The sequence below is a fragment of the Martes martes genome, assembly GCF_963455335.1.
Source record: "Martes martes genome assembly, chromosome: X".
Lineage (NCBI taxonomy): Eukaryota > Metazoa > Chordata > Mammalia > Carnivora > Mustelidae > Martes > Martes martes.
In genome coordinates, this window is record NC_137897.1 from 31,037,364 (window position 1) to 31,109,452 (window position 72,089).

Genomic DNA, 72,089 nt, shown 5'->3' on the forward strand with positions numbered 1-72,089 from the left:
TTTATGTCAGTATGATATTGTGTCGATTACTATAGCTTTGTTATAAAGTATGAAATCAGAAAGTGTGGTACCTCCAGCTTTGTTATTCTTTTTTAAGATTTCTTTGACTATTTGGATAATTTTGTGGTTCCATGAAAATTTTAGGATTGTTTATTCTACTTCTGTGAAAAATACCATTAGAATTTTGATAGGAACTGCATTGAATCTGAATCTACATTGCTTTGAGTAGTATGTACATTTTAAAAACATTAATTCTTCCAATCTGTGAGCATGGAATGTCCAATTATTTGTGTCCTCTTCAGTTTCTTTCATCAATGTCATATAGTTTTCAATGTACATATTTTCCACCTTCTTGGTTAAAGGTATTGCTAGTATTTTGTTGTAATTGTAAATAGAATTGTTTTTAATTTCTCTTTTTGTTACATCATTATTAGTATATAGAAATGCAACTGATTTTTGTATATTTTTTTGTATCCTGCAGCTTTACTGATTTTTTAATTAGTTCGAACAGTTTTGAAGTAGAGTCCTTAGAGATTTCTATATATAATATCATACCATCTGCAAAGAACAGCTTTATTTCTTCCTTCTAATTTAGATGTAATTTATTTCTTTTTCTTGACTGATTGCTCTGGCTAGGACTCCCAGTACTTTGTTGAGTAAAAGTGATGAGAATGGGCATCCTTGTTCAATTAAAATCTTAACCTCATCAAAAAACACCCTTACAGGTACACCCAGAATGTTTGACCAAATACCTGGGCACCAGGCAAGTTGACACATAAAATTAACCATTACAGTATTTTTCATAGTAGATACAGAGTTAACAAATTAAAAATTCTAGAATTATAGTCTATGAAAACTATTTGTTTTGATTTTCAGTTCCTGTCATCCTTTAAAAATGTTACAGAACTGGGTGCCTGGGGGGATCAGTCTGTTAACCGTCTGCCTTTGGCTCAGGTCATGATTCCAGGGTCCTGGGATCGAGCCCCACATCGGGGGGGGGGGGGTCACTGCTCAGCAGGGAGTCTGCTTCTCTCTCTCCATCTACCCTTCCCCCTGATCATGCTCTCTCTCTCTTAAATAAATAAATAAAATCTTTTTTAAAAATGTTACAGAACTAATAGTTACACAACTGATAGTAGGCAATAAGTTCTTTTTTTAAGTTTATTTATTTTTTGTAGTAGTCTCTACACCCAATGTGGGGCTTAAACTCACAACCCCAAGATCAGAAGTTGCATGCTCTTCTGACTGAGCCAGCCCGGCACCTCTAGATGGTAAGTTATTAGTGTCAGCGATTATCTCTCATTTGTTCACTTGTGTATTTTTATTGAGCACCTTTTTTTTTTTAGATTTTATTTTTATTTATTTGACAGAGATCACAAATAGGCAGAGAGGCAGGAAGAGAGAGAGAGAGAGGAAGGGAAGCAGTCTCCCTGCTGAGCAGAGAACCCCATGTGGGGCTCGATCCCAGGACCCTGGGATCATGACCTGAGCCGAAGGCAGAGGCTTTAACCCACTGAGCCACCCAGGCGCCCCTATTGAGCACCTTTTTTATGCCAGGTGTTTTTATAGGTACCAATACAAAAACTTGTTCTATAAACTCATATTTGCACTGTTTTACAGCTGTGTTCTGTGTAATCTCTTCTTTAAAAATTAGTACATGCAGTAGACTCTATGGTGGATTCATAGAGAAACTGACCGTAGGTAGCATCAGTTGGTGGTTTATCTCACTCTCCAAATACACACCCACCCACCCACACACACACACACACACACACGTATTTGTGTGTATGCATACATATGTGTGTATAAATGCATATGTGGGTCTTCATATGTATGTGTGTGTGTACAAGCATATGTATAAACAAACAATTTCATGAGAGGTAGGGAAAAGTGATGTATCAGTCCAAAATCAATATTATCTGTTCCTGGACTATTCACTTTACATTATCTTATTACAGATATACTGAGTTAATTTTTATTATTCTCACCTATATTTTACAGGTAAAGAAATTGTGAATTAGAGAGTATGTTAACGTGCTCAAGTACACATCTTGTAAATAGCAGAGAGTGTCTGAACTGGATTCTTCTCTAAGTGGTTTGGAGAGCTTGGTTAGACCATAAGTTCCCTTAGGACAAAGATTAACTTTTATAATGCTAAATTTCACATAGTAGGGACTAAACAGCATTAATTAAAAGATTGAATAAGCTTTAAAGGCTTTAGTCTCATTATATCCAAATTAAAACAGTGAGTGGGAATAGATGTTAAATATGTGTTTAAAATATGTTTCCTTTAGAAGGAAAAAATTGAAAGACACCCAATGATGACAAATTATTCTTATACTTTTACTTTAGTATGCATAAACATAAAACTAAGTATAAAAAATGCTTAAAGATATGCTTTTGTAACTGTAAAACTAACAATTTATAAATATATGCAAATAAAACTATGAAATGATAAAATTAAAATTAAGAAACTCCAATTATGCTTCAGATTATACTTTTTTCTCTTAAACAATATCATGTATCACTGAGAATAGATCTACAGTCTATTTTCCATTTACTGAGGTTCAAATTCCCCTTTGAGTACGATGCCTATATACCCTCATATTCGTGGACCATCTTAGTTCTTGACCATGCTTCTTTACTGAAATGACTGACAACATTGGTTCATATATTTTGTAATATAATTTGGCTTTCAGATAGTGGAAGCCATCATTTAAATATGTCTTTCTATGTTAATTTTTATTAACTTGTAAAGAGTAATGTGATACTTTATTTTGGTACAGTTTATTGATTTTATGAAGTACCATTAAAAGTCTCAATAACTTCAATAACTGCAGGTACTGAAGTTTCATTCTGTTAAACTACTTTTTATTTCCTAGTCATTGCTTTAAAAGGAAATTTTAGTCTTTGTGGCTGGTAAAATAAGTTGGTGTGACTATAAGGATAGACGTGGGACAGTTGTCTTTTTTACACTAGGACGTAACAATCCAGCAGCAGTCACACACAACATGATTCAGAGCACACATGTAAATGTGGTCACCGAGTTTGTATGACTGTTTTGAGCTTTAAAGAAATCAAGATGGTCTTGAAAATACTTCTAGTAATTTCTAATTTAGATATAAACACAGGAACATATCCATGGAATTCTCAAACACAGCTAGAAAACACTGAGTTAGAACAGCATGAACACACCATATATCTAATCAATAAGTATTTAGGACTTAATGTATGTCCAGCTTTGTGCAAAATGTTGAATAATTGCAGCAGACATTGACTTTTTTAAATTCAATTAGCATATAGTGTATTACTAGTTTCAGAGGTAGAGTTTGCATATAACACCAAGTGTTCATTACATCGAGTGCCCTGCTTAATGCACGACACCCAGTTATCCCATACCCCCACCCACCATCCCTCCAGCAACCCTCAATATGTTCCTTAGAGTTCAGCGTCTCATGGTTTGTCTCCCTCACTGATTTTGTCTTCTTTTATTCCCCACTCCTTTCCCTATGATCCTCTGTTTTGTTTCTTAAATTCCACATATGGGTGAAATTATATGATAATTTTGTTTCTCTGGTTGGCTTATTCACTCAACATAATACCAACTAGCTTCATCTACATCATTGCAAATGGCAAGATTTCATTCTTTTTGATGGCTGAGTAACACTCCATTGTGTGTGTGTGTATACTTCTTTTTTATTCATTCATCTATCGATGGACATCTGGGCTCTTTCCAAATTTTGTCTATTGTAGACATTGCTGCTATAAACATTGGGGTATAGGTGCCTCTTTGGATGACTGTGGTTATATTCTTGGGGTAGATACCCAGTAGTGCACTTGCTGGATCATAGGGTAGTTCTATTTTTAACTTTTTGAGGAACCTCCATACTGTTATCCAGAGTAGTTGTACAGCTTGCATTCCCACCAGCAGTGTAAGAGGGTTTCCCTTTCTCTACATCCTTGCCATCATCTGTTGTTTCCCAACTTATTGCTTTTAGCCATTCTGACCAGTGTGAGGTGGTATCTCATTGTGGTTTTGATTTGTATTTCCCTGATGCCAAGTGATGACACATTTTTTCATGTGTCTGTTGGCCATTTGTATGCCTTCATTGGAGAAATGTCTGTTCATGCCTTCTGTGCATTTCCTAACTGGATTGTTTATTTTTGGGGTATTGAGTTTGATAAGTTCTTTATAGATTTTTGGATCCTAGCTCTTCATCTCATAAGACATTGGCAAATATCTTCTTCCATTCAGTAGGTTATCTTTTGATTTTGTCAACTGTTTCCTTTGCTATGCAAAAGCTTTTTATCTTGATGAAGTCAGAATAGTTCATTTTTGCCTTTATTTCCCTTACTTTTGAAGACCTGCCTAGCAAGAAGTTGCTATGGCTGAGGTCACAGAAATTGTTCACAGAAAGCGTTCTCCTTGAGGATTTTGATGGATTCCTGCCTCACATTGAGGTCTTTCATCCATTTTGAGTTTATCTTTGTGTATGATGTAAGAAAGTGGTCTGGTTTCATTCTCCTGAATGTGGCTGTCCAACACCATTTGTTGAAGAGACTTTTTCTATTGTACATTATTTCCTGCTTTGCCGAAGATTAGTTGACCGTAGAGTTGAAAGTCTATTTCTGGAATCTCTATTCTGTTCCATTGATCTATGTGCAGCTGATATTGACTTTATTTAATCTCATGGCTCAAATATCTGTTTCTGTTCACTTTTTCACTGACAAAATGTACATATGACCCATATAAAATTAGTCACTAATGAATTAATAGCCAATAGTATATGTATTAATATATTCATTTTGAAACATTTATATGTATTCAGTAATACTGGAAATCTTTACTTCTGTTGTCATGGACATAGAAATTGCCACAGAATTGCTATAGAAATTGGTCATACTTTTCCCTACAGAATGATTATGTTTAGGGAAAATGTATTTGATGGAATTATGTTAGTTAACCTAAAGATCCATGATGTCTTGAGTGAAACTATAGATATTTTGTTTCACTAAATCAAGTGTAAGTTTTTCCAAACAACTTGGGAAAAAAACATAAACCTTAAGAAATTTTCCCTATCATTCCATACCTTACTATATCATTAACAGAGTATGTTTATAGAATAAACATATTTAATGTCATCATTATTCTTCATGATTTGATACAAGTAATGTGCTCTCACTTTCTAATTTTCTAAACTTGTTCTATATTCTCAATGGCTTATTTGCTTATTTCCGCTTTTATAAAAATATGATAATGACCTCAACCAGCCAATGTTAAAACTCAGTGAAAGACGCAATTTCCAAAATAATGGTTCTGTAAAGTGTTTCTTCTGTATTATTCTTATTTATCACCTTCACTCTGGGATTTTCATTCTTCAGTTCTTGCTCAGACATGAAAAATAAACAATATCATTTTTACTTATTTTCTTTAAATCTCTTGACACTTTCCAAATATACCTCTGAGTATTTAAGGTCAGTTAAACCCATTTAGAGAGTTTCGAATTTCTAGGAAATATATGATATTTAGTAGCTTTCTGCAGAAATGATCTTAAATCTCATTTATTATAAAGTGCATTAGTGGACTGGGATATATTCCTTAGCTAGAAAATATCAACATTTTGCTTTTGCTAATGCAGGTGGTACTCTTAAATTATGATTTCTTACATGACAAACAACCCATGAGGAAAGGCTCATTAATGATCAACTAAATGCTGTCAGCTGTCTGACTTCATTTTCTACCAGTAATGTTACCCCCTGATTTCGTTCTGCCAGAAAAGTGCTGATTATTCAAAACTATTGAAAGTGATATGAATTTATACAGCACATGTGTGCATCTGTTTGTGTGTGTGTTGGAAGAGGGGTTGAGTACAAAGACAAAACCTAACATTCCTTTACAGGACATGAACTAAAGATGTGCTGTAGAGTAACTGGTGGATTTGGGAAGGAAGCTGAGCCCGAAGGCAGCCCTCTTGAAAGGGATGAGTCTGTTAAAACTGGAAATTGAGGGGGAGAAATCTATCCTTAGGGGTAACACTTTGACTGCATGTGTGGTAAAGTCCCTGGCCTGGAGTAGAAGGGGAAAGTGGGGCTGAGAGCAGCATCTGGTGGCAGGGAATATTATTTTCTCTTACCTGCTGCTATTTATACATTCCTTAGCATTCCTTAGATCCTAATGAACTACCAAAGACTAAAAACATTAATGATAACTGGAAATATCAGTTCCATGTTTAAAATAATGTATTGACAATGCTTCCTTCCCTATTTTACCGTGTCTCTGTCAATTATCAATGCTTTTATTCCCTCCTAAATCATTACTTTGGTCCTTAATCAAAAGTATTCCTCAATTATGCTGAAGATAAATGCAGTTTTCCCAATGTGGCCCCGTCCCCTTAATTCTTTTTTCTTTTTCACATTAATAATCCCTAATTTTTAGAAAAAAAATACTTTATAAATTTATCAAGATACGCAATTCTCCAAATAATGAAAATCAATTCCTGTATCATTACAAATTGCAAAATACATTGATTACATCAGAGTATTTCAGTTAATCATTTTGTCTTCAGAGATTACAGCTACAAGATGAAAAAAACACTCAGTTTATTCAGTTGCTACAAAGGTAGGATGGGGAAATGGAAATAGGAATAAGAAGATTCTTTGTAGAACCAAAAAGCCACTTTCTTTCTCCCAGAGACAGTTTTATAAACCATGCTGGTGATTCTTATAGCCATCCTGTTAAATATATTTGGTTAGATTACATTCTAAATTAAACCAGTCCATTGGAGTAAGTCTCTGTATGGGACACTTGGTTTTATAAAACTGTTTCATAGCTGAGTGATGTAGAGCATATCTATCTTCTTGCAAAGGAGTGCTGTTGGGTCAGATAAGCAAGAGAAAACACATAATAATATAGTATTAGAAACAGTTTTATAAAACAATACTTCCATTTGTATTTTGTGATGGTTAAATAACATCTTAGAAAACGATTATGTATATGTGTATGTTGAATGCATACATTTGTGGGGTTTTTTTTTAAAGATTTTATTTATTTATTTGACAGATAGACATCTGTTGACAGAGAGGCAGGCAGAGAGAGAGAGAGAAGAGGAAGCAGGCTCCCTGCTGAGCAGAGAGCCTGATGCGGCGCTCGATCCCAGGACCCTGGGATCATGACCCGAGCCGAAGGCAGAGGCTTTAACCCACTGTGCCACCCAGGCGCCCCTGAATGTATACATTTGTATGTACATGTTAGGCTTTGATAGTTAATGTCAGTGTTAGCTAAAATCTAGACCTTGAGGGGGGCAAGATGGTGTCAGAGTAGGGGACCTTGTTTCATCTGGTCCCTCGAATTTAGCTGGACATCTATCAAACCATTAAAAACAAACACGAATTCAACCTGAGATATAAGAAGATTTATCTGGAGCTCTACAAGCAGAAAAATGACTATTTTTTGCAAGGTAGCAGGTATAAAACCTTGAATCTTCAGGGGAAATATTGGAAGAGAAATGGAGGGGGGAGTGAGCCTCCATAATCCAGCCACCAAAAAGTGATAAAACACCAGAGCAAAAAATCGGGACCTTTATAAATCCACTCCAGTGAGAGACATCCCTTTCTGAAAAGGGCACAGGGGATAAATAGGGCAGAATTCTAGGTGGATCATTGTGGTTTCAGGAATCCACAACATTCAGGAAGTTTGGGGGAGCCTGAACTGATAGAGTGCCCAAGCAGTGGAGTGGGGAGACTGGTTATGGTCAGCGAGCCCAGAAGGGACTCTCAGCTCCAGTCACGATAAGCCAGAAGCTGGGCTGGTAGGGAGACCACCCCCTGCCTGACCCCCCTCAAAAGGACTAGAAAGTGTGGGCTGTTTAACATCCCAGGGGAGATATAAAACAGCTCCCACCATTACAGGGCAACAGCTCTCAGGGTGGTGTCGCCCACAAAAGGACACTGGGGCAGCACCCAGCCATGACCTGGAAGCTGTGGAAGAGGGTGCATGTGCCAGCCCACGGCCACTTGCAATTGCAAAGTCACAAAGCACAGAGAAAATTGTGGGTCCCTGAAACTCCCCTGGGAGGCTCAAATTTTACATTTCTTTTTTTATTCTTTTCTTCTTCTTTTTTTTTTTACCCTGTTCCCATTTCAAATAGATTCTTATGTCCTGACTTATGTTTTTAACTCGCTTTTTAACTTTTTTTTCACATCTACATTTTATAGATTTATGCCCCATACTCGTCCGTTTTTCATTCTATTCAGTTTTATCTTGATACATATATAAGTCCTGATTTCTTTGCAATTTTGGGATATAGTGTCTTCTAACACACGGACCAAAAGTCAATCAGGAACAGGTAGATCACCCTACTTTGTCCGCCTGAGAGATTAAAATCTCTCTCTCCCTCTCCTTTTTTTTTTTTTTTAATTGTTTTGGACATCTGGGCTTTGTGTATCTGTGGTCGCTTTTGACCATTTCAGATTTTTTTTTAGGGTCCATTTAGCTTGGGTCATGGTTGATATTTTGGACTTTGTTCATTCTCTCAGCCATCCCTTGACAGAACGTCTAGGAGGAGGAACTCTCAACAAAGAAAAGAACCCGAGACAGTGTCCTCTACCACAGAACTAATGGATAGGGATATAAGTAAGATGTCAGAGATAGAATTCAGGCTAGCAATCATAAAGTCAACAGCTAGACTTGAAAAAAGCATTAGTGACAATGGTAGAAATGAGATCTAATCAGGCTGAACTTAAAAATGCTATGAATGAGATGCAGTCTAAACTGGGTACTCTAACAGCCAGGGTAAATGATGCAGAAGAGAGAATCAGTGATCTAGAAGATAAGCTAATAGAAGGGATGGAATTTGAGGAAAACAGAGAGAGACAGCTAGTAGCCCATGAAAATAGACTTAGGTTAATGATGCCATGAAACATTTCAATGTGAGAATTATTGTGATCTCCAATGGATGGAGAGAGAGAGAGAGGACTAAAAGGTATATTTAAGCAAATCAAAGCTGAGAAATTCCCTAATCTGGGGAAGGAAACAAGCAGTCATGTCCAAGAGGCAGAGAGGACCTCTCCTAAAATCATAATAGATCAACATCCCGACATATAATAGTGAAGTGAATATATATAGCGAAGTGAATATAATATAATAGTGAAGCCTGCAAATCTTACAGCCAAAAAAACTATCCTGAATAGCTAGGGAGAGGAGGTTCCTTACACATGGAGGGAGGGACAGCACCATGACATCAGATCTATCCACAGAGAACTGGCAGGACAGAAAGGGCTGTCAAGACATGTTCAGGGTACTAAATGAGCATAACAAGCAGCCAAGAATACTTTATCCAGCAAGATTATCATTCAGAATGGAAAGAGAGATAAAGAGCTTCCAAGACAGGCAGAAACTGCAAGAATATGTGACCACCAAGCCAGCCCTGCAAGAAGTACTAAGGAGAATTCTGTCAGAAATTAGCAGAGACAATCTACAGAAACAGGGACTTTAAATATAATACAATGGCACTAAATTCATATCTTTCAGTAGTTACTCCCAATTCAAACAGGCTGAATGCTCCCATCAAAAGACATAGGGTTTCAGATTGGGTAAAAAAAGCAGGACCCATCCATATACTGTCTACAAGAGACTCATTTTGAACCTAAAGACACCTCCAGATTGAAAATGAGGAGATGGAGAACCATTTACCAGGCCAACAGACCTCAAAAGAAAGCTGAGGTAGCAATCCTTATACAAGACAAATTCGATGTAAACCAAAGACTATAGTAAAAGACGTAGAGAGACACTGTATCATACGTAAAGGGTCTATCCAACAAGAAAATCTAATTATAAATATCTATGCCTCCAACATAGGAGCAGCCAAGTACATAAACCAACTAATAGGGGTGCCTGGGTGGCTCAGTGGGTTAAGCTTCTGCCTTCGGCTCAGGTCATGGTCCCAGGGTCATGGGATCAAGCCCTGCATTGGGCTCTCTGCTCAGCAGGGATCCTGCTCCCCGCCCCCCCACTGCCTGCCTCTCTACCTACTTGCGATCTCTCTCTGTGTGTCAAATAAATAAATAGTAAAACCTTTAAAAAATAAATAACCAAAATAAACATGTTGATAATAATAATTAATAGTAGGAAACTTCAATGCTCCACTCACAGCAATGGACAGATCATCTAAGCAAAAGATCGAAAAGCAAGAGCTTTGAATGACACATTGGACAAGATGGACTTTGTAGCTATATACAGCATATTCCATCCTAAAACAAGGCAAGTGCACATGGAACTTTCTTCAGAATAGATCACATACTGGGTCACAAATCAGATATCAACCAATCCCAAAAGATTTAGATTATTCACTGCATATTACAACGCTCTGAAACTGGAACTCAAACCACAAGAAAAAACTTGAAAGGAACTCAAACACTAGGAAGTTAAAGAGCGTCCTGCTAAAGAATGAAGGGGTCAAACAGGAAATTAAAGAAGAACTTAAACAATCCATGCAAACCAATGAAAATGAAAACATGTTGGTTCAAAACCTATGGGATACTGCAAAGGTGGTCCTTAAACGGAAATATACAGCCATTCAAACCTCTCTCAAAAATTTAGAAAAATGCAAAATGCACAAACTAACCTTACACCTAAAGGACCTGGAGAAAGAACAACAAATAAAGCCTAAACCAAGCAGGAGAAAAGAAATAATAAAGATTAGAACAGAAATCAATGAAATAGAAACTAGAAGAACAGTAGAACAGATCAACAAAACTATAAGCTGGTTCTTTGAAAGAATTAATAATATCGATAAACCTCTGGCCAAACTTATCCAAAAGAAGAGAAAGGACCCAAATTATTAATGTAGTGAATGAAAGGGGAGAAATCACAACTAATACCAAGGAAATAGAGACAATTATTAGAACTTATTACCAGCAGCTATATGCCAACAAACTAGGCAATCTGGGGGGAAAAGGATGCATTCCTAGAAACTTATACACTACCAAGACTGAAACAGGAAGAAGCAGATAATCTGAACAGACCAATAACCAGCAAAGAAATTGAAGCAGTAATCAAAAACCTCCCAAAAAAACAAGAGTCCAAAGCCAGATGGCTTCCCAAGGGAATTCTACCAAACATTTAAAGAAGAAATAATACCTATTCTACTGAAGCTATTGCAAAAAATAGGAATGGAAGGAAAACTTCCAAACTCATTCTATGAGGCCAGCATTACCTTGATCCCAAAACCAGACAAAGACCACCCCAAAAAGGAGAATTATAGACCAATATCCCTGATGAACATGGGTGCCAAAATACTCAACAAGATCCTAGCCAGTAGGATCCAACAGTACCTTAACAGGATTATTAACTGTGACCAGGTGGGATTTATTCCTGGGATGTAAAGGTGGTTCAACATTTGCAAATCAATCAACGTGATAGATCACATTAACAAAAGAAGAGACAAGAACCGTATGATCCTCTCAATTGTTGCCGAAAAAGCATTTGACAAAATATAGTATCCTTTCCTGATTAAAACTTTTCAAAGTTTAGGGATAAAGGGAATATAACTCAGTATCATAAAAGCCATCTATGGAAAAACCCGCAATGAACATCATTCTCAATGGGGAAAAACTGATAGCTTTTCCCTTAAGGTCAGAAACATGACAGGGCTGCCCATTCTCACCACTTTCATTCAACACAGTAGTAGAAGTCCTAGCCTGAGCAATCAGAAAACAAAAAGAAATAAAAGGCATTCAAATTGCCAAAGAAGAACTCAAACTCCCTTTCTTTGCAGGTGACATGATACTTTAAGTGGAAAACCCAAAGGACTCCACTCCCAAATTACTAGAACTCATATAGCAACTCACCAACAAGGCAGGATCCAAAATCAATGCACAGAAATCAGTTGCTTTTCTATACACTAACAATGTGACTGAAGAAAGAGAAATTAAGGAATTGATTCCATTTACAGTAGCACCAAAAACTATAAGATACCTAGGAATAAATCTAATCAAAGAGGTAAAGGATTTGTACTCTAGAAACTACAGAACACTTGTGAAAGAAATTGAGGAAGACACAAAGAAATGGAAAAACATTCCATGCTTATGGATTGGAAGAAGAAATACTGTTAAAATGTCTGTGCTACCCAGAGCAATCTACACTTTGAGTGCAAACCCTATCACAATACCATTGACATTTTTCACAGAGCTGGAACAAACAATTCTAAAATTTGTATGGAACCGGAAAAAACCCTGAATTGCCAGGGGATTGTTAAGAAAGAAAACCAAAGCTGCTGAAGTACCCTAGCCCTTGAACCACTAAAACTGAGAAAACCTTATTAAAAGTGTAGGAAGAGCAGTTTCGCTTTGACCACAGAGCCCCACCCACATGCCAGCACAATCCCACCAAGATGGTTCTTCAGTGTGGAAAAAAGGACCCAATATGAACATCCAGTTTTCCCAACTTTATGGAAAGCTTCGTGAGAAGTCCACTTTTGTCTTATAGGGAACACCAGGAAAATTGGGAAGGCTAGGCCACCTGGGATCTGCTAGAAATAAAGGGGAAGGGGCTCACAGCAACCAGCACATGGATCTTGGTGGACTCTGTGCCTGATTGCAGTGGTACCTGATCAGAACATAGCCAGCAGTTCTGCCTACCTGTGGAGTGAAGACAGTAGTCTTCCCTGGCCAGGAAGCATGTCAGCAGTTCTTCCTGGATTGGTTCCCTGGCCAGCATTCTCCCTCAGCCATAGAGCCCATCCTATGGCCCTACCCAGTCAGGGTGGCAGGCCAGGAGCCCCATCCAGCTGCAAAGCATAGCCTCTGAGCTTGCCCAACTAAGAAACCCTATCAGTGACTCTGTGAAGTCTTGGAACCTACCCTGTATAGCGTCCTGGCTGCAGAGCCTGGCATACAGCCCTGTTCAGTAGCTGAGCAGACCCTGCAGCCTTGGCCAGGCAGGGAACCCATTCAGCAAAAACTGTCCAACACTGGAGCACAGCCTGTGGCCTGCCCAATCACAAATCCTAGTGCACGGCCCTATCTAAAATAAGAGTCTAAGCCTCGGACCACCCAATAAGGTCACACAGCCAGTGACCCTACTTGATCAGAGGCACTTGCAGAGCTTAGCCAGTGATCCCACCTGGCCATGGAGACCAGCTGTCAGACCCACTTGATTGTGAAGCCCAGCCAATGGCCTTTCAGACCTCAGAGCATGGGCAGTGACCCTACCTCAATACAGACTTTGACAGTGAGGTGCAGCAATTAGGCAAGAAAAAGAAATAAAAATCATACAACTTGAAAAGAAAGAAGTAAAACTATTACTATTTGCAGATGACATGGTTCTCTCTCTCTCTCTCTCTATATATATATATATATTAAACCGTAAATACTCCACAAAAAATGAGAGAGAGGAGATCTCTCTCTCTCTCTATATATATATATATACACACACACATATATTAAACCATAAATACTCCACAAAAAATTGTTAGAATAAATGAATTCAGTAAAGTTGCAAGATACAATATGAAGTCTGCATTTCTATATACACTAATAACAAACGATCAGAAAAGATAGAAAGAGAAATCAAGACAACAGTCCCATTTATAATTGCATCAAAAAGAATAAAATACCTAGGTATAAATTTAACCAAGGAGGGAAAATACCTGTGTAATGGAAACTATAAGATATTGATGAAAGAAATTGAAGAAGACATAAATAAATGGAAATATATTCCATACCCAGGGAGTAGAAGAATTAATGCTATTAAAATACTCATACTACCCAAAGCAATCTGCATATTCAGTGCAAACCCTATCAGTATTCCAAGGACACTTTTCACAGAGCTAGAAAATTATTCTAAAATCCACATGGAACTCAAAATACCCTAAATAGCCAAAACCATCTTGAGAAAGAAGAACAAAGTTGGAGGTATCACAAGCCTGGATTTCAAACTATACTACAGAGCTATAGTAATCAAAACAATACAGTGCTGGCACAAAAAACACACATGCAAATCAATGGAACAGAATACAGAGCCCAGAACTAAACTCACACATTTATGATCAATTAATTTATAACAAAGAGGCAACAATATACAATGGGGAAAAACGGTTTCTTCAACAAATAGTGTTGGGAAAACTAGACAGCTACATCCAAAAAAATGAAACAACAACTTTCTTATATATAAAAATCAACTCAAAACTTGAAATTAAGACCTAAGCCCTGAGACCACAAAAGTTTTGAAAGAAAACATAGTTGGGAAGCTCCTTGACATCAGTCTTGGTAACATTTATTGGCGGTGGAAGGTGTATCTGACTCCAAAGACAAGAGAGACAAAAGCCAAAATAAACAAATGGGACTACATTGAACTAAAAAGCTTTTGTGCAGTGAAGAAAACCTATTGAATGGGAGAAGTTATTTGCAAATCACGTATCTGATAAGGGGTTAATATTCAATATGTATAAGGAACTCATACAACTCAATGGCAAAAAAAAAAAAATCTAGATAAAAATAGGCAAAGGATCTGAATAGATATTAATCCAGAGAAGACATCGAAATGGCCAGCAGACACATGAAAATATACTCAACATCACTAATCTTCAGGAATTGCAAATCAATACCACAATAAGATGTCACCTGATTCTTTTCGGAATGACTGTTATCGAAAATACAAGAAATAGCAAGTGTTAGCAAGGATGTGGAGAAAAGGGAACCTTCATACACTGTTGATGGAAATGTAATTTTGTGCAACCTCTATAGAGAACAGTGGGATGGTTCCTCAAAAAATTAAAAATAGAGTTACCATATGATCCAGCATTTCTCCTACTGGATATCAGGCATCTATCTCAAGGAAATGAAACCCTACTTGAAAAGGTATATGCACCTTTATGTTCATTGCAGCATTATTTACAAGAGCTAAGATATGGAAACAACCTAAATGCCCATCAATGGATGAATGGGTAAAGAAGATGCAGTATATATGTACAATGAAATACTGCTCAGCCATAAAAAAAAAAATGATATCTTGCCATTTACAACATGGGTAGAACTTGAGTGTATTATGCTAAGTGAAATAAGTCAGACAGAAAAAGACAGATACTACATGATTTTACTTACATGTGGAATCTAAAAAACAAAACAAAGAAATAAACAAAATAAAACTCAGAGTCATAGATATGCAGAACAGAGTAGTGATTGCCAGAAGTAATGGGGTTTGGGGGGAAGATGTGAAATGGGTGAAGGACATTAAGAAGTACCAACTTCTAGGGGCGCCTGGGTGGCACAGTGGGTTAAGCCTCTGCCTTCAGCTTGGGTCATGATCTCAGGGTCCTGGGATTGAGCCCCAAATCAGGCTCTCTGCTTGGCAGGGAGACTGCTTCCCCCTCTCTCTCTGCTTCTCTGCCTACTTGTGATCTCTCTTGGTCAAATAAATAAATAGATAATCTTAAAAAAAAAAAAGAAGTACCAATTTCTAGGTATAAAATAAGTCATAGAAATGTAATGTACATCATGGGGTATATGGTCAATAATATTACCTTTGCCAAGTAACTGATGATAACTAGACTTACTATCATGACCATTTTGCAACATAGACAAATGTCAAGTCAGTATATTGTATGCCTAAAACTAGTATAGTATTGTGTGTAAGTTATGCCTCGATTAAAAAAATACACACATCTGTAATCTCTAGGATTCAGGAGCATATATGTCTTACTGTTACTTAAACATCATAAGGGCTGAGCTCACACCTATGTTTGAAGCTAATGTATAAGCATGCGTATGTATATTTGTACCCAAGTAAAGAAAGTAATTTTCTTTTCTATAAAAAAAAGAGCTGAGGCACCTGGGTAGCTCAGTGGGTTAAAGCCTCTGCCTTCGGCTCAGGTCATGATCCCAGGGTCCTGGGATCGAGCCCCACGTCGGGCTCTCTGCTCAGCGGGGAGCCTGCTTCCCTTTCTTCCTGCCTCTCTGCCTACTTGTGATCTCTGTCTGTCAAATAAATAAATAAAATCTTTAAAAAGAAAAAAAGAATAGTCACAGAGAGCAACAGTAATTTAGATATTAAGAAACCTTAATGAAGGGGCACCTGGGTGGCTCAGTAGGTTGAAGCCTCTGCCTTCGGCTCAGGTCATGATCCCAGGGTCTTGGGATCGAGCCCCACATGGGGCTCTCTGCTCAGCAGGGAGCCTGCTTCCTCCTCTCTCTCTCTGCCTGCTTCTCTGCCCACTTGTGATCTCTGTCAAATAAAAAAAAAAAAAGAAAAAAGAAAAGAAACCTTAATGAAAAAGAGGAAATGAAAGGGGATAGTTGATTGTGGTAAGGATATTAGCGGATGATACAACCTGAGGGCTTGTGTTCCCTTCTTACAAGGATGAAATATATACATATTCTTCCACATACAGTTGGATTCCTTCATTACTAGAAATAGAAGTGTGCTTTAGATCTGTGCTACAGATCTTTCTAGATACAGATTTCCTTGTCCCATACAGCTTTACCTGTTATTTTAGAAATATAAAAAAGTTTCTTGATTACTTTAAATTTGAGCAAATTTTACATTACTGTTCATAAAATGCAAAGATGAATTTCACTTGAATGTGTGAGGATATTTGATGTTGCTATGCAGTTTTGTTCACACATATCTACTGTGTACACTAGATTTGCCATGGGCCTGAAGCTCCCTGCTATTCTGCACCTGTGTTATATGATACGGAAGCACTCATGGTAAATTTTTATGAGTATGTTGAAATTTCTTAAATATATTCATTTGGGAGGTATGAGAAAACAGTGTAACTAAAATTTCACCTCTAATTTTGATGAGTAGGTTTCAATCTGGTTTTGGAGCTTCATGCAATCCTGACAGCAGAGATAACAATTTTATTATTAAATGAGGCTAAGATTATTTTGGCTATGAATTTTAAGTTTTGCTTAACAAAATAATTGTCATAATTATTTCATTACAGTTTTAAAGTAAATGGAACTATGCAAGCTCTTTTGCTTGGCACATTTGAGATTCCTTTCCTATTGTAGCTGACATAACTAGATTATTTTTAAGTAATTCTTCTATTTATAGTTTTATTTTTATAAATAATTGATGTGATCATCTACTATTCACCATGCTATAAAATTTTAAGAAAAGTATATATGACTATTGATTTCATAGTTAATAAAACATTAATGAGCCCAAGCAGAAAGTCACTGAGGAATGTTTATAAGCATTAGGTATTAAATTGACAGATGTTGTGGAATCAAAGTTGCACATACACAGTGGGATACTCATCATGAAGTCTACTTGATGTTACAATGAGAGATCAAATAAGTAATAGAAAACTGTTTAAACATCTTCATGTGTATCTTCTTCTACATTTGTGTTTATTTTTATTACTTGATGTATGGGAGTCCTAACAGAATCATATTTCCATCCCTTCCTGATAAACAACTTCTCAAGGAGGCCTGGCATCCTGTAGCCCTTGCTTAGAATGAAATCTTTAAAAGCAATTGTTCCATAAAGTTCTTCAAGAATATCCTGTCCAGGAAAATTCTTTCCATATCTTCCATCTGGAGCTTCATGTAAAACCTTGGGATCAATCAAAGGTTCATCATCTATTAGCTTTTTCCACAACTTGGGCTTCAGGTACCATGCTCCGTACCTCACCTTCACCCAGTTGGGTTTATAAGGATTCTCTGGTTTTTGGAGTTTCCTCTCCCAGTTTTCCCAGTATATGGAGAATTTTATATCATCCATTTTATCTCGCCCCTTTCTGTACTTTAGGTCCAAAGGAACATGGTTTACTTTCTTTGTGTGGCTCCTGTCGTAGGTTGGTTTGCATTCATAGACAATGTCAAACTGTTTCATGATGAACTCTTCATCAATGCCCAAGTCTCCAAAAGTAGCAACCCATTTGCAGAATTTACGGACTCCTTTTGGTATTTTTCTATGCAGGGGAGGAATTTTGAGCAAATCTTCATTTATGCTTGACTTCCTTTCTTCATGAGGCAACTTGTCTGGATGTGACCCAGGAGTCTTCTTGGGAAGTTCCAGATTGAGTTTGGCAGGAAGTTTCTTACTAAGCTTTGTGGGGGACTTCCTTCTTTTCTCCCTGTTCTGACAATAGGCCCATGTGTCGTTCAGCCTCTTGTCAGGATCGAGCACTTCCAGCACCTTTAATAAGAGGTCTGAAGGTAGATCTTTCTCCAGATTTGGGTAGAGAGCCAAGGGATGCTCTGTCAGAAGGGCTTCGATGTCCTCTACGAATGCCTTCCGTGCTAGCTGGGCTGGCGACAGTGTGGACAACAGGTCTGTTTCCTTCGTCAGCTTTTTCTTTGTGGGGGCAGGTTTGGGAACTCTGTGAACAATCATGGGAAGAAAGCCTTCTTTAGGGCCGTGAGTGATCAGGTCGTCACACGGTGGACATCCCCTCCTAAAGTCGTCCAGCCCCTCTTTCACAAATACCCACTGCCGGCTGTCCAGGGAGGTGGGGAACTTCAGAAGCTTGTTCTTGTGCTTTGGGAAATACTTGGAGGGTAACCTGTCTTTGTACCAGGGCTTGCAGTGCATGCCCAGGGGCATTGGTTCCAGTGGCCCAGGCCCTAACAGCCACTTCTTGTCCGCCATGGCAGCTCTGGTCCCTGGGCGACCACCAGCTTCAGCAGTTTGTTTTTCGGTTGCTAGGAGACCACGTAGCCAGGCGCAGCCAGATTCTTCCCAGAGGTGGGCCAATACAGGTGCTCTATGCAGCCCATTTTCTCCTGGAATGGGCAGGGAAGGTTCATTCCTTTTTATTGTGGGATACTATTCCATTGTATGGACATACCCCACAACTTACTTATCCATTCGTCTTTTAACAGACATTTTGGGTTGATTCCAATTTGAAGCTATTACAAATAAAGCTTCCACAAATATTCGTGTTCATGTCTTTGTATACATATGTACTTTCATTTCTTCTGGTTAAATTTTAGCGGAGAGAGGAATAGCAGAAGCATATGATAGGTGTTTGCTTAACATTTTAGGAAACCACCAAACTTTCTGAAAGTGGTTGGACTATGTAATATTTCTTTTAGTAGTGTATGAGTATTGTACTGCCTCAACATACTCCCCAACACTTGGTATAGTTAGTCATTTTAATTTTGGCTGTTCTGATAGGTGTGTAGTGGTATCTCACTGTGCTTTTAATCAGAGTTTTCCTAATGACACTCTGTTCATGTGCTTATTTGCCATTTATCTCTTCTGTGGTGAGTATCTGTTCAAACTTTTACACATTTTAAAATTGTATTGTCTTGGGGCACAGGGGTGGCTCAGTCAGTTAGGCATCTGCCTTCTGCTAAGGTTGTGATCTCGGAATCCTCGGATGGAGCCGCAGGTTGGGCTCCCTGCTCAGTGGGGAGTCTGCGTCCTCCATCCCCTCTCCCTCTGTACACTTGCTCTCTCTCACCCTCTCTCAAATAAGTAGACAAAATCTTTAAAATAAAATAAAATTGTATTGCATAAAATCATTGGGTTTTGAGTTCTTTGTGCATTCTGAATGTTAAGTCCTTTATCAAATATATGATTTGTACATTTTTCTCTCAATCTTTTGTCTCCATCTATGGCTTTTGTTTTCATTGTCTTAACAGCAGAGTTTTCACATTTGATAAAGTTCAATTTATCAGTTTATTTTTTAATGGATTGCTCTTTTTGTGTTGTATCTAAGAAACCTTTCCCTGTGGAAGGGTCATAAAGGTGCTGTCCACTGTGCTAAGTTTTATAACCTTAGGATTTACATTTAGATCTGTCCTCTATTTAATTTTAATTTTTTAGATGGTGCAAGATATGGATCAAAGTTTTTATTTATTTTATAAAAAGTTTTTATTTATTTAAGTAATCTCTACACCCAACTTGGGGTTTGAACTCACAACCGCACAATCAAGAGTCTCCCACTCTTCTGACTGAGCTAGCCAGGAGCCCTGTAAGGTTTTTATTTTTTTTTTATTTTTATTTTTAAACTGTGGATATCCTATAGCTCCAGAATTTTTTTTTTTTTATGAGAAGCTTTTCTCCACTGAGTTACCTTTGTAATTTGGTGGGTATAAATTGTCCATATTTCTGTGGGGGGTACTTTTCTGGACACTTTTCTGTTTCATTGCTTTCCATATATGTACACCATTTCCATACTGTGCTGATTACTCTTTATTTTATAAATCTTAAAATTAGGCTGTATTAGTCCTTCATGTTCTTTCTTTTATGAAGTTCTTTTGACTCTTCTAGGTCCTTTGATTTCTATAGGAATTTTAGAATCAGTTTGTCAATGTCTATAAAAATGCCTAATGGGATTTTGATTAGAATTTGGTGGAATAAATAAATCAATTTTAACATCCTAACAATTTTGAATTTCCTGACCATGAAAAAGTTACATCTCTCTATTTAATAGAGATATTTACATATCTCTATTTATATCTCTCTATTTACATATATTTACATATGTGTTATTTCATTTATCTCAGCAATATTTCTTAGTTGTCAGTACATAGTTCTTCCACATCTTTTTTTTCTCTAGGTTTTCCTTAATATTTTATGTTTTGATACTATTGTAAGTGGTACTGTAATTTTTAGTCAGCGTTTTCATTGTTGGTATATATAAATATAATTTATTTTTGTGTATGGATCTTGTATCATGCAACCTTTATAAACTAACATCAATTCTAGTAGCTTTTTTTGCAAAGTCCGTTGAGTTTTCTACATTGATAGTCATGCCATCTTTTAATAAAGACAATTTCACTTCTTCTTTCCAATCAGAAAAACTCTTATCCCTGGCCTTATTGCACTGGCTGGAACCTACTTTTGCTGAATAAAAATGTAAGAGCAGTAATTTTTGTGTTATTTCTGATATTGGAGGGGATACCATTAAGTGTGATGCTAGCTTTAGGGGTTTTGTGCATACCCTTTTTCAATTTAAGTTCCCTTTTATTCCTAGTGTTCTGAAGCCTTGTGACAAATGCTTTATTTCAAATACATGGGTTGGTCAGATGCACCTGTTGAGTTATTCATATAACGTTTACTTTCTAAAGTAAAATTTGCTAAAATAATAAATAACATTGATTTCTGCATGGCAAATATATTTTGAATTCCTGAAATAAACCCCACTTGGTCATTGTATATATTGTTGGATTAGGTTTCCTAAACTATTCCAAACATATATTTGCATCTTTGTTTATGGGGGTATCTGGTGTTTCTTTCCCTTTAATGATTTGTTTAGCTGTGTTATCAGGGTAATGCTGGCATCATAGAATAACTTGGGAAGTATCCCATCTTCTTCATTTTCTGTACGTGTAGGAGACTTTACTCTATGTTCTTCTGTGCTTGAAATTTTTCTTATTTTGCCTTGGTTTCTTTAAAGATATTTTTAAAGATCTTTTCTCTGTGCATAAAATTCCAGGATGGTAGTTTTTGTTTTTCATTACTTAAAAAAAAAAAAAATTGTCTCCAGGGGTACCTAGATGGCTGAGTTGATTAAGCATCTGATCTTGATTTTGACTCAGGTCATGGTCTCAGGGTAGGGCAGTTGAGCCCTGCATAGGGCTCCACACTCAGTCAGGAGTCTGCTTGAAATTCTCTCTCTCACCCTGCCCCCAGTCCAAATAAATAAATAAATCTTTTTTTAAAAAAATTGATCCCTGCTGTGCTCTCTGGCTCTCTTTCTTTCTCTCAAATAAATAAATAAAATCTTAAAAAGCAAAAAAAAAAAAAAAAAGATCATTAGGTGTCAGGAATTCAGCTAGATAGTTATTTATTTATTTATTTTTTAATGGCTCTGGTGCTCTTGGCTGGCTCAGTCAGTTAAGCATCTGACTTTGGCTTAGGTCATGATCTCAGGGTTCTGAGACTGAGCCCTGCTTCAGGCTCCCTGCTCAGTGAGGAGTCTGCTTTTCCCTCTCCCACTGTCCCCCTCCCCCTGCTCATGCTCTCTTGCTCTCTCTCTCTCTCTCAAATAAATAAATAAAATCTTTTTTTAAAAGATGATTCTATTTTCTCATTTGCATTGTTTTAGAGGAGAGATATAAAGTCACTCTGGTTTTTGTTTGTGCATAATGTGTCTTTTTTCCCCATTTGACTGCTTTTAAGATGTTCTCTTTAGAGTTGTTTTTGAGCAAATTGATTATGATGTGTCATGGTATCATTTTTTATGTTTTTTGTGGTTGAGGCTTATTGAACATCCCGAATTTGTGTCTTTATAGCTTCCATCAAATCTTGGGGAAAATTCGGGCACCTGTGTGGCTCAGTGGGTTAAAGCCTCTGCCTTCGGCTCAGGTCATGATCCCAGGGTTCTGGGATCGAGTCCTGCATCGGGCTCTCTGCTCAGCAGGGAGCCTGCTTCCCCTCTCTCTCTGCCTGTCTCTCTGCCTACTTGTGCGCTCGCTCTCTCTCTCTCTCTCTCTGTCAATAAATAAATAAAATCTTTTAAAAAAATAAATAAATAAGTAAAATCTTTTTAAAAAAGTCTTGGGGAAAATTGTCATAATTTCTTCAGATGTGTTTTCTGCCCTTTTTCCTTCTTTTCTCTTATTCATAGATTCCAATTATCCACATATTAGATTACTCTGAAGTTTCATACAGCTCACTGATGCTATGCTCATTTTAAATGTTTTTTATCCTTTGTGATGTATTTCAGTTCATTTCTCTTGCTAAATCTTAAAGTATAGTAATCTTTTTCTGCAATATCTGATTTGTCTTGAATGCCTTAAAATATAATTTTCATCTCATACTTTGCAATTCTCCTCCCTAGGAGTTTGGTTAGCTTGTTTTTCCATGTCTCTACTTAATTTTTTGAACATTTGGAATATAGATATTAAAATTGTTTTAATGTCTCCCCTGAAAATTTTTAACACCTGTGTCAATTCTGAGTTGGTTTTGATTGATTGGTTCATCTCTTAATTATGAGAAGCATGTTACTTTCTCTTGCACCCTAGTTATTTATTATTGGATGCCAGAAATGATGAAATTACCCGGGTAGGTAATGGATAGTTTTGTAAGTATATAAATTTTTTTGAAGATTTCAGAGAGAAAGAAAGAGAGAGCACAACTACTGGGTGGGAGAGCAGAGGGAGAGAGACGGGCAGACTCCATGCTGAGCCCAGAGCCTGATATTGGGGCTCAGTTCCATGACCCTGAGATCATGTCCTGAGCCAAAATCAAGAGTTGAATGCTTAACTGACTGAGCCACCCAGGTGCCCAGTAAGGATATAAATATTTTTGACACTTGTTTCTATATGCTATTAAATTGCTTAGAAATCATCTGATCCTTTTGGGTCCTTTTTAAAATTTGATAGAGACAGAGCATTGCTCAGTCTATGGCAAATGATTCCCTACTACTGAAGCAAGACTCTGCCATGTACACTAGCTAATGCCTGTGAATCTTGAGGTTTTAAGTCTGGTTGGCAGGAACAGTCCCTATTCTAGGTCTTGGATAAGTGCAAGGCACTGTTATTTATAATCCTTTTAGGTAATTCATTTCCCGGCCTTAGGTAACTTCCTCGCAAGCATGAGCAGATTAATAATCAGTTGAACAATTGAAATGGGGGTGGGGTCTTAAAGTTTCTGAAGTTCTCTCTCTGCATGAAATTCTGCTTTCTAGTCTTGAGAAGTCTACCCATTTTGTTCTCAAACATCTTTAGCTTCACCTCCTAAATTTAAAGTGAACATTGGTTTCTGCCTGGGCTCCCCCTCCCTGAACCATGGCCTAGAAATTCATTAAATAATCTGGGGTGAGGGGTGCCTGGGTGGCTCAGTGGGTTAAGCCTCGGTCTTTGGCTCGGGTCATGATCTCAGGGTTCTGGGATTGAGTCCTGTGTCAGGCTCGCTGCTCAGCAGGGAGCCTGCTTCGCCCTCTCCCTCTGTCTATCTGTCTGTCAAATATATAAATAAAATCTGTTAAAAAAAGATTTTTTTTTTTTGACAAAGAGAAAGAGATCAGAAGTAGGCAGAGAGGCAGGCAGAGAGAAAGGAAGGGAAGCAGGCTCCCTCCAAAGCAGAGAGCCCCAGGTGGGGCTCCATCCCAGGACTCCGGGATCATGACCTGAGCCGAAGGCAGAGGCCTTAACCCACTGAGCCACCCAGGTTTCCCATAAGTAAAATCTTTAAAAAAAAAAAAAAGTAATCTGGGGTGACCATAGTGCTTGCCTCATTTGTTTTCCATGTCTCAGAGATTGATCTCTACTGCCTGATAATGTCCAATGTCTTATGTGTCTTACAAACTGCTGTACATTTTCCTTTTTTTTTTTTTTTTGGTTGTTTTAAAGGGTAAATCTGGACATCTAGACCCTTTTTCTCTATCTTGGCCAGAAGAGAAAATATAATTTCTTTCTTTCTTTCTTTTTTTTTTTTTTGCTTTGTCTCCCATGAATTTGGGAAGCTGCCTTCTCAAATGTTACTAAATAATTCCTTTCTTTTAAGAGATTTTATTTATTTACTTGAGAGAGAGAGCACAAGTGGCAGGGGGAGAGGGAGAGGCAGACTCCCCACTGAGCAAACCCCATGTGGGACTCAATCCCAGGACCCTGGGATCATGACCTCAGCCAAAGGCAGACACTTAGTGGAATATGCAACCCAGGTGCCGGCCTCCTTTTTTTTAGAGAGAGAGAGAGAACATGCATGCGTACATAGGAGTTGGGGTGAGAGGGAGAAGGGGAGAGAGAATCTTTTTTTTTTTTTTTAAGATTTTATTATTTATTTGAGAGAGAGAGAGGAGGAGGAGGAGGGGTAGGGAGAGACACAGACTCCCCGCTGAACACAGAGCCCTGTGCAGGGCTCCATTCCAGGCCCCTGAGACCATGACCTCAGCCAAAGGCAGACACGTAACCGACTGAGTTACCCAGGCATCCCAAAATATATGAAAGAATTCTTAACTATCAAATACCTACATTCTTATCACTGATCTTAATCATTAGAAATTGTGAATCATACCTACATTTTTGAAACTTACATTCTTCCTGAAATTTCATACTGTTCTATTTTAATTTTTCTCCTATAATGCTTATGATATACATCCCTTCTAAAATATACAACATGAATACCAAACTCCTCACCATACCACATTGTTATTTTATAACTGTGATCTAGCATAGCTTTTCTTTTGTCATCACCAAAATTCTCCAACACATAAATTACAGATTAGGGGCACCTGGGTTCCTCAGTCTGTTAAGCATCTGCCTTTGGATCAGGTCGTGATCCCGAGGTCCTGGGATGGAGCCCTGAGTCAGGCTCCTTGCTCAGTGGGGAGCCTGCTTCTCCCTCTCCCTCTGTCTCCCAGCTCATGCTCTCTCTCTCTCTCACTCTCTCTCTATCTTGATTGAATAAATAAAACCTTAAAAAAGTAAAATAAAATAGTAAATTACAGATTAGATATCATTTGTCAATTATGGCCTGATAATACGTCTGTTTAAATCTGTTTGGTTATTTATACTTCTATTTACCATACATTTGTTAAGTTCTCATTTTGTGCCAGACATTGTGCTGGATTCTCTGACTATTGCAATTAAAAATATAATTACTAGGATACCTCACTGGTAACTCTTAATCTCAGGGTTGTGAGTTCAAGCCCCACATTGGGTGTGGAGCCTACTTGAAATAAAATAAAAATTTTAAAACATATAAACAAAAAACTAAAAGTGTAATTACTGTGTAGTAATACAGGAAATAATAGGAAATTCCTATTATTTCCTAATAATAGGAAATTCCTATTATTTTTTCCCAATGAAATCAGCTTTTTCATATTAATTATTTAAAAATTTGTGTTCAAATTTCATCTTTGAGGCAAATCTTTTCTAAGTAATTGTTGAGTGGTGTAGGTTAAAATTGCCACTTGAGAAAATGAAATTAAATGGATCAGTACAACTAGGGTGAACTAAGATTGGTGTCAGGAGCTAAAGTATGAAGCCAGGAATTAAACATGTAAATGATCAAGAAAATAGGAATGTGGTCTAAGTCTAGAGATCGTTGCTTGTTTTGTTTTGTTTGTTGGCTACAGTGTGAATCACTGGCAGACAATGTCCACTTAAATACAAGGACAAAGTGATATTTTCAGACAAGGAAACAAAGAAAATTAGTAAGTTCGCTAAAGTTTATGGCCAGTAATAGGACAAATTCTGATATTCAGATACCTTTAAAAGTTCTGTATCTTCCCACTTTGTCATACAACATACAATTAACCTTTGAACAACTCCAGATATCACAACCCTAACCAACCACTGAGCTACTTTCTCTTTAGATTTGCCTATTCTGGACATTTGATATGAATGAAATTGTAGAAATGTGGTCGCTTTTAATTGGCTTCTTTCATTTAGCATACTGTTTTTAAGTTTCATCCGTATTATCACATATTATCACATTTCTTTCTATTGTCAAATAATCAATGATGTAGATATACTATATTCATTCATCAAGGACATTTGGGTTGTTTCCACATTTTTGTTATTATGAATAATGTTGCTATAAACATTTATGTACATGTTTTTACTTTTCTATTTAGTGTTTTGAAATTTATTACTCTTAATTCCCAAGTTTTATTGAAGTATACTTGAGAATTTAAAATTTTATATATTTAAGGTGTACAACTTGATAATTTGATATACATATATATTATAAAACAATCAGCATAGTCAAGCTAATTCACATATTCAGCCCCTCACATAGTTACCATCTTCTTTCCTTATGTGTGTTTAGAACACTTAAGATCTACCCTCTTAGCAAATTTCAAATATACAATGTGGTATTATTAACTATATTTACAATGTTGTATATTAGATCTCCTGAATTTATCTTAAATAACTGAAACTTTGTACTCCTTGACCAATAAGCTTCCCATTTCCCCTTCCCTCCACCCCCCAGCCTCTGACAACCAGAACTAGTAGTACTCTCTAATTCTAGGAGTTTGATTATGTTAGATTCTGTATGTAAGTGAAATCATACAGTATTTGTTTTTCTGCATCTGGCTTATTTCACTTGGCATAATGTTCTCCAGGTTCATTCATATTGTTGCAAAAGGCAGGGTGTTCTTTTTTAAGGCTGATTAATATTCCTGTGTGTATGTGTGTCTGTCTCACATTTTCTTGATCTATTCATCTGTGGGTAGACATTTAATTTGTTTCCATATCTTGACTGTTGTGAATAATACTGCAATAAACGTGGGAGTAAATATTTCTCAATATCCCTCTGATTTCATTCCTATTGGATATATATCCCAAAGTGAGATTGCTGGATCCTAAGGTAGTTCTATCTGTAATATTTTGAGGAACTTCTGTACTGTTTTCCATAGTGGCAACACCAATTTACATTCCCACCAACGGTGCACAAGGGTTCCCTTTACTCCACATCCTTGCCAAAACTTACTAACTTTTGTCTTTCTGATGATAGCCGTTCTAGCAGGTGTGAGCTGATATCTCACTGTGGTTTTGATTTGCAGGTTCTGAGGATTAGGAAAGTTGAGCACCATTTCATACCTGTTGGCCATTTGTATGTCTTCTTTCCAGAAATTCAAGTCTTTTGCCCATTTTTTAATAGAAGTTTTTTGTTTTGTTTTGCTTTTGAGTTGTATACATTTTCAATATTCATCCTTATCAGATATATGGTTTGAAAATATTTTCTGCCATTCTGAAGGTTGCCTTTTCACTATGTTGATCGTTTCTTTTGTGTTGTAGAAGATTTTTGTTGGATGCAACCTCACTTGTCTACTTTTGCTTCTGTTGCCTGTGTTTTTGCTGACATATCCAAAAAATAATTGCCCAGACTAACGTCAAGAACCTTTCCTTTGTGATTTCTTTTAGTAGTTTTACAGTTTCAGTTCTTACATTTAAGTCTTAATCCATTTTGAGTTGAATTTTTTTTAATATGGTATGAGATAATTTCATTCTTCTGCATGTATATCCACTTTTTCATTACCATTTAGTCAACAGATTCTCTTTTCCTCTTGTGTGTTCTTGGACCCTTGTCAAAAATCAGTTGATCATTGATGTATGGATTTATTTCTAGGCTCACTATTCTGTTCCTTTGGTGTGTATGTCTGGTTTTTTTTTTTTTTTTTAATTTATTTAACACAGAGAGATCACAAGTAGGCAGAGATGCAGGCAGAGAGAGAGGAAGGGAAACAGGCTCCCCGCTGAGCAGAGAGTCCGAAACGGGGCTCGATCCCAGGACCCTGAGATCATGACCTGAGCCAAAGGCAGAGGCTTAACCCACTGAGCCACCCAGGTGCCCTGGTGTGTATGTCTGTTTTTATGCCAGTACTATGCTATTTTGATTCCTATAGCTTTGCAGTATATTCCGAAATCAGGAATTTTGGTGGCTCCAGCTTTGTTCTTCTTTCTCAGGATTGCTTTGTCTATTTGGGGATCTTAAACTCAGTAATACTTGTTTTGTGACTTAATATGTAATCCATCCTGGAGAATGTTTTGTGTACACTTGAGAAGAATGTGTATTCTTGTACTCTTCGGTGATAACTACTGTATATGTCTGTTATATCTGTTTGGTCTATAGTGTTATCAAACGAGCTGTTTATTGATTTTTTGTCTGGATGTTCTATCCACTATTATTGTACTGCTATCAATTTCTGCCTTTAGATCTGTCAATATTTGCTTTATGTATTAAGTTCTCTAAAATTGGGTGCCTATATATTTATAATTATTATATTGTCCTATTGAATTGGCTCTTTTATCATTATGTAATGTCCTTCTTTTTCTTCAGAGGGTTTTAGACTTAAAATCTATTTTCTCTGGTATAGGTACAGTCACCCTTGCCAGGCTGGAGAGGGGAAAGCCAGGCTGGACAAGGTGAGCAGGACAGGCTCACCACTAACAACAGCATCCCTTTGGGGCCCACCTTGCAACTCTGCCTTTTAAAATTAGGATGCTGGGGCGCCTGGGTGGCTCAGTGGGTTAAAGCCTCTGCCTTCAGCTCAGGTCATGATCCCGGGGTCCTGGGATTGAGCCCCACATCGGTCTCTTTGCTCAGCAGGGAGCCTGCTTTCTCCTCTCTCTCTCTGCCTGCCTCTCTGCCTACTTGTGATCTCTCTCTGTCAAATAAACAAATAACATCTTTAAAAAAAAAATAAAAATAAAATTAGGATGCTGCTACTCCAAGGTCACGGACAGGAGACTAGTGCTCTCCATACTCCCACCACATTCCGCCTGGCATCAGCATGACATTTTTTTTTAAAAAAGTCAGTAAATAGAATTGACTGTCTTTTTTTTTTCTCCTGTAACAACATAAACATATGTCCACTAAATATATATCCATATCAGCCAACTCTTGAGAGAGCCATAAGTTGACAAGACCAAAATATATGACATGAGTGTCATGCTAATGAGGTTTGAGAAGCTGATAGGCTTTTCTGTTTTTTTCATTTTGGTTAGTTTAATAATATGTTGACCTTTGCTTATCAGTCCATGCAGCTCATGTGTGTCACAGAATCTAATGGTAGGAAGAACATCCAATGCAAAAAAAAAAAAAAAATGGAGAGGGGGGGTAACACAGACCATCAAAGGAAATAAATATGAGTGTGTATTTATCACAGCAGTTTGAGGTATTCACTTATATCTTCTTGTGGCTGTCATTAGGTCAGCACAGAATTCAGTTCAAGATTTGGGATCTGGGCATTATCCTCTGTAGTCCTTGCTTACTTGCATATCAGAGCTTCTAGCACTCTCAAACAAGTTGGAGATCCAAAAAATTTCAAAGATCAGCTTGTGTATACTGATGGGAAATAACTTTGTCCTCCCTTTTTAAGCATACCCATTTTTAAAATAATAGACAATCTGGAGCTATTTCCTTTACCTTTCTGTACCTTTTCTCATGCGTAAATTGAAGTGGTTGAAGCAGATTATCTGGCTTTGTAGACCAAAATAATTTAAATCAGGAAGATTTTTTCATAAATATCTGAAAAATCTCTGTCTGGGGAGAATTTTAAAGCATCATTTTAATGGTATCTAAGCAGAAACAAAGACCTTTATCCCTCCATTAAGAACAGAATAAACTTCTTATACCTTGGAAGTAAGCAGACTTTTTAGGAGCTTGGATCGATGCGTTTAGAAAATAATTTACTCCTCTGTATTAAAGAATTCTTAGTTTTCAGGAAAAGTTGCAGTTGCATTCCAGAATATAAGCCTTTTGCTCCATTATCTCCCAAGATTAGTGCTCTGAGGAATGATTTGTTTGGTCTCCTTTTAATCAGTTGCGTTAATGTTTCTGATGTGGAGAACAAAGGCAAAAAACAAAAACAAAAAGTCTTAAACTTCCTTGCAACTCACAGCCCATTGACAAGTAATTGACAGAGGCAGTGTGATTCCTCCGGGAATCTGCCTCAACGTTAATACTTTGCTAGAGGCAAAAGGCAACCTTAGCTTGATATTAGCCTGACCGCCAGGATCCCTGTAAGTCTTTAATATATAGAAATCCTTTTGAAAACTCTCTTTACCTCTACTCCAACCCCCCAAGATATATGTTAGCAATCATCTTCCAAGCACAGGCCTCACTGATACACGAAGGATCTCACAAGTAAGGTTTTATTAGACAGTAGTAAATGACCTTTTATCCTAACAACAACAACAGCTAGCCCCGTCAAGTCCCTGGTAACCTTGCTTCGAAATTCCTTGCAGACTTACGTTATCCCTAACTCCCTCCCAACATGAAAGTATGTAATCGGTCACTCCTCACAATCTCAGTGCAGCTCTTTCTGCCCACGGGTCCTGTCCCCATGCTTTAATAAAACCACCTTTTTTTGCACTGAAAATGTCTCAAGAATTTTTTCTCGACCATTTCCTCACAGACCCCAACATTTCACATCAGTTTCTTTTCAATTTTTTTTTTTCTAGCCAAACAGTAATTGAATGAGGTAGTCATTTATCTGCAGTTTAATCGTTGTTACCATCCTGCCTCCATAAGTTTTAAAAGTTCAAATGGATTACTGAAGCAGCACTTTCTGTTTGGGAGAAGCTTACAGTGTCTGTCCCCTCCCACTAAGAACATATTTACTCTACTATCTTAAACACTGGCTGCAGTTTTGTTTTGTTTTGTTTCCTAGCATGGATTGGTGAATAGCTTAACAGGCTTGACAGTAAAAGCATTATAAGGCCCTTAATATGTGTTTTAATACTTACGAACTATTGTTTGTCGATCTCAGTGTCTCTCTGATTCTTTCATTTATCCATGTAAACAAACTAATCAAATTCAATGGAAAATTTGAGCAAGAAGCACTTTGATTGTCACCAATATGACAATAGACTACATTTTAACAGTATGAAATTATCTTTGTTTTAAAGATTTGTTTATTTATTTTAGAGAGAGAGAGCACACACTGGGGGTAGAGGGGCAGAGGGAAAGGGAGGGAATCTTCAAGCTGACTGTGCACTGAGCTCAGAGCCCAACGCAGGGCTCTATCTCATGACCCTGAGATCATGACCTGAGCTGAAATCAAGAGCCAGATACCCACCGACTGAGCCACCCAGGTGCCCCATGAAATTGTCTTTTAAAGCAAGAAAAAAAAAGGTCTGTTTAATTGTCAAAAGCTGATCTGCGTTTCTGTTTTTAACTACACTCCAGGGTTCCTGATCTTCAAGGGAAAATTAGAGAGGGGTATGGGGGGGGGAGTCGGGGATACAAAATCTTTGATTTCATTTACCAGAGATGGTGAACATTTGTTAATCCAGCAATACTGCCAAAGTTTGAGCCTGGACTCCACACCATCCCCCTCTCCTCACCCCTTGTCCAGCCTCATAGTCCTGCCCAGATCTGACTTCCTTAGAGAGTGAGGAAAGAAGGGAGCTAGAGAGAATCTTAATATGTCCTGGAGAAGAAAACAAGCGAGTCTTTTTGGTTTTGGTTTTGTCATAGATATGCAGAGTACATGCATTAACAAGCAGAGAAAAATGCCAGGAATCTTTGCTTGGAGTCATTCTCTAATTCTTTTCTAAAGCAACCTGTTCAGCTAATTTTCACAGATGCACCTTTTTAAATCTCAAAGCAGAAAATAAATGCAGTAGTGTAAACAAGAGCTCATACTTTCAGTGTGAAAAGAATCAATGGTGATGGTGCTATTTGATTTATTGCATATGTTTCAGAACCTTTGGTTATATCTTTTTTCTTAAAATGTTTATTTTTCTTGAAGTATACTTGACACACAATGTGACATTAGTTTCAAGTGTACAACACAGTGAGTACAAGTCCATGTGTTATGCTGTACTCGCTACAGATGTAGCTACCACGTGTCCCCGTACAATGTTATTATAATGCTGTTGATTATATTCTTTATGCTGTGATTCTCATCACTGCGACTTCTTCATTCCATGACTGGAAGCCTGTAATGTCCACTTCCCTTTACCTATTTCACCCATCCCCCTACCACCTTCCACTCTGGCAACCGCCAGTTTGTTTGTATTTATGCATTTGTTTCTCTTTTTTTGTTTGTTTTGTATTTTTAGATTCCACATGTAGTGAAATCATATGGTGTTTGTCTTTCTCTGTCTGTCTTATTTTACTTAGCTTAATGCCTTCAGGTCCATCAATGCTGTCATCAATGGCAAGATCTCACTCTTTTTAATGGCTAGTTAATATTCTATATATACATATAGAGAGAGAGAGAATATAGAGAATATATAGAGAGAATATATAGGATATATCTATATAGAGAGAATATGTGTGTGTGTGTGTGTGTGTGTGTGTGTGTGTGTGTATACACACCACATCTTTATCCACCTATCTATTGATGGACATTTGGGTTGCTTCTGTATCTTGACTTTTGTAAATAATGCTGCAATAAACGTAGGGATGCATGTGTCTCTTCAAGTTAGTGTTTTTGTGTTCTTTGGGTAAATACCCAGTAGCAGATTTACTGGATCATATGGCATTTCTATTTTTAATTTTTTGAGGCACCTCCATGCTGTTTTCCACAGTGGCTGCACCAATTTACATTTCCAACAACAGTGCATAAGGGTTCCTTTTTCTCCACATCCTCACCAACACTTGTTATTTCTTGTCTTTTTCATATGAGCCATTCTGATTGGTGTAAAGTGATATCTTATTGTGGTTTTGATTTGCATTTCCCTGATGATGAGTGACGTTGAGCATCTTTTCATGTGTCTGTTGGCCATCTGTATATCTTCTTTGGAAAATGTCTATTCAGGTCCTCTGCCCATTTTTTAATTGGAGTTATTTGATTTTTGGTGTTGGGTTGTAAAAGTGTTTTATATATTTTGGATATCAACCCCTTATCAGATTCTTCATTTGCAAATATCATCTCCCATTCAGTAGGTTGCCTTTTTGTTTTGTTGCTGGTTTCCTTTGCTGTGCAGAAGCTTTTTCTTTTGGTATAGTCTCAATAGTTTATTTTTGCTTTTGTTTACCTTGCCTAAGAGACATATCTTAGGACATACTGCTATGGCTGATGTCTAAGAAATTACTGCCTTGGTTCTCTGCAAGGACTTTCATAGTTTCAGGTCTCACATTTAGTTAGTTCTTCAATCCATTTTGAGTTTATTTTTGTGTTTTGTGTAAGAAAGTGGTCAGTTTCATTCTTTTGCATTTAGCTGTCCAATTTTCTCAACATCATTTATTTAAAAAAACTATTTTCCCCATTGTATATGCTTGCCTCCTTTGCCATAGATTAATTGATCATATAAGTGTAGGTTTATTTCTGGGCTATTTTGTTCCATTGATCTATGTGTCTGTTTTTGTGCCAGTACCATACTGTTTTGATTCCTATAGCTTAGTAGTATATCTTGAAATCTGGAATTGTGGTACCTCCAGCTTTGTTCTTCTTTCTTAAGATTCTTTTGCTATTTGAAGTCTTTTGTGGTTCCATACAAATTTTAGAATCATTTATTCTAGTTTTGTGGAAAATACTATTGTTATTTTGATAAGGATCACATTGAACCTATAAATTGCTTTCGCTAGTATGGACGCTTTAACGATATTAATTCAGACTCTTATTTCTGAGAAGAGAGTTTAAATAACAGGACAGGTCATTTCATTTCATGATTATATGATTTTTACATGAGTTTGGACATCTATATTAAGTATCTCAAGGGATTTTAAAAAGTGGGTACATTGGCTCAGTCATATTTGGGAACCAAATTAGTGACAACTCCAGTTGTCAACCGTCATGTGCAAAAGATGTTCATGCAAAAATAGCGGAAACTATAGAACTTAAAAGGCTAAAGAAAATTTACAGTGACTGCAGAAAGTACCCAGATGTAGAAATCTAGGGTATTGTGTAGCATCAGGATAATGCAAATCATTAAACTGTCACTTTTGTATTACATTTATTATATTGCAGGTAGCTTGGTTAAGAAAACCTTTGCACATGATCACTTCTAACTCAGTGTGCCTTCTTTAGACATTTACCACTAATCAAGTCTTTATGGGAGCAATGGCACAAATTTGTTACACTTAAGTACTTTCATCTCTTCAGTCTAGCCCACAGCCCTAAACCTAAGCAACACAATGACTGAAACCAGTGCCATCAAGGAATATGTCAAGATAAAGAAGCAAACTGCTATTAATATGTTGCTTTCTGCTTCCACTGCCCTCCTTCTAGTTTTTAAAACCCCTGACCTATGGCCATGTTCCTTATCTGGTTGGCTTCCCTTTAGTCTCTTTCTTACCCCTCCAATAAAGTCTCCATACTGACTTGAGTAGTACATCTTTCCAGAACCAAGGGACCCATCATGGCATTCTTCCTTCATTGGATTTCTGCATCTAGAAAAAAAATCTAACTTCTCAGCTGGGCATTCAAAACCTTCCACATCTTCTCTTGACCTGCATTTTCAACTTCGTCTTCTTCATACCCTGTGTTCTGGCCAAAGATAAAGTCATTGTTAAGACTAACAAAATGTGGGGAGCCTGGGTGGCTCAGTGGGTTAAAGCTGCTGCCTTCGGCTCAGGTCATGACCCTGGCGTCCTGGGATTGAGCCCCGCATGGCGCTCTCTGCTCAGCGGGGAGCCTGCTTCCTCCCTTCTCTCTCTGCCTGCCTCTCTGCCTATTTGTGATCTGTCTGTCAAATAAATAAATAAAATCTTAAAAAAAAAAGACTAACAAAATGTTCAAGTAACATCCAGGTCATAATACTGAACATTCTGTTAGTTTTAACAATGAGTTTATCTCTGGCCTTATTTGTGAGACTGTTTGGCATTGAAGACCATGGTAGATAAAGCATTTATATCCACTGTACTGTATATAGTCATTATTTACGCTAAATATTTAATGGGAGGGTCAAATGGGGGGAGCCAACATTGGCATTGTATGTAGAATTTGACATTACCCAGATGTAAAAATAATTTGTTGTACATTATTGAAAGTCAGTTCTTCTACCATTGTGTAGTATGTTTTTAGCTCATTGGTCAGGAGTTCTGCCTTATTCATTTTTAGAATACTCTCCCTCCATACTATGGCAAATAAGCCAGAGAGAGTTAGTAAAGAGTACTGATAACTATAATTTATTTATCATTTTATCATATTCAGAGCACCTTAATTTATTTTAGTCATTTAATCTTTCAAAAATCTCTGCAAGTGGGGCGCCTGGGTGGCTCAGTGGGTTAAAGCCTCTGCCTTTCGCTCAGGTCATGATCTCAGGGTCCTGGGATCAAGCCCCACATCAGGCTCTCTGCTCCGCAGGGAGCTTGCTTCCTCCTCTCTCTCTGCCTGCCTCTCTGCCTAGTTGTGATTTCTCTCTGTCAAATAAATAAAATATTAAAAAAAAAAAAAAAATCTCTGCAAGTAAGAATTTGTCTCATTTCTATAAATGAGGAATCTCAAGGTCAGAGAGCTTAAAGTGTCTTGTCTCAGATCTAACAGTCAGCAAGTAGTAGAATCCAGTTCAACACAGATTTTCTGGCTCAAAATTGTTAATCCTACCTTGGACAAGAGAATGTAGGTGAGTGATTCTATAGTAATATCATTTGTGGTCCATCCCTAGATGCAGTCAAAATCTTGGCATATTCTGGAAATATATCTAAGCTTGAAAATATAATTGCAATGACTAGATTTCCCTGCAAAAAACCACCTTTTTGTGTTTTAGCAATACCTACATCCCCCTGAAAAATATCTATGAATATTTTCCAAGATTCGTGTAGCTTGTTCTCTGAAAGAAAGAAAAAAATTACACACGAGCTTGTTGGAAGTCCAAAATGAGGGATATGGAGTCAATGCAGGTCTTTTTGTAAATTAACTTGACCTTCAAGAAAAGTTCAGGAGGAACTTTCTTTATTCTCCCTGCCCTTTTTAGAAAGAACAAAAATAAAAACAAACAAATAAAACATTTCTTCCTCTCTCTAAATACCAAAGAAGTGTTTCTAAGGAGTTCCAACTTTGAAAACAGCCACCTCGGTCCTTTTGCTCTGTCTTCTCCTGTATGCAGGGCCATCTATGTCTTTGTCTTCATGATCCTTTTTTTTCTTTTCAAGTTTATTTATTTATTCAAGTAATCTCTACTTGGGGGTTTAGCTCATGACCCTGAGATCAAGAGTCAGGTTCCTCTGACTGCGCCAGGTAGGACCCTGTCTTCGTGACCCTTGAGTTCACTGTTTCTTAAGGAGTTTTTAATGTGCTGTCTTTTCTTCTGTCTTCTGAAGGGACCTAGTGAGTCATTGGATGCCCTCTGTCTCTTTCTGCCCAGTTGACTGTATTTCCCAAGTCTAAATTTGCATATGTGGTTTGACAGTTACAAGCATACTCTTCAAGACAGGGGAAAGATATTTAAATTAAGATTGTCCTAAATCCTTTGAATGTATGGACACCATATCTATCAATGTATATTTTGTGTTCCTTTACCCTGTAGCCCTGACTTACATTCAAACGACAAGAGAGAGACATGGATAGCCTCATTCCTAACTAGATTTTTTTTTAATTCTGTTATTATTCTTATTCATAACATCTCTTTGCAAATTTCCTTGGCAAATACAGATTGGCTAATTTAGAATTCTCTTAGAAGTATGTTCTCATTTTCTTTAGAATTATCTTTCTCCCAATTGTTGCACAGAGCATTCAACAAATACCTGTTGAATGAATTAATAAATGACTTGAAGTGAAGCTGAGTTTATTTTAACTGTGGCACAAATGTACTCTTTGTGGCACATTCCAAAGCCCAGAGAATGGCCAACAGGCTAACATTCTTCTGCTGACCACTGTCTGATTCTTGTATGTGCCGCAAAGATGAAGTAAAAGCTAAACCTGACTTTGAATTTTCCTGATAGTGCCTCTGTTTTTAGTTCTGCATATCTTTTTCTAATTAGCACAGATAATTCGGCCCTGCTCCTATTGGTAAAGACCACTTAGATATTGGGACTTTCCTACTCTGTATCGTTATCATTGTAAACATACAAAGGCTCAAGGTGCTTTTGTTTTATAACTTAAATCTGTAATGTCCAAATGCTGACATCCTTTTCTACGTATTTAGTGAACTAAAACTTGCCCTGAAATTCAAGATATGACCCTGGGAATGAAAGGGCAGCCTTTATAAGAGACAGAAATGCATTCTCATCCTGCTAGCTACATAGCAGATTGATCAGATTGTTTCCAAGCCTACAAGAGGGGTAAATACTAACCTTATTCACTGTAAAGCCTGAAGTGAATTAAAGCTGTCAGTTGATATTTTATGACAGCAGGGAACTCTGTAGGTTCCTGGTACCTACTGGTACCTTCATGTGTCTTGATTTTGGGCAACCAGACAATGTGCAGTTGAGTTTTCCTTGCTTTTTTTCATTCCTCTAGTAATTATGCCAGATTATTAATGTTCTATTCAAAGAAACTCTATATTGGTTACTTATACCACAGAGTTGAACTAGCTGGAAATCATGATCCTGTTGCTTTACCTCGTAAATGATGGCATGACTTTGGGCCCAGGGCTGGCCATTCTCTGCATAGTCTCTGCAGTCTTTACTCCATGCTCATTCTGTAGGCCTTTGTGCGAGTCTCCAGTGATGGTGAGGAGATAACCAAGACAAAGGGATGCTGAAGGAGGTCAGGAGTCGTCCTTTCAAGCAGAGGGAGGAACAGAAAGTGTCGGGGGAGGAACGGTAGGAAATGTGGGGGAAACTGCAAATGGCTGTATTACTTTTGTGATGAGACAAGAAATGGAAGCAGATGAGGCCAGACAAGTGGGCAAGGCTAGGCCGGGAAAGGCATGGTGCGCCTCACCTATAACGGGGAGCCACTCGGGCAGAAGCCCAGGATGATACTATTAGATTTACACTTATATCTATTGCTTGGGCGGCTGTGTGGAGGGTGACCTTGAAAAGAACTGTACTGGAAGAAGAAATTCAAATTGGGAGGTAGCATGGAAACCCACAAAAGAGATCACTGGGGTCTAAAGTCAGGCAACAGAGATGGGGAAGACAGGCTGAATGTGAGTGACATTTCTGGGACCGGGTAGAGCTGCTTGATGTGGTGGTTCCACAGATCTGGGGAGGGAAGGACTGAGTCCCAGTTCTGGAGGGCGTGTGCCAAGATGATGGTTGTTTGCCTTGTGGACCGACAGTTCAGGAAAAGGAGAAGTGGGTCCCTTCTTCATCTTTATTTTTAAAACAAATATCAGTTTATAGTATTTACACTATTTATAGACCTCCTTCCTCAAGGGTTGATTAGCTGGAAGCCAATGAATGGGGTTGAGGGCCTGGGGACACACCCATAGGTAAATGTCTGACAGTCATAAGTGGAACTGTGAAGCTTCCAGAAATACTAGACCTAGGAGCCACCAGCTCCCAAGTAGTAGTTGAAACTGTGCAAGTGAATTTACCTACCCAGGCAGTGGGTGGCAGAAGGAGGACACTGGGCTTGGTGGAACTCTGGAAGATTTGAACATTACAATGTTGATTAATTACCTTTCTAAAAATAGGTCATCGTGCACCTTTTTTTCCATAAAGATTTTATTTATTCATTTGACAGAGATCACAAGTAGGCAGAGAGGCAGGCAGAGAGAGAGGAAGGGAAGCAGGCTTCCTGCTGAGCAAAGAAGCCCAATGTGGGGCTTGATTCCAGGACCCTGAGATCATGACCTGAGCCGAAGGCAGAGGCTTTAACCCACTGAGCCACCCAGGCACCCCGGTCATCATGCATCTTAAATAAAGGATACATGGTTCAAAAAGGCACATAGAGAAAAAGGAGTCCTTCTCCAGCCTTCTCCCCTGGCAGTAGTGTTCCCAGCCCTAGAAACTACGACCTGTATTGGGGCTCTTGTGTATCCTTTCATAGATATCCTCTACAGATACAAATATTTGCAAAAGCATTTGTAGGATTATTTCATACAATGCCATATAGTATTCATTCTGGTTGAGTTGAGGTCCTGGTGATGCACCCACATGTAAATGTCTGGCACTCAGTGAGAAATGGAAACTTTGCGGCTTATAGGAATGTGGGCCAGAGATTAGATCCATGAGTCACCAGTTCACAGGTGGTAATTGAAACAGTGAGAGTAAATTTACCTACCCAGGCAATGTTTATTCCCTTGTAGAAGTGCAGCAGAGAGAAGAGAGGAGTGAGCAATAGAAATAAAACCAGGGAAACGAAGGTTGTATAACCCCAAGAGAAGAGAAGAAAGGGCACAACATTATTATGTTCAAGAAATTAAATTATTGGAAGAAAAAACTTGAAGTTGTTTTTTTATTTCAAACCAGGTTGGGGAAGAAGGAGAGTACTATGCTGAAAAGGAAAGTATGGGGCTTTGGGAAGATGTAGATAGACATCCCCAAACACCCTTTCTCTACTTGTTTAATTTGCTCAGGACTGCCTTTCAGGGAAGTCTTGGGAGGCCTTCAACACCGTAGGCATCTCAGTGGTACACACTGAAATGATGTCTTTTCTCCTAAAAACATTCTAGCCTGATTTTCCTCATTTGGAAGGATCATCTCCTCATCATTCTCCGAATGTGAGAAGCACACACTCCCTCTCCAAGGTTGTTGACTGCGGCCCGCTGTCCTCTAGTGGCCAGGAAGGAACCTCCCAGCTCCTGGTTCTGCCTGGCTTCATTGTGACCCTAGTGAGGAGAAGGAAGGCAGCAAGTTGATGCTAAGTGTCTTCACTCCTAACCATGTGAAGGGTTTCTTGGGAGTATTGGACAATCTGCGTCTTCAGCCAAACCACCATTTACCTGGATAAGAAACTTCCCTTGGCCCAGAACAAATTATGGAGGCTGCATTTAGGCCCACTCTCAAGCCCCTTGTTTCAAGTATGTAGATAAATGTTCTATGGATAAGGCTTTCCAGTTACTTTGATGAAAAGTGCAAAAACAGATGGCAAGTAAGATACGCTTGGAGCAGACTGTCACAAGCCTGTGAGGAGGAAGATCAAGTGGAAATAACATATGTGTGTAAACTCTAAAGAATATATACATATACAACATTATTTGGGGGGAAAAATCAGTCATCAGCTCACCTCTACAATAGATTCTTGGACATCTGCACCTTCTCCAAGCTTTAGTTTGCTCATCTGAGAATAACAGTACATCCCATAGGATGTATGGGATCCCACACACATGGAGGATTGCCGAAATTACATGCGTCGATAGGTAGAGGTTTACTTTTTGCTGTGTAGAACTGACAGTTATTAAAGATTTAATAAACTTAGCTATTGTTATTATTTTTAAGTAGTAGTATTCTCTAGGAGATACAGTCCCATGCTCAGATGTATGACAAGATAGCCCTCTCAGGCCTACAATTCCACATTACATGACTTTGTGACCTACATTATTGCCTGCAATTTTATGAGCACAGGGAAACAACAGAGGAGACCAGAGACATGTCACAGCTCAGGCCCTGGGTCTGCCTTGTGCCATATTCTGAAGGAGACCTCCACCCTTCCGTCCTCAGACACAGGCACTCTGCTGCCTCCCAGCCACACAGTGATGATCTCAGAATGGCACAGAGGCTGCCAGTGACAGCAGTCTCCCTCCTAGTTCCATGGGTCAAGAATGCTTTCCAAGTGAACAAAAGATTGGCATCAAGCTGAAGTTAATCCAAATAGTAAGACTTTGCAGGATGGCTGGAAAATGAAGCAGACCTAAGTAAATAACTGATCGTAAACACTAGCAAGGAAGATTTAGATGTCAGTCCAATTTTTTTGCATGATGTAAATAATATCCATCCTTAGCATTTTGGCAGGAAATAGTATAGGTAATATCACATAATTTGTCAGTTCTATCCAGCAGCAATAGAGTAAATGGAACTCTGTGATTGGTGTGGGTAAGAAGCCATATATGCTTTTATTGGGACATAGAACCTACATATACTTAATTCTTCTTTATCAACGGGTTGAATAACAAATTGGTAAATTAACTGCAGTAAATAATAATAATAGACTATAAATTCCTTAGACAAATCTATCACTATAAATCAGCAAACACTGCAGTACAGAAGACATTATAGTTTGGAATTATAAGACAAAAAGTTAATACCAAAATGGCTTACACTGTTGACCATCTACTGAACACCAGGTGCTGTGCAAAGTGCTTTTCATGCATCATTGCGTCTAATCCTTGAAACATAGAGCATATTATCACATTTTATAGTTGTTGACACTGAGGTTCTTTATAGAATTTTTTTTCTTTCTCTTCATATAACTTGCCACAAATCATAGCTATATATTTGTTTGCTTGATACCAAATTTTTAGTTGATACCAAAAATTATAATTGCAGTGTAAATGAAGCCTTTTCTTGTGAGAGGTAGCTGGTTGGTGAGATAGGAGAGGCAGCACAAGAATCTGCATCAAGTTTGATTCAAGCTCAGAGCAACTGTAGCCTGGGCTCTACCTTCCAGAGACTGAGGACTGTCTACCCCTCCTGGCTGCCTGAGTGCTGGCTCTGAATACAGACTGCACTGGAGTTTAATGGCCTTTCCCTGGGGAGGGGAAAAAATGAGCTTCCTCTTCAGCAGCCATTATTCTAATGCATTTAAGTCAAAGAAGAACATCCCTGAAGGAGTTCATTAGCACGAACACTTAAAACATGCAGAAGCACTCTGGGAAGTGGGACTACTACAAGAGCAGTCATGTTGCTAGAGGAAGAAGACCTCAATCAACAGATGACAGTTAGCAATGTAGATTTCTTCAACCAGGTTAGAACTCTGCACTGAAGCAAGCTGTCTAGTCCTGTCTGCAGGTCCAAGATCTGAATATCATTGGGAAGATGCTATTAATATTAAGGCCCAGCCAAAGGTTCTGTTCCAAAATATATTGACTATTTGATGGTTTGAGTTCAGGGTTAACTTGACCATGAAATCCTTTTTCCTTTTAAGATTGGTGTTCCATTTTCCCAAAACTTTGTATCTGTGGTAAAGACTGTTCTAAAGCATTTGTTATATCCATATTTCTTGCCAACACCTTGATTCTGTGATGCAGCTACAAGGGAAGACCTGCCACAACACATCCTTTAAGTATTTTTATTTGTTCCAAAGTTCAATTTCACTGATAGGTGAAAGTTGGCACCACTAGTGGAAATCATTGAAAGATTTCTGTAACACGTTGCCCTCTCGGCTTCATCTACTGCAAGAGTTATTTTATTGCCAGTCTGTTAAAGACTTGAGTTACAGGTCGAAATGTGTCCTCTCCAAAAATTATATGTTGAAGTCCTAAGAACTGTTACCTCAGAATGTGATTTGGAAATCCTGCCCTTGCAAATGTAATCAAGACGAGGTCATTAAGGTGGTCCCTAATTCAGTATGTCTGGTGTCATAAAAAGAAAATTTGGACACAGAGATGTACACACAGGAAGAGTGCCTTGTGAACATGAAGGCGGGGATCAGGGTGTGTCTATAAGTCAAAAAGAGAGGCCTAGAATGGATCCTTTCCTTACAGTTCTTAGAAGGAACCAACCCTGCCAACGCCTTGATTTTGAACTTCTAGACTCCAGAATTGTGAGATAATATATTTCTGCTTTTCTAAGCCATCTAGTTTGTGGTCCTCTGTTACCCCGGCAGCCCTAGCAAACTAATACAGCTGGTAATACAAACACCCTAATACAAACACCAGGATACAAAAACTCCATTACCTTTGTTTACTGATAAAATTGTTTCAAGGGTAGATTGGCTTTAAAGCAAGAACTTAAGAGCATACCTAACTTTAACGTACTCTAAGAGACCTGTTGTTTTCACAAAGTCACACTTCATTGTAATATGTGGTGACCAAACCGTACTTTATTAGTTTAGCCATTGTTTCTTTGCTGAAGAAATTGACTGAGTCTATTTCTGATGACAACATAATAGATAATGAGAATTTCTGCCAATAATTTATTAGCAAGTTTCCAAACCAAATTTCTTAGCAACAAAATCACATAATCAGATAAGTTTCATTTCACTTCAATTTAGAAACTTTAAAAAGACATTTTTAGTTGTTCTTAATATTTAGAACATTTGTATCATTTTTGTATTCTATTTTCAAGTCGGTATGGCAGTGCTTTTATAGATTAAAATCTTTCTGTGTCTGTCTGTCTGTCGATCAATCGATCTATCTATCTAAAAAAAAAAAAAAAAAACCCACGGCTGCTATTTTAACTATAAATGGCATATGTGGTATAGAAACAGCCAAGTTTTTTTTTCCCTGAAATTTCTTTTTATCTTTTCATCTTTTTTTGACATTTTATCAGCATATAAATCTATCTAGATTGTTAGGAGACTGTATGTGTATATAGCAGAAATAATATCTTTAAAGGCTTCTACAGATAATCTGAAGATTTTTTTAAGTTTACGTATTTTTTTAATCATCTCTATACGCAACATGGGGCTCAAACTCAGACCCCAAGATCAGGAGTTGCATGCTCTTCTGACTGAGCCAGACAGGCATCCATAAAAATTTTTATTTTGAAATGCATCATTCAAAGTAATTTTAACAAATGAAGATTTTGGTTAAAAAAATATGTTCCAAAATATTATCACAAACATAGTTCTCAAAGCCACTATTTTTATTCATGTTGTAGCATGGGAGTCCGCCAACTTTATCCCAATAAAAATAAGCTAAAGGAAACCACAGTGAAAACCATGAAAGTATACAGAATTTATAGAATGACTAGACATGTAGTATGCTACCTATTCTTTAATGTATATATTTGTAAAATAGGAATGAGTACAATATCTTCCTTTATGTTGGTGATATTAAAAGACTAGGTTGAGGGGCGCCTGGGTGGCTCAGTGGGTTAAGCCGCTGCCTTCGGCTCAGGTCATGATCCCGGGGTCCTGGGATCGGCCCCGCATCGGGCTCTCTGCTCAGCGGGGAGCCTGCTTCCCTCTCTCTCTCTCTGCCTGCCTCTCTGCCTTCTTGTGATCTCTCTCTGTCAAATAAATAAATAAAATCTTTAAAAAAAAAAAAAAAGACTAGGTTGAGCCTTCATAGAGGTTTTCTTCAGTTTGACTCTTTTTGTATCAATACTCAAATTTATTTTATTTCTCTTGGGATAAAAAGGATCGTCCCCTTTAATAAAAATTTTTTTTTTCATTTGGGTCCTAGGACTTAGTAAATTCCAGCTGACTGTTTAGAATATATTAAGGCACAACAAATATACTGAAAGATTTCCCATACAGAAGAAGCTTTAAATTCACCTACATTCTGTATTTCAGAGCTGTGATTTTTTATTGTCACTTGCTGACTTTCTTGATGGCTTTGAAGAAGTTTAGATTTGATAGTATTTTTTTTAAAGATTTTATTTATTTATTTGACAGACAGAGATCACAAGTAGGCGGAAAAGGAAGCAGGTTCCCTGCTGAGCAGAGAGCCCGATGCAGGACTCGATCCCAGGACCCTGGGATCATGACCTGAGCTGAAGGCAGAGGCTTTAACCCACTGAGCCACCCAGGTGCCCTAGATTTGATAGTATTTTTGTTACTTATTTTTCTTATTCCACTGCACTAAAAAGAAAATCATTGTTTGAAAAAAATCTCTTTTTAATAACTCAGTTTTAATAGATTCTTAAATACATAAGGGATTTTAAAGAAAAAAAAATCATCTAATTAAGACTGAAACCATATATCATTATTTGTGGATTTAAAGAGTGGAATATTCACTTGTGAAAAAAGAGAAAAGACCAGCATGAAACATTTCACAATTAATCTTTAAGCTAATCCAAAGTTCTGTGTCAGCCATTCTGTAGGGTTACATTGAGCATTTATAAACAAAGCTGGTTTCTAGATACTGCCTAGAAGGTTACTGGGGTGCCGGGGTGGCAGGGTTAGTTAGTTAACTAACTCTTGGTTTTGGCTCAGGTTGTGATCTCAGGGTCCTAACATTGAGCCCTGTGATGAGCCCATGTCAATCCCTGCATCAGGCTCTGCACTCAGTGTGGAGTCTGCTTGGGATTCTCTCTCCCTCTCCCTCTGCCCCTCCTGCTTATGCTCTGCCTCTCTCTCTCTCTCAGATAAAACAAACAGGGACGTCTGGGTGGCTCAGTGGGTTAAAGCCTCTGCCTTTGGCTCAGGTCATGATCCCAGGGTTATGGGATCGAGCCCCGCATTGGGCTCTCTGCTCAGGAGGGAGCCTGCTTCCCTTCCTCTCTCTCTGCCTGCCTCTCTGCCTACTTGTGATCTCTGTCTTTCAAATAAATAAATAAAATCTTTAAAAAAATAAAATAAAACAAACAAACAAATAAATCGGTTAAAAAATTCCAGTTAACATACAGTGTTATATTAGTACCTGTCAACTTTATTTTTTAAAAGATTTTTGTTTATTTATTTTAGAGAGAAAGAGAGCAAGCACAAGCAGGGAAAGGGGTAGAGGGAGAAGCAGACATCCTGCTCAGCAGGGAGCCGAATGTGAGACTCTCTTTCAGGACCCCGGGATCATGACCTGAGCTGAAGACAGACACTTAACCGACTGAGCCACCCACGCACTCCAGTGCCTCTCAACTTTAAATTAAACCTTGTTAGCTTTATCTTTTTTTAATTCCAGAAGGAATTAGCTTACATTATTCAACTAGGTTTCATTTTCATATTTGTTTCTAGTATTTTTATTTTCTCAAACAAATGGGTCCTCGCTTTTCTCTATTCGTTTTCAGCAACAGAAATTCTCCCTTTCCTCATAACTAGGCTTTAGACCAAATATCATCATACCCCAAAGACAGATTACTATTTAGACACAAATCACAAGTTTGTTGGTAACTCAAGAGACATAATGTCCTTTATTATTTGTAATAAATACTTTATCACCAGGTACACCTAAACATTAATGTTAACATTACCTATTTACATAGAAGGCCAGGGAGTCGAGGGCAGGAAGAAAACTGGAAGGGGAGAGAATGGGAGAGGATGGTATCTTCTTGACTTGGCTCAAGAGCCAAATGTGATGAGTGAGAAGAAATCTGTCTGTCATGGGCAACTTGTTCCACAACCCACCCTCGCCTTCCCTCTCCAAATCAGAAGTCTTCAGTTCTCATTGTCTATGATCTTTGCTCCTTGTACCTGATCACAGTCAAGGGGTGGAGGGTTCTTGCTCCCTTGTGCAGTTAATCATATGGTGCTTTAATCTTCAGGCCTTAAAAAAAGTTTTGGACAGTGACATTATCAAAGTTTGTTTGTTTGTTTGTTTGTTGTTGTTTTTAAAGATTTTATTTATTTATTTATTTGACAGACAGAGATCACAAGTAGGCAGAGAGGTGGGCAGAAAGAGAGAGAGGAAGGGAAGCAGGCTCCCCGCTGTGCAGAGAGCCCGATGCGGGGCTCGATGCCAGTACCCTGGGACCATGACCTAAGCCAAAGGCAGAGGCTTTAACCCACTGAGCCACCCAGGCGCCCCTGTTTGTTTGTTTTGACAAAAAGAAAGAGATCACAAGTAGACAGAGAGGCAGGCAGAGCCGGGGGTTGAGGGGGGGAGCAGGCCCCCTGCCTGGCAGAGAGCCCCATATGGGACTCGATCCCATAACCCTGAGATCATGACCTGAGCAGAAGGCAGAGGCTTAACCTACTGAGCCACCCAGGTGCCCCTATCATAGATTTTTATTTAAATATTTAAAATTCTGTGTGCTACAGTGTTTGTATTGGCAGCCAGATGTATCTTCTTCTTCAGAGTGTGAATAAATCTGGTGATTTTACAGGGCTGCTCGTTACCAAAGCATTTCCTCTTAGACTTGTAGAGTCCTAGCTCAGGTGGTTGCTTGTTACTCTACAGATGCTGATCCGCCCTCACCATGACTTTGGTGACAACAAAAGGAAAGTATTTCTAGTATTGCAAAGGCCACAAGAAGGATTCTAGTTGTGATTTTAGTTTTCCAAACTTTGTCAAGTTTTCCTTTTGATTCTATTGGTCTGAGTGGCGAGGTTAAAGCAGAAGGGGAGTTTCTTTAAACATAACATCACTATCTCATGAGCAGAAAAAAATCAGGCCCGAAAAGTGTAAGTCCTAGAAATTTGTTTCTGAGTAGATTCAGTCATGGTACTGGTGCTGCCTCTGCCTGTCCATGTAGAACTCTAGCCACCTGAGAAGTACTGGCGTTGACACAGCTAAATTGATTAAACAAGGCCATTAGACTGAGGTGGCTTTCATGTTGTGGCAGCCTACATAAACAAACTAAATCTAAGCCTGTAAATGCCTCAAGATTATGTAATCAAAACCGAAGGACAACCAAGCACACACAGCCAACAAGGCTTTAAGCCAGTCAAATCATTTCTTTGTTTCTTCACTTTCTCTGTGAAGTCTTTCTCTTGGCGCCTATTGCGGAGTGCTCCTAGCCACTTTTCGTTGGGCACTGCTGGATTCAAATTGATTTTTGCTCAAATAAACTCTTAAAATTTTTAATGTGCCTCATCTTCTCTCTTAACAGCACCAAACACTGAACACCTTCAGACAGGGACATTATTTCCCCCTGAACATTCAGTTCTGGGAGTGGATGAGATTTTTGCTGCTATAGAATTCTGACAAAAGGGAAAATAACTATCTTACATTTTGAATTTTACTACATTTTGCATTATATTTTCATGTAGCAGGCTGTGAAAGGCTTTCAACAGGAATAGAGATATTGCATGTGGTAGTATTGAAACACCTGCATTAAAATTTACTTGGGTTTTTTTCTCACCAGATTCTATTCCAAGTAAGTATTCTGAAAATCCAAGTGGATTACCAGTGTGTTATACACTTGTTATAGAACAACTTTACATATTTGGCCTACATCAAAAATAGTAAGACTTCTTTGCCATCTAAAATATATTTTTTAAGATTTTATTTATCTGGGGCACCTGGGTGGCTCAGTGGGTTAAAGCCTCTGCCTACGGCTCAGGTCATGATCTCGGGGTCCTGGGATCGAGTCCCGCAGCAGGCTCTCTGCTCGGCGGGGAGCCTGCTTCTTCCTCTCTGTCTGCCTGCCACTCTGCCTGCTTGTGATCTCTGTCTGTCAAATAAATAAATAAATTCTTTTTAAAAAAAAGATTTTATTTATCTATCTAACAGAAAGAGAGATCTCTGTCTGTCAAATAAATAAATAAATTATTTTTTTAAAAAAAGATTTTATTTATCTATCTAACAGAAAGAGAGATCACAAGCAGACAGAGCGGCAGGCAGACAGAGAGGAAGAAGCAGGCTCCCCGCCAAGCAGAGAGCCGGATGCGGGACTCGATCCCAGGACCCCGAGATCATGACCCGAGCCGAAGGCAGAGGCTTCAACCCACTGAGCCACCCAGACGCCCCTAAAATATTTTTAAATATTCTTTACATTAAAAATCTGTTTTATTTGTAAACCTTTAGAGGATTTGCCTATTTTTCTAAGTTAACTGCACTTTAAAAAGTGTTTGGTATCTACTTTTGAAACTTCATCGGAATAAAATACATTGTAAGAAAAAAGTTTGCAATATATGATTGCTGAGAACACCGACTATTATGGATTTACTAATGTGTGTGCTCCCCATATAACAAGAAATATTTGCTGAAGAAAGGAATGAGTCTCAGAGAATTTAGTAACTTGCCTTTGGTCACTGAAGGGGAGTAGAATTTGCCACCTCAAAATATGCCTCTTTGGCATAAATTAGTCTTGAAAAACTTTAGACACCAGAAAAGCTCTGAAAGCAGAGTAGAAGTTACCCTTTGTGAGGGAAACTTCTATGAAGAAAATCTCCGTTTGTTAAGGGTGTTTCCTTCTTTGTACCTGGAAAGAGGAGGATGACCAAATCAGTGGAGAAGGCAAAGACCTAAAACAGCATAACAACTTTATCCTTGTTTACTGTGGTTTTCCTGGTCGCCTCCCTTAACCGGCTCCCCACCGCCCAACATCTTCTTTTGTCTTAACCTGGAGGTATTACTTAAGGTGGTGGCTCTGGCCATTACAAGGAGTTACTCAGTTTCTCTTCCAGGTGTACAGGAGGTATACATGTTCCTAAACTGTTTTTCTCCAGTTAATCTTTTGTTACAGGGCCGTCTCAACCAAGAACCTAGGAGGGTACAGGGAAAATTGTTTTCCTTGCCTATATCGCTCAGCTTTGGGAAATCCTTCTTTGGGAACCATTAACTTTTGGATTCTCTCTCTCTCTCTCTTGTTTTTTAAGATTTTATTTAGGGGCGCCTGGGTGGCTCAGTTGCTTAAGTGTCTGCCTTTGGCTCAGGTCATGATCCCGGGGTCCTGGGATCGAGCCTCCTATCAGGTTCCCTGCTTGGTGGGAAGGCTGTTTCTCGCTCTCCTCCTGTTGCTTCCCCTGCCTGTGCTTGCTCGCTCTCTCTCTCTCTCTCTCTCTCTGTCAAATAAATAAATAAAATCTTAAAAAAAAATAAATTTAAATTAAGAAAACGATTTTGTTTATTTGGGGCTCCTGGGTGTGCCTTCAGCTCAGGTCATGATCCCAGGGTCCTGGGATTGAGGCCTGCTTCAGGATCCCTACTCAATGGGGAGTCTGCTTCTCCCTCTGTGCCTCCCCCCCTCCCCCCGCCGCTCATGTTTGCACGCTCTCTCTCTCTTTCTAGAATAAATAAATCTTTTTTAAAAGATTTTATTTATTTAATAGGGAGGGAGAAAGCACTGGAGCACAAGGGGGTGACAGAGTAGGAGGGACAAAGGGAAGGAACAGAAGGGGAGAAGGAGAGAGGAGGCAAGCAGACTTAGCCCTAAGCAAACAGCTTGTCTTGGGGCTTGATATCATGACCCTAAGATCAAGACCTGAGCCGAAATCAAGAGTTGGATGCTGAATGGACTGAGCCACCCAAGCGCTCCTTGGATCCTCTCTTTATACCATGGTGGGTCTGCTAAATATATAGATCTGGGTCAGCCATCTTATAAGTATTCAGACAGGAGAAAAAAGTCAAATGAGCTCATGCTGGTTCTGAAATTGTCAAGCTTCTGAATCAAGGTCAGCAGGCACATACATTCAGACTTTATGTTATGAGACAAAAATAAACTGTGTTTAAACCATTGTAAGACAGGTTATGTTCCTTGTAGCATAAAGTACTCCTTCTGGACTATTTCCCCAATAAGAGTCACAGCCTTTGCTCAGTTGCTCAAAAAGAAAAAGAAAGAAGTCTGGAACACTAGTTTTGAACAACCATATCATAGAGGTCCTATGTAGTCAGGAAAAAAGATCTGTTTCCCGTGGCAGTTGGGGAACTCAAGTGCTCTTTGCTCTTGTGCTTCTAAGATCAGGAGGCAGAGAGAGAGGAAGGAAGGAACAAAGATATTTTAGAGCAAAGTTTCGGACTCAGCTGTAAAGACTGTGAGACTCGGGACTCCCAGGTCTATTCTAAAATCTCTTAATGTGACACTAGATTGACAAGTATTTAGTCAATGCAGAAGCCCTGAGGAGTATGGAGAAAAAACAATCTGAGGGAAGAAAACATAAGGGGATGCAGAATATACCTGGAGGTGAGGAATTTACTTCCAAGTTGACTGGCTTAACTGGCGCGGATGAGACAATGAGGACTGATACCATGATGCAGGTCAGCAGTAGGAAGGGGAGCGAGCAAGTTTCCCAAGGGCCCTGAGACCCACAGAGGCTTCCTAATCATTTGCCCACGCAAGGTGTAGTTTCAGCGTATGCACGTGGCCTGGAGGACTGATGGCCCCTGGCACTATTAACAAATTCTCAGAGAGAGATCTTGGACCGAAAAAGTGGTGGCCGCTCCCTCCTGATCCCATCAACCTGATGAGCTTCAGAATGCAGGTGGACAGTCATTTCAACCACATGGTGATGCCGCACAGACATTTTCTAACGCGTGGACCCAACGGCAGTCACAGATGAGTGGAACTCTTTGGTGCACATGATTTTGGATTCCTACCGGCTACTGTACCTGTGTCATTGAACTTCGAATTTGCATCTGTGAAATGATAAGCTTGTTACCAGACACTGGTTGTGATTGGTCCTGCTTCCCGTATTAACCAGAACTGGGGGTGCTCAGGGCCCCTGCTCTGTGTGTAGGGTTGACAGAGTGCTGATTCCATCCCACCAGCAGAGCCTGCAGGTTGAGAAAGACTTCATAAAAGTAACCTCCTGTTTTCCAGGTGAATAAACTGAGGCCCAGCTGGTTACAAAGCTAATTTGAGTAGAAAGCAACAATATGCCTCTACAATGTCATGCTTGTATCCTAGTGCACCTCTCCTGGTAGGAAAGGGTCCCTATGCAGTGTTTAATAAAAGCCCTCTTATAGGGGTGCCAGGATGGCACAGTCGGTTAAGCGTCCAACTCTTGGTTTCGGCTCAGGCCGTGATTTCAGGTTTGTGAGATCAAGCCCCATGTTAGGCTCCGTGCTCAGTGGGGAGCCTGCTTGAGATTCTCTCTCCTTCTCCCCCCCCCCCGCCCCGCTCTTGCTGCTCTTGGGAGCCCTGTAATCACCACCATTGTATAAGCTCAAGCTAGCTTGGGGCTGGCTGGATGATGAGGCCAAGTCATCCCCTACGACACCTGCCAGAAAGCCAGCAGCAACGAGACAAGTGAAATGAGACCTTCTAGGACTAACCAGAAAAAGGGAAGTTTAAGCTAAATCTAAGGCATGGTAAGAGCAGCCTGTAGTTTCTTTGTGTCAAGCAGCACCCAGTATCAAGCCAGGCCCTTTCACAATGTGTATGCTCCAGTCAGACAAGTAAGAGAGATCCTTCCTCAGAAGCATAATAGTTATAATTCCTATACTAAAAGTTTCTGGCTCAGTCAGTTGAGCCTCTGACCTTGATTTTGGCTCAGTTTGTGGTCTCAGGGGCCTGAGATTGAGCCCCAGGTCTAGCTCCTTACCCTGTGCTGGGCGGAGAGTCTGCTTAGAATTCTCTCTCTGCCCCTCCCCCCCTAAAATAAATATGTAAATCTTTATAAACAAATAAATAAATAGTTCTGGGTAGATAACCTTTGATCAAGTGGTCACTGGCACAAAGTAATGTTTGCAATACTCCTGCAATAAAATGTATTCGGGTTTTGAATCTGTAGTAAAGTGACAACTAAAATTAACTTAAAATTGAGATTCCATATTTATTCTTTAATAATAACATGGATCCATGCTATAAAGCGTTAAATTTTAATTATGCATGAATCTAAACAATTCTTTTGTCACAAACAGTAAGCATGCAAATGTCTACAAGACAGGAGCACTCTTAAAATTAGGGCCAGATGATAGCTTCAGTGTTGTCATTTGGGTGGTTCCAAATTTTAACTCTTAAAATCTTGGAAAAGAGCCCCAGGTAAAGGAGTCCTGTATTTGGCAGTATTTTAACACCTTTCTTTTTATCTCAAGGTACCTACTTACTATTGCAGATGTGAATAATTCTAAACACTACGTGATTTACTTAACTTCCTTGCTTGTAAACTTGGAAAGGGAAGAGAAACTGACCATGTAGAATCATCACAATGTCATTGACTGTTGACTCTTCTAGTAAAAGTTACAAATGGCCTGAAATATATGTGGGATGCAAGAACAATAAGAAAAATAACCCTGATCTCACTCCACTTAATTATCACATGCTTAACAAATAAACTTTTTGTTTTTAACATCACCTTGTTTATTCTAAACAGCTTCTTCTATGTTATCAAAGCCTTTTTGTTAGTTTGTTTTTACTTTTGTCCTTTTTGCAAACTTTTCTGCTACTTCCCATAGTATTTGACTAGTTGAACTACAATTTCTAGGTCATCAGTAATAACTTTGGTATAATTTTCACATTCATCTGTGAATTCAACCGTAACAAGTATTTTTAACTTTTATTTAAGAAAATCACCACTTCACTCTCCTTTCAACCCCTTTTTATCTTTTTCCCTACTTCCTCACACCCTTTTAAATCTTCACCTCATTTTAAATCCTTGTTGTTAGCTCCATGGTTGGGACATGCCAAATTAATAATTGGTAACTGTAATCTTCCTGGAAGGGATTGTGACTAATTTGGGTCGTTTGTGTAATAGAGTTCCACCATCTTTATTTCCTCTCTTCACATTTAATTTAGTTAGGTCATAAAGCTGTTGAAAGAACTTTCCTTTTCTTTCTTTCTTTCTTTCTTTTTGCCTCTATAGCACTTGATACAATGATATGGATCTGGTAGGGACTTAATAAATGGCTGTTGAGTAGTCAGATTTACTTCTTAATCCTAGTGATGTGTCAGGGCACTTGGGTGGCTCCGTCCGTTAAGCGTCTGACTTCAGCTCAGGTCATGATCTTGGGTTCTGGGATCTAGTCCATGTTGGGACTCTGCCCTAAGCAGGGAATCTGTTTCTCCCTCTCCCTCTGCCCCTCCACCTGCTCATGCTGGCTCTTGCTCTTGTTCTCTGTCAAATAAATGAATAAAATCTTTTTAAAAATCCTGGTGATATGTGATACGTCCACATCCCTTTTTTTTCCCTGACTTCTTCTCAATTCTCACTCAGTTTTGGGGAAGAACATGACCATACATGCACACACACACACACACTCACGCACACCCATAATCTGCAAAGAGATTTGAATAGGGATGATTTAGTTTCTGTGCATTTTGTCTCCATATATTACTGGCTGTAATCGCATGACTAGCAGTACCCCCTTAGAGATTCAGGCAGTATACCTTCCTCTTGCCTTTTCTCACGCTATTTCTTTGAATCCCCATCCCTTCCTTGTATACTAGGACCAGTATTAATTAACTTTGCATAGTATTACCCGAGTCCATTTTGCAAATGGTAAGGGATTTGTTGCTTTAGTGATATGTGTAAATTAGCCAAGTGGTTTCATACACATTCAAAACTGTGCCTAGGGGTGCTTGGGTGGCTCAGTCAGTTAAGTGTCTGACTTCTGATCTTGGTTCAAGTCGTGATCTCAGTCAGGGTCCTGACATCAAGCCCTGTCAGGCTCTGCACTGAGCATGGAGCCTGCTTGAGATTCTCTCTCTCCCTCTGCCACTCCCCCTGCTTTCTCTCTCTCTCTCTCTCTCTCTCTCTCAAAAAAACAAAAACAAAACAAAACAAGACACTGAAAACAAAACTGTGCCCAAATAATCACTGGAAAGGGTTAGTAAGGAGGGAAGCAAGTCTAGAAGAGATGAAACGCATTTTTATTTCCTTCTTTCCTTTTATAAATATATTTTTAAAATTTCACTTGAGACTTTTGTTTCACTGGATTATTTGGAAGTGTTGTATTTAAATTTCCAAATGTTTGGAGATTTTCCTATTAACTTTCTCTTAAAAATTTCTATTTTAATTCCATTACAGAGATTTCAGTTCTTTTAAGTGTGTTAATGTCTTATTTATGACCCAGAATATGGTCTACTTTAGTGAATATTCCTTGTGCGCCTGAAGAGAATGTGTATTCTGTTTTTGTTGGGTATAATGTTCTGTAGATGTCAGGTGGATCCCATTGGTTGTTGGTCGTGTTGGTTCTTTTATATACTTACTGATTTTTTAACTAGTGGTTTTATCAGTTTACTGAAAGGGAGGTGTTGAAATCCTCAACTATAATTGTGGATTTGCCTATTTCTCTTGCAGTTATATTAGTTTTAATTTTATGTATTTTATGTCCCTGTTGTTTGGTGTATCCATATATGTAGACTTGGTACATTTGTGGTAGACTGATCCTTTTATCATTATATGATGTCTTACTTCATCCCTGATGATTTTCTTTCCTCTGAAGTCACTTTATCTGACATTAATATAGTCAGTCCTGCTTTCTTTTCATTAGTGTTTGTATGATATATCATTTTGCACCTTTCTAGTTTAGTTGACCTATACCATTATATTTGAAGTGAATTTCTTGTAGACAGTGTATATTTAGGTTTTAGAAAGTTTTAATTATTATTCTTTACTCATATTTCCTGTTCATAATCCCTCATACTCCTATTTTTCCATTATACCTTATTTGTACTTATGATATAACAATTATCATACTTTGTCTTATCTGTTTGAGTGTGACTATAGAGACAGACTCTTACATCTTTGAATCCCCCATATACAAGAGAGTGACTTGAATTCAGTATAGTACACTTTTCAATGAGCCACTATTTATTACCTTTTAATGGTAAACTCAAGTTTAAACTCCATGAGGGAAATGAGATTTTACATTTTGAATAATCTCATTCTTAGTTTACTTAAGGAAGGCATATTGATGTTTGGTTGCTATATGTAAAAATGCTTATGTAACAGATTTAAAACTTAAATTCTGTAAAAGGATATCTTGTATCAGAGTCATATTCTGGAAATCTAGAACCTGGGGATCCAAACTTTCAAAACTGCAACTGAATATATCTGCCAAGAACTGCTTGGGTGGGTTAATATAAGATACTAGATGATGAAGAAGTGTGGTTGGAGGAATGGGAAGAAGCAAGCAAAAACTACTTTCATGCCCATTCTCTGTAATACCAAATATTGTTATTCCTTAATTTAATGTTAATGTTAAAATATTGCCCCCCACATATAAATAGCAAAATATAGGGATTTCTGGTGTTTTGCAAACAAAGCAAAATAATAGCCTCACTGATCAGAATTAATAATAATAATTTTAATGAATTATTATGTGGTAAAGTAGCAAGTGTATGCCCTATATAAAGGCATTCAATTTAAAACATTTAAAAAATTTTATGGAGGACATACAAAACAAGCCAAGTCACTTTGTAGGGCCTCCAATTTAGTTACTGGGAAAGAAAATTATTCTGTCTTTATCATATTCAGGCTTCCTTTAGCTCACATTTAACTTCGACATATCAAGTCAACACATGATGGATCCTCTAATAAGCAGTGACTACAAAAGATGATGGTCTACCTCAGGGATTTTTGACCCCTGAAATATTAAAATCAATAGGCAGATTAAAAAGGGACTCAAGGGGTACCTGGCTGGCTTAGTCAGTAGAGCATATAACTCTTGATCTTGGGGTTGTGAGTTCAAGCCTCACATTGGGTGTAGAGATTACTTTAAATAAATAAATAACAGGGGGGCGCCTGGGTGGCTCAGTCGTTAAGCGTCTGCCTTCAGCTCGGGTCGTGGTCCCGGGGTCCTGGGATCGAGCCCCGCGTCCAGCTCACTGCTCCACGGGGAGCCTGCTTCTCCGTCTCCCACTCCCTCTGCTGTGTTCCCTCTCTCGCTGTGTCTCTCTCTGTCAAATAAATAAAATAAAATCTTTTAAAAATAAATAAATAAATAAATAACAGGGATTCAAAAAGGTCTACTTACAGTGATTATTTTGCTTAATATTTCTTTTATTCTGTATATGAACGTGCATAATCTTTCAACTGAAGAACGACATCATTAACTATATATATATATATATATATATATATATATATATATATATATATATATATTTAGTTCAGGGGTCAGCAAAATTTTTCTGTAAAGGTTCAGATAGTAAATATTTCAGGCTTGTAGCCCACATGATCTGTGCCACAATTACTAAAATCTTTTGGTATAATGTAAAAGTAACTAGACAGTACATAAACGAATGAGTGTGACTATGTCTTCTAAAAATCTCTATTTATGGGGGCGCCTGGGTGGCTCAGTGGTTTAAGCCGCTGCCTTCAGCTCGGGTCATGATCTCGGGGTCCTGGGATCGAGTCCCGCATCGGGCTCTCTGCTCGGCAGGAGCCTGCTTCCCTCTCTCATTCTCTCTGCCTGCCTCTCTGCCTACTTGTGATCGCTCTCTCTCTGTCAAATAAATAAAATCTTTAAAAAAAAAAAAAATAAAAAAAAAAAATAAAAATCTCTATTTATGAACACGAATTTGGACTTTGTGATATTCTCTAAGAAAATTTTTCACTACTAGTTTTTTTGTTTTTTTTTAAATAGATAAAACCGCTAACAGTTAGCAAAGTCTTTGGTGCTTAGCCAAAATTAACAAATCAGTATGGATCTGAACTTCAAAGTGAGCTCAATTTACTATCAGAATCCCTCACAATATTTTGGAATTGTTTTGGAAAAAAGGCAATATTATGCCTCAAGACCAGCCCCATGGTGTACAAAGGCCAGGCAGTGGGAACATCTGTCCCTATGGGAAGGCTTATTACTTCCACTGTTTAGGTGTACTTAATGATAATAAAATGCAGACAGAGTTTAGTCAGTTTTATTATTATTTTAAAATGTCTACAGTCAATAAATTCTATTATTGCTGGTACTCTGCCTACACCAAGGGGCAGGTAGCTTCCACTGCCTCAACCATGGCATGCCACTTGGGACCAGCCAACATGATGTTTGTTCCCCTGGTGTAACTTGAGGGCTATAGGAAAGCCTCAAACAAGTACATCATAAAACACCTGAAGTTCTACCATTAATAGTAGAAATAATGATAATGATAAAAATGGATAAGAATTACTGTTTATTAACTGCCTATCATGTGCTAGAAATTGTGTGTTCAATGCTTTACTTATATTTTAGAAATGAGGAAATGGAGTTTCAGGTAAGTTGAATAACTTGTCCAAAAGCACAGAACAAGTGTGTGGGGTATCTGGGATTGGGTGCAGGGGACAAGTAGGGTAGAGAAGACTGTTTGGAAAACTTCAGGGAAAAGGATGCTTACAATGGTGTGAAGAGAGAAGGTTGCATGAGAAAAATAGGAAAGGCGAGGCTTGTAAGGAGAGAGCATTTCACAAGTTTTCCCATGGCCACTTTTGTTTCCCAGTGTGTCCGTTCTCCTTATCTGGAGCTGTTGATTTCTTGCTAAAAATACGCAGAGTGCTTCCATTCTGCTACTCTCACAGTAGCCAGGGTTTTGTATCTACTGAGCCAGAGGAACACTTACTCAGTTTGGAGGCTAAACTACAAAGAATGTGAACCATGAGACCAAAGGAATAAATGATTGTCATACATAATTACTCTGAAAGAAAGCTTACACCACATACCTTTATGAAGAATCATAATTATTCAAGCCTTCTTCATAGCACTTTGATACAATATTTTAAAACACACCAGAGCTGCCTAGGTGGCTCAGTCGGCTGGGTGTCAGCTCTTGGTTTCAGCTCAGATCACAATCTCAGGATCATGAGATGGAGCCCCTCGATGGGCTCTGCGCCCAGCCAGGAGTCTGCTTGGAGATTCTCCCCCTCTGCCCCTCCCCCATGTGTGCACGTGTGTGCGCTTTCTCTCTTTCTCTCTCTCTAAAATAAATAAATAAATCAATATTTAAAACACACACACATACCCCCCAAAACAACATTCACAAACATCACCATATTGGACAGTAATTAATTACCATAGTTTTATTGTTAAATAAAATCACCATTTCTAAGCTCCAAAACATATTTAACACTGTTTGAAAAGTTAGATGATTGCCCAAGATGTAAAAGGAGTTACGGTCTTAGAAAGATTTCCATATTTAACAGGCTCAGCAGCCTATCCGTGAAAATATGTGAACCAAAACTACATGAATCTACGTGGAGAAATATTATACCCCTAAAAAAAGCAACTTATAGGAAAAATCACATTATAACACAATAAGAACACTTCTGTAAAGAGTGAACACATCTAAAACTATTCTACTTTCACAGATGGTAAAAGTGTGAAAACATAGATAAGAAACAAACTATACTCCCAAAGTAATAGTTACCTCTTGGGAAGAAGGGGCTTGGAGTATCTCATTAAACATATAGAAAAAGCTTGTGTCACAAAAATATTTAATTTCCTTTAAAAAAAGGAACTGGAACAAGTATGGCAAAATGTTAACATCTAATACCTCCAGGTGGGAGTTAGAGGGATCATTTTTCTATTATTATCTACATTTCTTTTTTTTTTTTTCTTTTTTTGAAAGTAAGCTTTACACCCAATGTGGAGCTTACCTCACAACCTCTAGATCAAGAGTCACATGCTCTGCCGATTTAGCCAACCGGGCACCCCTGTGTTTCTTTTGTGTATTTGAAAGAGTCATAGAAAGGAAAGAGAAACTATATCTTCTTTGCTCAGGGAGTGGGTCAGTGATGCACCCTGCTGTGGAAAGCTGAGAAAGTCTAGGCAGAGTCTACTGTATTGAGAATGCCCCCAAATACTTGACACTGGGATCAAGAAGAGTCTTGTGGATGAGAGCTCTCACAACACATTTGGGAAGCACTGCTTTATTGGATCGTGGACGCTATCATCAAACATTCATTGTCAGTATTTGTCACCCCAGACAAGTGAAGACACAGTCTTAAGCTAATAAAAGTTGGACTGTCATAGTCATCCTTTAGTTCCCACCCATGCTTGTTAGATAGGCAGTTCAGATCTGCAAGTAGTTCAAAGTCAGGTGGTCTGTCAGGGATCCTCAATACCACACCCACTCTCAGAAATTCACTGCAAGGACTCACGGAAAAGGACTCTCAAGTATCAGCATATGGTTGTACTCCAGACTGAGATGTATCACAGCAGTGCAATAAGGGTTTAGGACCAGAACTTAAAGGGAGAAGACACGGGTGGAGTTTGGAGGAATCGATGTGCAGGCCTTCTTATGCTCTCTGCCTCCAGTGAAGGCTCACACAGAGCATCCTCTTCCCCCAGCAACAAAAATGCAGCAGCATGTGTGCAATGTTTCTGCCCAGGGAAGCCCTTTGAGATTCATTTTAAGGTTTTCACTGGAGTCTGGTAACGAAGGCACCCTCTGCCTATCAAGTAGTAAAAGTCCAGACTTTCAGAAAGAGGGCAGGGGCCTGAAATAAAACATATTGTACAAACAATCTAAGTATAATGGACACTCTTGTCAACGAGGGAGTGTTAAGAACCCTCTGGGTTCCCAGACACCAGTCAAGGGCCAAGTTTACAAGCAGGCCTTTCTAAGGATACCACTCTTATACCTGTTAACTCTTTTCTGCAGAGGACAGTTGGCAGAGACCTCAGATCATGCAATCAGAAGTATTACAGAACCCTATGGGATAGGATAATGAGGTGAAACCAACAAGGCAAAGCCTATTAACGGAACACAAAAGCCTTGCATTAAAGTCCAAAAGATCGATTACTGGTACTGGATAAGGGAGACCCAGTTTGACAGCAATTAATGTGAAAAACACCCAGGGGAGTTTGTTGCTCAATATCAATTAACAGTGTTAACTGAGCCATTGGAAAAACTTAATGGAATCTTATTCTAAATTAATGGGAGTGTCATGTCCAGATTAATGGACAGAGAACTCTCATGGTATTCTGAAATGATCAGACATCACTTGGAAAATGTGTGCCTTTCTAAGGTTCTTATTCTAATACAGATACGAATAAATAAAAGAAGCACAGTAGGTAGTGTGGGTCGCTCTGGTGACACTGGTATGTGAGCAGTCTGAACATTTTTAAAAAAATATTTATTTATGAGGGGCACCTGGGTGGCTCAGTGGGTTAAGGCCTCTGCCTTCAGCTCAGGTCATGGTCTCAGGGTCCTGGGATAGAGCCCAGAATGGGGCTCTCTGCTCAGCGGGGAGCCTGCTTCCTCCTCTCTCTCTCTCTGCCTGCCTCTCTGCCTACTTGTGATCTCTACCAAATAAATAAATAAATAATCTTTAAAAAAAAGAAAAAAAGGGATGCCTGGGTGGCTCAGTGGTTTAAAGCCTCTGCCTTCGGCTCAGGTCATGATCTCAGGGTCCTGGGATCGAACCCCGCATTGGGCTCTCTGCTTAGCAGGGAGCCTGCTCCCCCTTCTCTCTCTGCCTGCCTCTATGCCTACTTGTGATCTCTTTCTCTATCAAATAAATAAATTAAAAAAATTTTTTTTAAGTATTTATTTATGTATTTGAGAGAGAGAGAGAGAGCGCACACACGTGAAAGTGGAGGGGGTGCAGAGGGAGAGAATCTCAAGCAGGATCCCCGCTGAGTATGAAGCCCAGTAAGGGGTTCAGTCTCACCACCCATGAGATCATGACCTGAACTGAAACCAAGAGCCAGATGCTCAACTAACTGAGCCACCCGGGTGCCCCAGTCTTAACATTTTTGAAATGAGGTTTTGAAAAATTGTCAAACGAGTCATTGTTATTCTTTTTTTTTCCATTTGGTGTAACTGAGACCAATGGTGGCAGCTTTAGGGACGCAGAGGCAGAGACAATACAAAAAGGAATTAGAATGGCCCAACTCTGGAATTAGCTGAGTTGGACAGGAGTAAGTGTTTCCCCGTAATGGAAGTATTTGCACAGCTGGATGAAAATTGATCTCTAGACTGGATAAGACATTAAACTGAAAGACCGATAGGGTTTCCTTCTACTCTAAAATTCTATGGTTTTAATTTAGACATTTTCCATTGTGCCGATAGCCTAGATGCTGCTGGATTGAAAGCCCACGCAAAAGCAAGAGTCATCTTTGGCCAGTGTTTCTGAGTTTGACTCTGTTGCAGCAGGAGCCATGGGTATGCTTGCAAGCACTGAGGGCACATTTTATAACATTTCCTCATAGGCAGGTGTTAAGTTTGGAGACAAAACATTTTTCATTGATAATATTCATGGTTGAAATCTCTACCTCTAAAATTAATCTTTAAGGATTATGTGACAAACATTAAGACATTACCTCAGTGGGAGACTGTTCAATTTTAGATTGATTTCAGTGAGCACTAGCAGGTTTCTTAGTCCCCATTGACCAGAATTCCTCATAATACTATTAAGAAGTCATTTTTTTTTTTAAGAAGTCATTTTTGACTGCACCGTGGAAATATATTGACTTTCACAAAACCCCTATTAAAAACAAATATCTGGGGCAGCTGTTTGGCTCAGTTGGTTAAGCATCTGCCTTTGGCTCAGGTTATGATCTCCAGGTCCTAGGATCAAGCCCTGTGTCCTGCTCCCCACTTAGCAGGGAGTCTGCTTGTCCCTCTCCCTCTGCCCCCTCACCTTGTGCTCTCTCTGTCTCTCTCTCAAATAAAATCTTTTTTTTTTTTAATTTATTTGACAGAGATCACAAGTAGGCAGAGAGGCAGGAGGAAGCAGACTCCCTGCTGAGCAGAGAGCCCGACACGGGGCTCGATCCCAGGACCCTGGGATCATGACCTGAGCCGAAGGCAGAGGCTTTAACCCACTGAGCCACCCAGGCGCCCCTCAAATAAAATCTTTAAAAAAAGAAAACAAAAACCTAAGAACCAAATATCCCTGGGGGAAGTAATGCTTCATCACATAAACCAGGGACCTCTAAACTTTTTGTATCATGTACCCAATCAGTAAAAAAATAAAAATAAAAATAAAAAATGAGTTGTATACCCACCCTGTATATGTGCATTTATTTACTTATATCCTTGACTACTTTGGCTCATTCAAACGTATGTCCTTTAAACAACTCTAACACTGTTCACATCCAGATCTCTGCCTGTTCTGCAGCTGTGCCCTCCAAGAGCATTTGGCTGAAGAAAAACCCATAACCAAGCAGATGGGCCTCTCTTTTTTAAATTTACACTGCACACCTCATGTGGGCCATTAATGCAGCTGGGCCATTAGACTGTTCAGACTTTAGCGTTCTGTACGTCACCTGGGGATCCTGATAAACAGTTTCTTGTGAAACTGTTTGGCAACATGGCGTTGCCATGAATATGAGAACCTATATTTCTAACTAGCTTCCAGGTGATGCTGACACTTCTGGCCCTTGAGTAGCAAGGTCCTAGATGACTATTTTACACCTTAATATCTTTCTTCAAACCTCTAACTCCTCCTCTCCCACCCCTACTCCCAGCACTAGCGACTGCTTCCTACTGCACTGAGAAGGTCATAGCAATCAGAAGAGGACTTCACAGACCCCACCACCTCATCTACCCACCTGCCAGCGTCTGGACCCATATATTCTGCCTTCCCATCTGTTAACAGACATCTTAAACATAACTTGCCTATAAGTAAACCCTGATGTTGTCCCCACAATCTTTTCTACCAAGTTCCATGCACCCTTTTCTGATGGCATTGTTATTTCTCTGGTTGCTCAAATCAAAAGCCTTGAATTACTCCTTCCCATGTTTCTTTCCATCACAGCGTATAGCCAATCCTATTTGCTTTATCTTCAAAATATACTCATTATGTGGTCACTTCTCACCACCCTCTCCAGGATCACCATAATCATCTGGTAAATGTCCTCCCTGCTTCAATCCTTACCCTCTTAGGGTCCTTTTAAAACCAAGTAGTTAGAGTGATCTTGTTAAACTTACCATGCTATTGAATCTAAAACGCCATTAATTTTAATAAGCAGTTTTAATTTATTGATGAGTGACACTGCCATGAACTAAGAACTATGAGACATCACCTTAATAATAATCTTGTTTATAACATCACATAGTCTTGGGGCACCTGGGTGGCTCAGTTGGTTAAGCATCTAACTCTCGATTTCAGCTCAGGTCATGATCTCAGGGTCATTGGTTTGAGCCCTGCATTGGGCTCCACGCTCAGCAGGGAGTTGCTTAAGAGTATATCTCTCCCTCTCCCTCTGCTCAACACCCCCCCCAAATAAATAAGTCTTTAAAACAAAACAAAACAAAACAAAATCCCATAGTGTCACCAGAATCTTTCTGCTTTGAAGATACTTTCACAATTCCAGGATATGTGACACTTTTTACTGTGTCCAGTTTTGTTGCTTAATGTGATGATAGGCAATCCTTTTGGAAGCATGTCATGAACAAAAGAAAACCCAAGTCCATTTACTTGTTGATGTATTTTCATTGGTCTTTTCAAGCCCTTAGCTGGACATCACTTTGAAAGAAATTCTGGACTTTCAATCATTCCTCCAACACCGAATGTTCCTTTCACTAGTATCAAAGTTTTACCCTGCTGCTTTATCTTGCACCTCAACTTTTTGTTTTGATACCAAATCATATGATCATTTGGGAGGCATTTTTTTTAAGAAGCAGTTAAACCCCACATGTGTAGAACTGATAATACACAGAATTTGAATGATGAGAAGAAAATAAGAACCTCCCTGAGTAAGTTCCTCCTTGTGGAGAGAGTGACAGCTATGTCTGAACTGTTACCTGGAAGACGCCTACTGTAAGACAGTTTCTACCAAGGTTCTCCCAATAAAGCCCATCTAAGACATGATAAAATGTAGAAAAATTGTGTCTTAGGGTAAATAAAATAAAATAAATGCAATTCAGTAAGTCAGATCATGTAGTTTCTATACCCGAAACTATCCAACTCTCTCCACTGCACTCGTCAGAACCCTTCTCATATCCTGCAGGGTGCTGTGAGAGCTCCTGCCCCACCCACAGAGGGATTTTGTCATTTGAGTGACCAGGTAGGTATTTGCAATGTGACTATGGGAATATGGAGCTGGGGATATATTTAGCTTGGATTTCTGAAGCATATTTATGTACTTTACAATTCTACCTAGAGATGAGCTACTTCTAGCTTCCCCATGTAAGGAATGGCTTCCAGAAATTTCCTGCCCACTGTGTTGACTCACCTGGAGTGAAGACATGAGGCTGCAAGGCCAAATGGTGTTTAGTGATAAAAACATGTGCTATGGCTCCTGGGGCCTAGAAGCATGTAGGTAGTGGGAGAGAAACAATGATTGAAATGAATGGCACCAGAAACTAGACTGTGAGAAACTCCTCTAACCCTAGCCATAAAATTGTAAGCACAGTGGTTTGCTCACATCAATGCTTATCTAAACAGAGTTCTCTCCTTTCAGGAATGTACATGAAAATGCAACACATCCAATTAAGTACTGTATCATATCTCATGATTTTTGTTCGTGGTTGGCTTTTTCAAGGTTTGAAATTTATTGCAATTTACTTGGTCATTCTATATAAATCTCCAGTTTTGTATCTAATTTTCTACTTGTGTAAGGGCCTATTTAGCCAGAGTGGCCCCACCTCAGTTGAACAGTCATTTTGTTGTTTATGCAGTAAAACTTAAACTGAAACTGCCCCCCTCTCCCCGCCAGGGGAACTTACTTAAAAGCAAGTCCGGGAAACCAGTCGCAGGTAACAAAGCCCAAATACAAGGGTGGGTCAGGTCAGCTGGAGATAACGGCCCCCCGAATGCAGGGATGAGTCGGGTGAGGTGGAGACATCCGGCCCCCCGAATGCAGGGATGAGTCGGGTGAGGTGGAGACATCCAAACAGTAAAGCGCGCATACTGTCTCCCTAGCTACCAAGGAGAGTGGGCCCCACCGTTTGGGCACCAATTCTGACTAAGGTGATAGGCTAGTTCGAATAGCTACTATGGGGTGAATTGTAATTCAGTTGGACACCCATGTGTGACCTAGCATGACTGTGCAGCTTTCTCTGTGTGTTACAATCTCATTCGCCACCTGTGTGTGGCTAGGCCCAACCACATGGCCTTTGCTCTATAAAAGTTAGTCTGTGAGGCAGGGAGAGGTCGCCCTCTCTGTAAGGGGTGGCCCCGACCAGTCTGTTTGACCGCCGGTTTGATTCTTGATGCTTGGCGTGAAATAAAGCTTTGCTTGACCTTCGCTTTGTATCAGTCTCACTCCTTTGACCATGGACCCATTATTGGGGGACCCAACACTTGTACATTGGAATTCTTTCCCTTAAAGAGGAGCCCGAAATTGTATAAGATTCAGGCACTACAAAACCTGGACCCCCTCTGCTCTGACATCTGTACCACTGCCCTTGTTCCCCCCACTCTGTACATTCTTACACAGAGGTCTTGACATGCTGGCCTCCTTTCTATTCCCCAGACAATTCACACACTCCATGCTCTCTGCACTGGTCATGTGTGTGTCTGGAGCCCTCTTCCTTCAGATAGCCACATTGCTTGCTTCTTCCTCTTTTGAAAAGTCTTTTCTCAATATTTACCTTTTCCACGAGTTCTTCCCTGTCCTTTCCTTTTTAAATTTTTTTTTATTTTTAAAAAATTTTTAAAGATTTCATTTATTTATTTATTTGAGAGAGGGAGGGCGTGCATATGAGTGGGGGGAGGGGCAGAGGGAGACAGAGAATCAGACTCCCCATGGAGCAGGGAGCCCAACGTGGGACTCATTCCCAGGACCCCGAGATCGTGACCTGAGCCAAAGGCAGACGCTTAACTGATTGAGCCACCCAGGCGCCCCCTCCTTCCTTTTTAAAAAATATTTATTCATTTGAGAGTAAGAGAGAGACCACACACACATGCACTCATGTGTAAGAGTGGGGGAGGGGGAAGGGCAGAGGTAGAAGGAGAGGGAGACTCAAGCAGACTCCCCACTGATCGTGGCACCCAATCTCACAACCCCGAGATCCTGACCTGAGCCAAAATCAAGAGTCAGACAACTAACCGACCAAGCCACCCAGGTACCCCCTGTTCTTTCCTTTTAAATTTGCAGCCCATATCTGTATACACTCTTGTAATTTTTTTTTTAAGATTTTATTTATTTATTTGACAGAAATCACAAGTAGGCAGAGAGGCATGCAGAGAGAGAGAGGGGGAAGCAGGCTCCCTGCTGAGCAGAGAGCCCAATGAGGGGCTCAATCCCAAGACCCTGAGACCATGACCCGAGCCGAAGGCAGAGGCTTAACCCACTGAGCCACCCAGGCGCCTCCACTCTTGTAATTTTTTATTCCACATTAATTTCCTCCTTTCTGTAACATTTTTCCCATTCTGAGGGAGATGGATTGGGAATGATTGATCCATCAATAGGCAGATGACAGGCTATCAATAAATAATCAATTTATTATGGTTAGAGGTTATTTCTTGCCCCTTCATGAGAATGTACTTAATACATATTCATTAAATGAATGAAACTCTTCTTTAATCAAACCCTGTGAATCATTTCCTTAGGTAACATAAGCATACACAAGATACTCTTCCAAACCAAAATGAACAATGTCTAGGATCTTGAATAAACTTTTCACTATGCCGGGTAGAAATTTAATATTAACATTTCTAGGGGCCCAGGGCAGGCTGCCCCAAGATGGGCCAATTTGGCATAAGGCTTATTTTGAGTTAAAAACCCAGCAGATGCTGGAAAAGCTCTCTGCCTTCCCCCTCAACTGCCTGCATTTACATTGGAAAGGAGAGCCTGTAGCAGGTGGAGAACTATTAACAGAGACTCCCCTTCACCTAAAAACCTTATCTGCATCACAGGGCAACCTTTGTTTTTCCAAACATCCCCTTTCACCTTCTTGCTAATGCTCTTTCTCCCCCTTTGTATTCTCAGACCCTACCCTTCTCCTTAGCTCACTTTGCTTCATTGTCTTTGGACTTCCTCTCAGATACTTATTAAATTTGATTTTCTCCTGTTAATCTGTTTCTTGTCAATTTGATTCTAAGTCCAGCTAGAAGGACCATAATCCGAAGGAAGGTCATCCTTCCTGACAACATAGTACTCTGGACCCAGAAAGAAGAAAATGGGGAGAAAATGTGAATCTTCAATTGAAAAACCCCAGGGAGAGACACTTAGGTATCTGACTGTTGATTTTTGGCTCAAGTCACGATCTCAGGCTTGTGAGAGTTAGGTCCCCCCAAAAATGGGTCCGTGATTAAAGGAACGAGACTGATATAAAGCGAAGGTCAAGCAAAGCTTTATTCCGCACCCAGCATCAAGAATCAGACCAAACGCTCGGGGACGCACCTCTTACAAGAGAGGGCGACCCTTCTCTGTTTCACAGACTAGCTTTTAAGGGCAAAGGCCATGCGGTTGGGCCTGGCCACGCACAGGTGGCCAATGAAACTGTAACACACGGAGAATGCTGCACAGTCATGCTAGGTGACCAATTGAATTACAATTTACCCTAGTAGACATTTGAACCAGCCTATCACCTTGGTCAGAATTGGTGCCCAAAAGGCACTCAGAGGGTGGGGCCCATACTCCTTGGTAGCTACAGAGACAGTATGCATCCCCCCACTGATCGGATGTCTCCACCTGGCCTGACCCACCCTCTTATTTGAGCTTTGTTACCTGGGGCTGGTTTCTGGGACTTGTTTTTACGTAAGTCCCCTGGGGGAAGGGGAGCAAGGTTATTGTTTAACCTTAATGGAAGCCTCTTGCTAAATAGGTCCTTACAGTGAGATCTAGCCTGGAGTCCAGCTCACACTGGATGTGGAGCCTGTTTAAGAATTTCTCTCCTTTCTCTGCCCTTCCTACCCCTTTCTCCCTCTTTAAAAAAAAAAAAAGAAAAAGAAAAAAAAAAGGAAATATCGTAGGTTTTAGTTGTAGTCAGGGGTTGTAGATTCTTTTTATTTTTTTTAAGACTTTTTGTTTTTTTTTAAGCAGTTTTAGGTTCATAGAAAAATTGAGGGGAAGGTACAGAAGTTTCCCATATACCCCCTGTCCAGTGGTTGCAGATTCTTACCACAGAAAAATGACAGGACAGTTTTTATAGTTGAATGACTACATGACAAAAGACAGAAGCTGCCTTTGAAATAAAGCTTCTCGTAGGCATAGTTTTCAGTTCAGGAAACCAGAGTATTCTATCCTGGTCATTATTTAGAACAATGAGGAAAATGAGTACAGCAGAAAATGTTGAATGCTGTGAGCATTTGACACAGGCCAGACGTTTGAAGTGATTGCTTATTAACTTTTTTCTTGCCTGAATTTGTTTAGGTTTGTTTTTTGAGTTCTGTTCTGTTTTGTTTTGCTTTGTGCCTGACCAAGATGTGAGGATCATTTTCCTTCATCTACATGATACAATAGCATCAAGGCTCCATTTCTATCATAGTGCAGGAGGGGGGTGTGGCAGGATCCTTAGAGATGTTAATTTGGCTTATGCCTCAGAGTTTCACACTTCAGGAAAGATCTTCCCCCTTTTCTTGAGTAAAGTAAATTATAATTAATATCTATATCTCCTGTATTTCTGCCTGGCTATGGGCTGCTTTAAGCAACTTATGTCAGAGTGCGAAAAGACTGGCTAGAAGCCCTATTTCTCCTTTTTGCTGAAACAAAAGAGAGATTCGGGCATCGCATTTTCTGTTTGGCCTAGCAAGTGTACCGGAAACACATATTTTGCATAGCTGTTCTGTGGATACCTTAATTTCAAGAGCAGTATCCCCTATTAGGATCAGTTGTGGTACAAAATGTTGTCGGGGTGGTAAATTGTTGTTGCTCTTTCTTTATATTACAAACAGGTATTTATAGCTTTGATTGACGTCTCATCTCGACCTTTGGCAAATGTAAGTTGTAGCTGTCTATTCATAACGTGGTGGACTGGCAGGATGAAGCCTTCAATAGGCACATGCTTTGAGGCTTCATGGCTTGTGGGGCAGAGGGAAAGGCTACACGTGCCAGAGCCTGTGAGGCTGGTCCTGTGAGATTGGTTCCTTCGACAATCCAAGTGAACATGACTCTAGTTTCACTGCCTCCAGTCTGGCCCCATAGTCCACCCTCAATCCAGGGTTGAAATTGGAATCAGATCATGTCACTGCACTGCTTCGCCGCTTCCCTTGGGTTCTCATTTCGTTCAGAGTAAAGACAGAGTCTTCACAATGGCCTGAAAAGCCCTCCTTGATCAGACCCATACCTTCCTTTTACCTATCCAACCTCTTCCCTACTTTTTTTGTTTTTTCTTCCTTTTTTTTTTTTTTTTTTTTTTTGCTTTTAATTAACCTCTTCTCTTCTTACCCTCCACTTCCCTCACTGCACTTGGATTACACTTGCCTTCTTGCTGGTCCTAGAACACATCAAGCACACGTCCTCTGCCAGTCCTTTCCATCTGCTTTTCCCTTTGCCTGGAATTCTCTTCCCTCAGATTTCCTTATGGAGCCCTCCCTTGTCCTCTGTAAGTGTCTGCTCAGAAGTCACCTTCTCAGTGAAGCTTACGCAGACCACCACATCGTATGATTCAGTCCAAGAGTTTGCATTTTTCTTTTTTTTTTTTTAAAGTAATCTCTACACCCAACATTGGGGCTTGAACTCATAACCCTGAGATCAAGAGTCGTATGCTCTACTGACTGAGCCAGCCAGGCCCTTCCAACCACCACTGCCTTACGTGTGTGTGCGTGCGCGCACACACGCACACACACAGGTTCTCTTTTCCTTGCTTTATTTTTCCCATAGCCTTTTATCACTATTTAAGATTCTAGATCATTTTCCTTAATTACTATATTGTCTGTCTTCCCTTCTAGAATATAAGCTCCAAGAAGGCACTGATTTTTGCCTTGTCTGCACTGCTCATTGCTGTAATCCAAGCCCCTGGAATAGCACTTAGAATACTGTCAGGTTGAACATCCATACTGCTTTGCCAGGACAATCCCAGTTATGTCTCTTATCCTGGCATGTGTATTAACTGCACCCCCTTCACTGCGCAGTGTTGGATGATTAGATTTCTGGTCACTGCACATGGGAGAGATGCTCCATAAATATATTTTAATTGAGAAGCTGGTCTCTTGGGGACAGAGTTTCTCTAGTTGACATTTCAGGCAAAGAGTCAGTACAGGGAAAAAAGCAGAACACCCACCAATATGAAGCACCTGAGGCTCAGACAGGGTGGGAGAGAAGAGCAGTTAGCATCTGGAAGGTTAGTCTTTGGACTATGGTCCATCAGTCTCTGATATTCACAAGCAGAGTTCCAGTCTCCAACAAAGCACAGTGGAGTGGTGGTTCTTAGAGTAAGACTTGGGGACTAGAAGGTTGACTGGAGCTGAAATACGGAGCCGCATTTTGAGGGCAGAGGCATTTCCTCTGACGAGGAATCAAATGGACATGACACAGATTAATGGGAGAAAATCAAATTTCATTTCATGCATGTGGGCAATCCACACAGACATGGAAATCCCAAAGACAGTCAGCCAAAATGAGGCATATATGTCATCGTCAACTAAGGAGAAGCGGGTAGGGGTCCACAACTTAAAAGAGAAGAAATGCAGTTCACAAGAAGGTGAAAAGGAGCACATGTTTCATAAGCAAATGTTTGCTGGGCCGCTCTGAAACAACGGGAGACAGAGGACTTTGATCAAACAGGCCTTGTAAGGTTCCCCCCTGTCCATCATACCTAGTTTGTATCATAGTATAGTTATTTGTGGTGATAGCTCTCTTCCTGGAACAGGTCCTCTGTCTGAATTCTTTCAAGGCAGTTGGCAGGGTGGCAAAGACTTTTCCTGAATCTGCAGGGTTTCAATTGCCTTTTTTTTTTTTTAAGATTTTTTTTTCTTTAATTCATTTGAGAGAGATACAGAGACAGAGACAGCACAAGCAGGAGAAGGGGAAGAGGGAGAGGAAGAAGCAGACTCCCCGCTGAGCAGGGAGCCCGACATGGGGCTCAATCCCAGGATCTGGAGATCATGACCCGAGCCAAAGGCAGATGCTTAACCATCTGAGCCACCCAGGTGCCCCTTTTAATTGCTTTTTAACTCAAAATAATTTTCATGCCAAAGTGGCCCATCTTGTGGTAGCCTGCCCTTGACCCCTATGCAGGGAAGGCGGGCAGCCTCCAGAAGCTGAGAACAACTCCCAGACAACAGCCAGCAAGGCAACAAGACCTCAGTACTGAAACAGCATGGAGCTGAAATCTGCTAAAAACCTAAATATGCCTAGAAGGGGACTATCTCTCAGAGCCTCCAGATAAGGTTAGCCAATAACTTGATTTCAACCTTGTCAGCCCAGAGTAGAGAAATCTGCTGATCCAACCCATACTTTTGACCTACAGAACTGTGAGATAATAAATTTATGTTGTCTTAACCTGCTAAATTTGTGGCAATCTCCTAGGTCAGCAATAGAAAACTAATACCGGGAATAACGAAAGGCAAAGTGAAATATACATTTAAAAAGATATTCAAGTATATATTTTGAAAAAAGAGAAAGTCACAGATAAGAAGGTCAACAGAAGAGGAGCCACTGTCTTCATTAAGAAAAGAATGATTTTGGGGGCACCTGGGTGGCTCAGTGGGCTAAAGCCTCTGCCTTCGGCTCAGGTCATGATCCCAGGGTCCTGGGATCGAGCCCCACATCGGGCTCTCTGCTAGGCAGGGAGCCTGCTTCCCTTCCTCTCTCTCTGCCTCTCTCTGCCTACTTGT

The 72,089-nt window shown here is 39.3% G+C and overlaps 1 protein-coding gene across 1 annotated transcript; it reads right to left on the bottom strand.

Annotated features, from left to right (window-relative positions):
- Positions 1–17,314: 17,314 nt before the first annotated feature.
- LOC308337328 (protein FAM47E-like) lies at positions 17,315–18,595 on the bottom strand (the record flags this gene model as incomplete). Its single annotated transcript, XM_080795482.1, has 1 exon — positions 17,315–18,595. The coding sequence occupies one exon, from the start codon at positions 18,593–18,595 to the stop codon at positions 17,315–17,317; it is 1,281 nt and encodes a 426-aa protein (XP_080651608.1).
- Between the last annotated feature and the right edge of the window lie 53,494 nt (positions 18,596–72,089).